The sequence below is a fragment of the Lissotriton vulgaris genome, chromosome 8 (genome assembly GCF_964263255.1).
Source record: "Lissotriton vulgaris chromosome 8, aLisVul1.2, whole genome shotgun sequence".
Taxonomy (NCBI): Eukaryota; Metazoa; Chordata; class Amphibia; order Caudata; family Salamandridae; genus Lissotriton; species Lissotriton vulgaris.
In genome coordinates, this window is record NC_141696.1 from 968,542,628 (window position 1) to 968,614,716 (window position 72,089).

General features: G+C 46.5%; 1 protein-coding gene across 1 annotated transcript; it reads right to left on the reverse strand.

Annotated features, from left to right (window-relative positions):
• Positions 1 to 10,608: 10,608 nt before the first annotated feature.
• LOC147698191 (histone H2A type 2-C-like) lies at positions 10,609 to 11,045 on the reverse strand. The gene has a single exon (XM_086933407.1). It carries the CDS (start codon positions 11,016 to 11,018, stop codon positions 10,620 to 10,622), a length of 399 nt encoding a protein of 132 aa, XP_086789533.1. The 5' UTR covers positions 11,019 to 11,045; the 3' UTR covers positions 10,609 to 10,619.
• Positions 11,046 to 72,089: the final 61,044 nt, after the last annotated feature.

A 72,089-nucleotide genomic window follows, 5' to 3' on the forward strand; every position in this document is an offset into this window, starting at 1 on the left:
GAGCAGGCATGGCAGGGCTCGCCTGCAGAACAATGCACGCAGCGCCAGGAGGGAGATGGAAGTGCGCTTGCCGAGCATGAGCATAGAGCGTAGGATGCTACGCATTCACCAGCTGCAGGCACGCCGGCAAGGGGCCATACAGATGCAGCTACACAATATAGGCCGCAATGTGGCAAATGTGGCAGAGAGGATGGACCGCATGACGGCAGCCATGGAGGCCAACACAGCTGCCCTAATATCGCAGCGCAACACCGCCCGCCGCCGCCACCGGCAGCTACTGACGCGTCTGTCCGCATACACTAGATCCAACTACGTGATCGGGAATGCGACGTCCCAGCTATCGCGACGGTCCCTGGCGCAGCAGCAGCAGCTAATCCAATGCTGTGAGGATGTGGCCAGAGTGTTAGAGCACCTCACCACTGCCGTTATGGCACTCCATCCCGCTCTACCTGGCAATGTCAGGGGGGACGATGCCAGCGAGGGCACATCAAGTGTGAGCAGCCAGTCTGCCTCACAGGTTGCGGTGTTACGACGTAGCACCAGGCCCACTGCAGGGTCGCGTGCGGTGGCAGAGGAGGAGCCGGAGAGGTGCTTGGGTGCTTCGCGCCGGAGGCGCACCTGAGCTACATGTACTTTTACAGGGACATGCTGACACTATAAGCCTGCCCTGTGTTTTGGACGCAGCAGTATGGGGCAATACTGATTGCATAAGAAGGATGGCAACTTGCACTATTATTGTGAATCCAACAATAATATTTATTCTTGCATCATACATTGGCGTCCTGTCATTATTTCCATTTGCATGCAATTGTGATTTGTTGGGTGAGGGGAGTGGGTGCACTAGAAACTGTTCATTGTGATGTGGTTGCGGCGTCTGTGGCCTTCAGCTGGGTTCTCCCCGCGTGCATGGCGCACATGTGCAGGTGGCCAGTCGTCCCCTTCCGACTCACTGCCAGAGATGTCTACAGGTATCCGGCGCTTGGTAGCAATGTTGTGTAGTATTGCACACACAGCCACAATGCGGCAGCACACATCAGGACTGTAGTACATGGCCCCACCTGTCTTGTGAAGTATGCAGAATCTGCTCTTCAGTAGACCAAAAGTCCTCTCAATGCAATTCCTTGTGCGTATGTGTGATACGTTGTAACGCCGTTGCTGTGGTGTAGCAGGGTTGAGGTATGGGGTGAGGAGGTATTCACGCAGGGCGTAGCCACTGTCACCTGAATGAGAGGAGCAGAGGGTGAGTGCCTGTGCAGTGCAGCAACTTCATCGCAGTGTGACATTGTGGGCAAAGTGTACTTACCAAGTAGGTGTCCTTCCCCGAAGTCTCCCCTGGCCAGTCGTGTGTGGATGCCGCTGTGCCGGAATATGAATGAGTCATGTGTACTCCCCGGGTACTGTGCCACTATGTCTGTGATGTATGTCTTAGCATTGCAGACCATCTGGATGTTGAGGGAGTGGTAGGACTTGCGATTGCGGTACATGTACTCCGTTGCAGCTGGTGGGCAGATGTGGATGTGGGTACAGTCAATGCATCCTATCACGAAAGAAAGAACTTGAAACCAATACCAATAAGTGAATTTAACAGTAAATCAAACTAAATGTTTCTACATCTACAAGTTAGATGTTGTTTTGGAACAGCTATTAAATACGTACTTTCAGGAATATATTCAGGAAAGAAGACTTAAAATCAGAGGCTAACTCAAGATTTTCACAGAGCGGCTCTGTTAGGAAACACATTGGGGTAGAAAAAAACTTGTGAAATTACTCAAACTCTTGAGGTGTCTTTTGGAGCCCATTTCTGTGCTTCATAAATTGTTCATTTTCGGCAGCAACACTTTTTTATATGTCATTGTTCACTCTGATCCTTTTTTAACCATATGTATTAATTATAGTTTGCTAAAGAGAATTAAGGCAGGCAGGTGGCTGCCTGGTAAAGAAAAGAAATATCTAACATCACTTAAAATTCAGCAAAGGGCTACACATCTGGCTCTTCCCGACTAGGTAATATGGGAACACACTAACCAATAAACAGATCTATTTTCCATGGGCTCCAAGAATTTACATGAGTACATTTACAGGTGTAAATGTATCTTTGTAAATAGTCCTTATATCTCTAAGCACAGCGTGCTGATAGTAAACTTTGTGTCTAAAAGCACATGATTGAATGCTCTGTTACTTCCTGTGTCTAAAGCTAATGTTGAAAACTCTTCCTTACATTAATACGCAATGTGTTCTGTACGAGTAGTTTCATTTGCAACTCTTAACATTTGGATCAACAAGGAAATACATATTTTTGATGCATTCACTCCAATTGTTTTTCTTTGGATAGCCAGTATGTTTGCTTCCACAAAAGTTATAATTAATTTGTAAACTTTTGATTAGAAAAAAATATCAAAAGCTAATTTTCAGAGTCTACTTAGCCCAGGTAGAAAAGAGGAAACTTGAAATTAGATTCCTGTTATCCAAACCCATCATAGCAATTATAAAATGTATTCTGCTTGAACTCAGTTATTCTGCATTCTAATATTCCAATGACATGCATGTTTTTTCTTAATCGTACCTTGTGACGACTCTAGTTTGCCCTTCAAAGCATTAGCCATACACTGACATTACTGGCGAAAAAGCATCTCCTAGGGCCTGGTAAATGGGGTCTATGTGCCTGAATATATTCTGTTACACTTTCCAGAAAAACTGTAAGTGGGAAGCCTCTGTACCTGTCTTTAGGATTGGCTAGGTCTCTGAACCAAAGGTTGATTAATTTACATATCTGAAAGAGACAGTTAGTTGTAGATTCCTTACCTTAGAATTTCCCCCAGGCGTCTTACTGGATCCGGAGATTTGTCTTAGCAGTACCCCTGCTCGTTGGTAGGTGCTGTCGGTCGACTCCGCGTCCATCGTCTTTGTCATTGGGATGACATTGCTGTGCCTACTTAGATGTGCCCCTGTACACTGGTGTCAGTTCTTTCTTTTTCGTGCCAGCCTAGCGCAATCCAGAGAGAGCTACCCCTTAGCCGTTTTTTCAGCATTTTGTCAAAGTCGTTTTTTTTGTCATCGACTCCTGGTGCGCGAGGGATGTACCAATGTCAGACCGGTTTAAAGCCCTGTGGCTTCTGTCACATAATGATGTCTGTCACTGACCCGCACCTCGTGTCCCTGTGATGTCGGGAGCGTGACCACAACTTGAATTTGTGCTCCGATTGCCGGGCAATGAATCCGAAGACTTTGATGGAGTGGTCCCGAAGTTTACTGGAGGCCCGGCAGTCGACTCTGCGTCGTTCAAGGTCTCGTTCCAGAGGAAGGTCTTGAGGCCGTTTGCAGAGCCTCCATTCCTTGCCGCTCTCAGTGGCGGCTCCCCCATTAGGGCATGGGGGCGTCGGCTCACTGCTTTATCGCAGTGCGAGAAGGCAAAAACATAAATGGTAACAACTACCATTTAGGTTTCTGTTTCTTCCACTGGTTGGGGGCGGGCGGGTGGGCGGACCTTTTCGAGGGCAGGGGGGGAGTGGCTTTACCCATTGTTCTGGCTATTGACTGTTTGGTAGGGCCCAGTGCCGAACAAGGCAGTCATGCACACTCCCCCTTTTTCTCTATGTAGGCTGCTGCATGCAGACTACATAGAGAAAATGGCCCGGCTGGGGCGCTCTCCGCTGCGCCTCACCAATGGCAACGCTGCCATTGCAGCATTGCGATTGTCTTGGGTAGGGGAGAGAAGCTGCCTGCTGGCTGCTTCCTGTTCCTGCAGCAGGAACACGCGGTCCTGGCTGCAGCTGCACCATTACAGCGTGACCGGCCAGGAGCGGAGGAGGTGCGGTACTCGGCACTCCCGAGAGTAAGGTAAATTTTATTTTTTTATCCCCCCCCCTCGACCCCCTCCCTCCGCAAGCATGCTGGCCACCACTGCAGGGCACCCTAGGGTGCTCTTTCTAACAAAAAATGTTGAAATGAATCCACTTACTAACTAACTCAATGGTTCATTGTATTTTGTTTGGATTTATTAATAAACACTCACTGATGTCTCGGTGGTTCCTGTATACCATGTGTTTTGTATTTTGTTTTCTAAGAATGCTGAACTTAGCAAATAGGTACAGAGAGGGAGGGGTCCCAGCGTGAGTGTGATATAATGTGAGCAATTCAAAAAATATATTTACACAGACAATGAATGCATCCACATTGTTTTATTCACAATGGGACTAGGTATATTGAATATACCCCCAATTATTCAATATCATAATCGGTTGTACAGTGCCCCAGGGGGGGAGGAGGAAGTGATATGGTGAGGATGGTGTGATGGAAGGGAATTAGTGACAGTAAAATCAGCCAATGGAGCATATCATACTCCACAGAATACAGTGAATGTAAAAATGTTGGCGTGAAGTTGACACCCAAACAGGTTATTGTCGACGTTTCGACCCTCGAAAGTTTGCAGGGATTAGTGGAGCCCTTGCTGTGGGGTCTTCATCAGGACAAGGTGCGGGGCAGGCAACCTGATTGATGTATATAAAATAAATGAGATATATAATTAATTGGTCATGGGATATACCTCTTATTATTTAGTCAAGCACAATTGGAGCACACAAAACTACAGACGCGAGTATACCGTTAAGGTTATTGCTCGTGTTTCAACTCCATATGGTAATTCATGTATGAGGAAAGAGAAATCTCTGAGATTGGTAGGGACTAAGGGTCCCAGAGAATGCGAAACAACCAGTGTGTTGTTCAATTAACAAAGGCGTCCTAGTACCAGAAGAAATGAATAAGTAAATAATACACATGTACTGGAGTAGTTATATAGAGCAGTTGGAGCTGTAAGCCGGCCCGGGGGCGGTGACTATGGCAGAATCTAAGATAATGATCCTTTCAGTATCAACCAAAGGGGAATTAAACCGGCTGAAAGAAACTCGTTGTTACAATACCACAGCCACCATCCACGAGCTCTCCGCGACAATCTGCCTTTTGGGCAATTCCTACGAATCCGGAGGAATTGCTCCAATAAAGACCATTACTTTACAGAATCTGAGGATCTTGCCAATCGACTACAACAACGAGGATATCCTAGACGCCTGGTCAAGAAATCAAGAAAACGTGCCTGGTTCTATCCACGAGAGGAATTACTCTCGCCCAAGGATAAGGCAGACCAACAAGAAAATAGAATTGTCTGCGTAACTACATTTACCACCAAAAGTAACAAGATCAAACGCATTATCAATCAAATTGGCAATTAATATCGGATGATGTCAACCAGTCTGTGACACCAATACACGCTTTTAAGAAAGCTAAAAGCGTTAAAAACTATGTGGTACGGTCACTCCTACCAACTCCTGATGACCCCACTATTACCTCGCTATGGGATTTGCCCCCTGTGGTTGGCCATTTCAAATGTGGCCACTGTAAGGCTTGTGACACTGCAATCCAAACAAAGGAATTCCAACATAAAATCCGGCTAAAGACACACAGCAATTGTAATACGTCTAACATTATCTACGCAATAATATGCCCTTGTCAAATGATCTACATTGGCCAAACACAACAAAAAGCCAAAGCAAGAATTCTCCAGCACATGAGCAAGATCAGATGTGAGGTCCAGGGCGCACCCTTAGTAGACCATTTCAAATTGGCTGCATACCCCCCAGAGAGTCTTCGATGGGTGGTGATAGAAAAAGCAGACTTGGGACCCCGGGGTGGTAACATCACAAGTATCCTGAATACACGCAAATTGAAGTGGATGTTCTTCTTTGATTCTATCATGAAAGGCCTTAACGAGCAAGACAGCTCTTCTTCTCAACTAGCAACCTTGCCCTGAGTCCCCTTCTATATGAACATACAGCATACACTGTTTCTGAATTGGCCTATACCCTCTTGTGAGAGGTACGCCATAATACCAATTTTACATCTACAATTAATGTAATAATGTCAGTATGACCATCAAATGAATTGGCTTATACCCTCTTGTGAGAGGTACGCCATAAATACAGTCTAATATTTATGTATGTGTTTACATTCATCATCATATAATATAATCATCGTAATTACTGCCAATGTTCATATGGCCTTACCATCATGTGATAGGTACGCCATATTCATGTTCTAACTACCCCTAAAGGTATTTGGTCTTGCTGATTGACACGATAACAAATGGTTTCATTATCCGTTGCTTAACACTATTTGATTTCAATTTTTACTATCAATGCTCTGTATAATTATGAGAATTAGCATCGACTACGTACCCTAGATGCCAAGTTAATTTTTATAGTTGACACACCAACCATAATCTTAACAATTTGTTAATGTCACGTTTTAACAAATACATATTAAATGATATTATGTACATTGATAATAACCGAGAGCTTCAGTTTTCAACGAATAGCGCGGGGTCTGTCTTCCATGTCTACATTTCAGTCCCGAATCACGTGGTGCGGTTACCATAGTAATAGGATAATCAGGAAGCTCAGTTCGCCATTGCGAACACGAGCGGCGTTCTTTGCTAGATACAATCGGCTGGTTGTGAGTGTGCCTTCGTTACCCACCCAACTTTTGGCTGCTCACGTCAGCGGGCGGTACTAACGATCCCCCTTTCATATTATCCTTTAGATACCACGGAGTGATTTATTACAGCCGCGGACCTGATTTCCCATAAACCTCCACTTTGGGTAAGCCTTCTGACACAGTTAACATTGTCCTGAACGACTTGCCTATTCGCTATAATATATGAGGGTGACTGGCTCTCCGTGTTCGTTCACAGATACTACTGAACGACCATCTCTGAATAATACTGTTGAACTCGTGCCATTACAATCTATCATTTGGGTAAGCCCGTTTTAAACCTTTGGTTTTCATTCTGACGCTACATTCAATGAGACCCATTTACATGTTTGACCTGCTCTACATGTTCTTTCACAGACACCGCGGAGTGATCCCTTGTGCTAAGTACAATCTCAGACCTTGTGCAAATCTACCTGCCAACTAAGGTAAACTGTGCAAAATGTCAGCGACGCAAGTCGTTTTAATTCCCCTTTGGTTGATACTGAAAGGATCATTATCTTAGATTCTGCCATAGTCACCGCCCCCGGGCCGGCTTACAGCTCCAACCGCTCTATATAACTACTCCAGTTCATGTGGATTATTTACTTATTCATTTCTTCTGGTACTAGGACGCCTTTGTTAATTGAACAACACACTGGTTGTTTCGCCTTCTCCGGGACCCTTAGTCCCTACCAATCTCAGAGATTTCTCTTTCCTCATACATGAATTACCATATGGAGTTGAAACACGAGCAATAACCTTAACAGTATACTCGCGTCTGTAGTTTTGTGTGCTCCAATTGTGCTTGACTAAATAATAAGAGGTATATCCCATGACCAATTAATTATATATCTCATTTATTTTATATACATCAATCAGGTTGCCTGCCCCGCACCTTGTCCTGATGAAGACCCTACAGAAAGGGCTCCACTAATCCCTGCAAACTTTCGAGGGCCGATACGTCGACAATAACCTGTTTGGGTGTCAACTTCACGCAAACATTTTTACATTTACTGTATTCTGTGGAGTATGATATGTTTTGATTTACGCATTGAACCAACGGTCTTATGTCTTGTATATAGGAATTAACTCATCAATGTGTTAATTGGCTGATTTTACTGTCACTAATTCCCTTCCATCACACCATCCTCACCAGATCACTTTCTCCACCCCCCCTGGGGCACTGTACAACCGATTATGATATTGAATAATTGTTGAGTATATTCAATATACCTAGTCCCATTGTGAATAAAACAATGTGGATGCATTCATTGTCTGTGTAAATATATTTTTTGAATTGCTCACATTATATCACACTCACGCTGGGACCCCTCCTTCTCAGTACCTATTTAACACAGGTCCCAGTGACTATGTTTGGATAAACCCCCCTATATATACAGAACTTAGCAAATAAGCGGAACGGGACACCTATTTGCAGCGCTTAGAAACGGCAACAGTCTGTGGCATTGAGTGCTAAATAAAAGCAAGTTTTTATTGTATAAGGTGGATGAGAACAACATATGAGGGTGAGATATTGTGTTTAATGGTCGATACATGCAAAGTGCAGAATATGCTGAAATATAATTGAAAGGAATTTTACAAAAATGCACATATTTACATTACAGTGTCAGTTAAGACAGGTTTGATGTTGGTCAGGAGTGGAAGGTGCAGCGCAGAAGCATGTGAGGGTGGGGTATGTTTGACTTGTGGGGGTCAGCGTCGGATTGGTAACGCAGGCACTCGAGCAATGCCAGAGGGGCCGGTGCAGAGTTTCATCTGTAGGCTGCTTTTTGGAGCAATCTGGGGGCATATTTGTGCGGTGTTGTTATTTTTCCAGATACAGCTAGCGGCCCAGTTGGTGTCTGAGTGGTCTTTCTGGAGGGTGGGGTGCTCATTTCCTCCCGTTTAGCAACAGGCAGAGGTTTTGATTTCTTTCTCTCACTGGGCCGGCCCATTAATGTATGCATACCTAGCGGAGCAGGGGGCCTGAGCAGAAGTGGCCTCACTTGTTTTCAGTCACCAGTGTAAAGTAAACGAATCTGTGCATTTTTTTCTATCTCCCCCCGCCCCCTTTTTTAGGTTTTTCCTGCGTGGGCTGCGCACATGCGCAGTCTCGCTGGTGAGATTTAATGATTTAGAGGGAGCTTCAGTATCGGGCTTTAAGCCCCGGCCCTCGTTCCCATTTGCCGGCATCAACGTTTATGCTAAACGGTGGCCAGCCACTGGGAAATAGCTTTTTCCTACATAGACTTTTCTCTCTGCCAGACGACCCACTTGGACGGGCTCGCCTGCATTACTTTCATCGTAAAAGCTTTGTTATCTTTATGGGGCCATGTGTTTCAAACACATGGCCCCATAAAGACAAGAAATCGACAGAGCGATTCTGGTGGCAAGCCCAAAGGGTGCCCCTCCCTCGAAATGTTTTGTGGACCGATCTTGTGTATGAGATTAAGGTAAGTGAGCACGAGTCGGATATGACACTTTGTTTAGCATTCAACTATGAATGTTTTTTTCAGTAAATATTGTGCATGTTTTCATAAAAATACCTGCAAACGTTATTGGTCATTTTGATATAGCACATACTACAACTTGAACTGCTCGTTGTCAATAGAATAAACTTGTTGCCAGTATCACACTTCAGCGGACCCTTTGCATCCACCATGGAGAGATAAAGGTCCGAGGTGGCCCTACTGGGGCCCGCTCCTGTAGGTCAATACAGACATCTACAACAGGCAATCAAAGCACGGTACTATCTCACCTGCTGAGTGCCACTACTCTCAGCATTCCGTTGTACCCCGCTTTTCTCCCCTATACACAGACTCTCAGTACTCCTTCTGCACACCCTGTGTACCTCGTTATCCCTGTACCTCCGCACCCCGTACTCCCCCAGGCTGTGACCCGTACCTCAGCACACCCGTGCTGCGCACTCACATGTCCCATAGTTACGCACCCCTTGTATCCCATCCCTACGCATCACATGTTCCTCATAACCTACGCACCCCTCGTGTGTCATACCTATGCACCCCCTCTGTCCCATTCCTAAGCATCCCTGTGTCTCATACCTGCGTACCCCCTGTGTGTTATACCTACACATACATGCCCATGCCCCATTTCTATGCACTCCCTATGCCTAATAATGACGCACCCACTGTGTCCCGCTACCTCATACCTCTGCACCTCCTGTGCACATACCTCTGCAATCCCCTGTGCCCCATACCTATGCACCCCCTCTGCCTCATACTTCCGTACCTCCTGTGCACATACCTCCGCAATCCCCTGTGCCCCATACTTATGCACCCCCTGTGCCCCTACTGACGCACTTCACTGTGTCCCATGCCTACGCACTCCTCCGTGCCCTGAACCTACGCACCCCCTGTGTCTCATACCCACGCACCACTCTACGCCCCGATCTCTGCACTTCCCTGAACCCCGCCTCTGCACTCTTCCATGCCCCGTACTTCTGCAGTCCCCTGTATCCCTACCTCCGTCACATATCTACGTACCCCCTGAGCTCCTGCCTCCGCACTCCGTACCTCCACATTTTCATTGTGCCCCATACCTCTGCACTCCCCCTATGGCCCTGCCTCCGCACTCCTCCGTGGTCCATACCACCTCACTTCCCTGTGCACTGTACCAATGTCCTCCCCAGTCGTACCTGTTCTGGGGTACATTTTGACCCCACGGGGCACTCTACAGTGAGCCCCCACGAAACCCCCTACAGTGAGCCCCCTCCTCCTGCCGCCTGTGGAGTGGGAAGGGGGGCTCAAGAGTTTGCACCCTCCTACTCTGGGCTTCTGGGGGAAGTGATGGGGGTGCGTGTGAGGGGTCCGCTGCATGGGTGAGTCAGGGAGTGCAGTTGAGGGGTCTGCTGTGTTGTGTGGCGTTTTAGGATCCGAGCGAAATTTTCCGATTCATGTCCTTATATAGGTACAATTCACATTGCCCTAATATTTATTTTATTATTTATTTTATTTTTTGCACTTATAATGCGCACAGATACCCACAAAGGGTTTCCCGGCGCAAAAGATGTGAGAGCTGAGAAAACACCGAAAGCGCAGAAAACAACCTATTAGAAGCCTGCGGGGGTCTGCGGGCCTTTACTTGCTTGCTTTGCCCTGTGCCTTGTGGCTCTCGGTTTTCTTGGGCAGCAGCACGGCCTGGATGTTGGGCAGGACTCCTCCCTGGGCGATGGTGACTCGGCCCAGCAGCTTGTTCAGCTCCTCGTCGTTGCGGATGGCCAGCTGGAGGTGTCTGGGGATGATGCGGGTCTTCTTGTTGTCCCGAGCGGCGTTGCCAGCCAGCTCCAGGATCTCAGCGGTGAGGTACTCCAGCACTGCAGCCAGGTAGACGGGGGCACCAGCGCCCACCCTCTCGGCGTAGCTTCCCTTCCGGAGCAGCCTGTGCACACGGCCCACGGGGAACTGGAGGCCGGCCCTGGAAGAGCGTGTCTTGGCCTTGGCGCGGGCCTTTCCTCCCTGCTTTCCGCGTCCAGACATGGCGAGGGGTCTAAGCTCTCAGTCACACAACAGACAGAGAGAATATAGGCATAGAAATCATACCCATATTTAGACATAAAACATGCAGTCCAAATACAGGCATGGCTACCTCCACCCATTCCAAAAAGTCACAACGATGTCTTGGAAAAATCAGCTTAAGCAGTCAAGGACATCCTTTGCTTGAATATTGATTTGTCCAAGAACTCATGGTGTTTTCAAAGAACTACCATTCCCTTGGGGTTCTTTGATGACGTTATTATCCCCGACTTTACGTCAAACTAGACACCTTCAAGGTATAGACATGCCTTCACTTGCTCTAGCAAGGACATGGTGGTTCGGAGCAGCTCGACTCGCTACTTGCCCGACGCAGCTTGCTACAGAAAGTGCCGAAGGAAGCCGACCCTACAGCTGACGCACTGATCGAGAAGCTGTCCTTTCTCTCGCCGAGAATCCAGCTCCAGCGTTTCCAAGCTCCCCTCGCGGGGTGTTGGGAAATCGAGTCCCGAGACAGAGATACCAGACCTCCTTCATTCTAAAACCAAGTTACGGAGCTGATTAGACCCTAAGAGAAATCTTGGATAGATTCTTGGCAAAGAAAACTAAAACCTATGCTACACCACACTTACTTCTTCCCTCGTACCAGATTTAGGTTAGGTACATTGGGGTAGGTGTATTTTAGAAGCACCAGTTGAGTACTTTTAGCCTTTGTTATTTATGTATGTATTTCTCTATGGTTTAGAAACCATACAATGCTTTTACAGTATTATTTTATAATACTCTTCTTGCTGTACGCATTATACTCTGCAGCCAGTATAATGATTGTAGCAGTTCATTTCTTTTGCATGAGAAAGAAGACTGTTCAATAAATCTTTTTATTGAAAACGCCAGTCTCTCTATTTCTCTACAAACTCTGATGAAACGAAGCATGCACGATTGACTGAGTAAAATATCTATCTATTGTTTCCACGACTCTGAAGATATGTTTATTCTTGGGGAAACAAAGTTGTCATGTTTATGCAGTTGTCAGAAACTAATCCCGTCTTGTGTATTCGAGAAAGTTTCTAGTGACCTCTGAGCTAGCTGGCACTCACAATTAAGTCTAATATGTTCAATAGAGACCTAGTCGACCTAAGTCCTACATCAAATCTATAGGATATATTATTCCATCGGCAGAGCCTATTGGGAATATAGGAACTACACTACATGGTGCCCAACGTTTGGTAAGGCACTAATTTAACATTATATACTAGAGTAACTCTGTCGTGCTTTTCTCAGAGACCCCCTTTTCCCGTAAAATACTCCAATAGACGTCTGGAGTGGGTAAAAGGATAAAATATCCGCCATAACTGAGTAGGATGAAAATCCTATGTATTAGTTTTTGATTTGTTCAACTTTGAAGGATACAGTGTTCCAAAATATTGTGCACCTTATCTTTGTTTCATTGAAACTTGCTCTGCAAACTTTCAGTCAACAAAATGTTGGATAGCGACACCGAGAACGGTGGAGATACAAGAGGCAATAACATGATCGGGGGAGCTGCAGCAACTGCAACTCAACCAGGCTTAGACGTTACAGGTTTCCAACAAGACGACCCGGATGCTATAATCTTCCCGAAAAACTTAAGAAAAACCATCACTATAAAAATTATAACAAATGGCCTATCATCAAGAGGTGGTAGGATAATTTTTGTCATAGAGGCACATGAATATCGGCAGACAGGTATTCTATTCATGGATTGTGTTCCCTGAAGCAAATTCAGTAACACATGTGTTTCACTTCTACAAAGTAGAGGAACATCCAACGGAATACATTCCTTTCGAGGATGTCGAAATTCCACTAACTTACCAGGCGCATGCGCTCTGGTTTAAAGGCGCCCTACAACATAAAAATCACATTTCCAGGCTCGGTCTACTAGGTACTAGCCAGCTATACACCACACCCTGCCATTGAAGAAATGTCAGGTGCGGAACTATTAGTTCAATTAAAACAACTAATTAAAATACATAGACAACTGGTTCAATATGTCATGTGGACTCTAACAGTCCAACCTCCTATAAGGATTCCACAGCAAGCCCCTCACCAGGGGAACACAAATAAAATCTCACCACAGACTATACAATCAGTCATTGGTAAATTGCCTGCAAAATGAGAACAAATTCCATTCTGGATAGCTGAAAAAATTACTCAAATCGAGGCAGTATTTCCTGATACTACCCCTCAGGAGAAACACAGAATTCTAACAATCTGTTTACCAATGGGGATCGCACCACGCCTGGAGGACTGTGACACTTGTCCAGTCTTTTCTGCGATATACACAAAAACACATGGGGCCCGATGTAGGTAAATCTTTTTTACCACTTCATAAATACCGATTCATACCGAATCGGTATTTAAGAAGTGGTAAAAAGAGATGGGCAGATGTAGGTAATTTTATTTTAAAAATTACCGAATCGGAAGGAATCGGTATTTACCAATTCGGTAAATTCCGAATCGGTAATGCCCATTGATTCCTATGGGCATTGAAGCCCATAGGAATCAATGGGCATTACCGATTCGGTATTTACAGAATCGGTAAATACCGATTCTAGCAAGGGTGCAGGGGGTGTCACTTTGACACCCTCTAGCACCCCCAATACTGGCTTGTGTGCCATGTGGCACACAGACATGCCCTAAGGGCATGTCTGTCTGTCACATGGCATAGGTGTGCATGCACACATGTGCATGCACACCTGGATTCGGTATTTTAACACCCAATTGGATTGGGTGTTAAAATACCGAATCTGAAAGGCTTGTGGGACTCAGAAGAGTCCCACCTACATCTGGAAGATACCGAATCGGTAAAAATACCGATTCAGTATTTTACAGATTCTGTAAATTTACCGATTCGGTAAATATACTGAATAGGTAAATACTGGCCCCCTACATCTCAAAGTGCCAAATACCGATCAGAAACGATTTTGGCCGTTTCCGACCGGAATTTGCCACCTACATCAGGCCCCTGGTGTTCCGTCTATGGCGGTAATACCAGATTTCCTGAAACAGATTCAAAATGAATACGGGGCAGAGCCTGCTTTAAATCTGGGTATGAAACAACTGAGGGATTTCAAACAGGTCTCAGCTATAATACTAGCTAATTTTAAAGGTAAGGCAGCATCTGTGGCGATCTGCCAAAAATTACGAGAATTTGATGTAACTGAGGAACCATATGAACTGCCCAGAATAATTGAAAAATCCTATGAAGAACTAGGTAGAGATAGTTTGGGTGGGAAACCAGTTAAGCCCCAACTAACAGAAAGTCCTGAAAAGGTCTTTATTAAAAACACTCTCACTACTCCCAAAAAGAAGTGGGAGAATACTAAACAAACTTCTAAAGAGAAGCATTCTCAGTCCTGAGGAAGGTCTCCTCAAAAGGAGCCCTCTGAAAAGAGGTATAATCTCAGGAACAGGGATCATTTGAAGAAACCTGATAGATATCAAGATACTGATACACATTCCTCTCGTACCTTTCAGACTTCCTCACAGAAATCGGAAAGAAGAGGACGGTCAGAACAAAAGGAAGAGCGCGTGAAGTCCAAAGACGATCAACAAGTTCCAAAAAATAAGAAACCTCAATTCACCAAAGAGAAGGTAGCAGGTCTAAAAATCAGACATGCCGAGGATCTTGAGGACACAACTCAAGAATGGGGAGTGGGCCCAAACAATGCTTGGGCACGGGGCTTCCCCGTGCAGGCTGGTCCGTGCCGCGGGCAGGTGGGGGTAGAGAATCAAGGCTCCGAGGTGAGTGGCGGGCCCTGGAGCGGAGAGAGACGCAGACGAGCGCCGTCCATCAGGCTGCGGATCACAGACTGCCCCCCTGACACAGAACCGTGCGTGGCAGTGCCAGCCGGAGCGCTGCAGGGGGCAGAACTGTTGGACACTCCCCCTGCCAGAGCGGAACTCCCTCCCCAGGCATGATCCCCACCCCAACCCACAGGGGCAGCCCTGCCAATGCGCCGCACCCCACAGACTCACCTCCAAGCGCAGTGAACACCCCCCCACGCACACTCAGGGCAGCAATGCCACTTCACCACCCCTCCTGCTGCCAAAGCACCCTGCCTTCATGACCACACCCCCGCCCCCAGCTCCCTGATGGAGTACCCCGAGGCATGAATACCTACCCAACCCCACTTGCGGGGCAGCACTTCCAATATGTCACCAATGCACACTGCCAGAGCAACCTCCTCCCCCCAGCAATGATCACCTGCCCCTGTCTATAGTGGGCAACACAATCCCCCTGCCAGAGGACCCCACCCAGCCACGAACCCCTGCCCCTTTCTATAGTGGGCAACACTACCCCCTCAACCCCCTCGCCAGAGCCCCTCCTGTCATGATCACCTGCCTCTTTCTATAGTGGGCAGCACTGCCATTCCCCAACCACCCACCCCAACCCTCCCACTGCCAGAGCACCCTCCCTCCCCAGCCATGATCACCTGCCCCTTTCTATAGTGGGCAGCACTACCCCCCTACTGCCAAAGTAACCCCCCTCCCCAGCCATGATCACCTGCCCCTTTCTATAGTGAGCAGCACCCCCCAGCCCCCCATTGCCAGAGCACTGCCCACCTCCCCAGCCATGGTCACCTGTCCCTTTCTATAGTGGGCAGCCCTACCCCCCCAACCGCCCGCCAGAGCAGCCCCCCCCTCACCAGCCATGATCACCTGTCCCTTTCTATGGTGGGCAGCACTAACCCCCAACCCCTCCGCCATAGCAGCCCCCCAGTCATGATCACCTTCCCCTTTCTATAGTGGGCAGCACTACCTTCCAACCCCTCCGGCAGAGCAGCCCCCCTCCCCAGCCATGATCACCTGCTCCTTTCTATAATGGGCAGCACTACCCTCCGCCAGAACAACCTCCCTCCCCAGCCACCATCACCAGTCCCTTTGTATAGTGGGTAGCACTACCCCCACCCCTCCCACTGCCAGAGCACCCCTTCCCCCTCCGCACCCCTGAGGCATGAACATTGAACACCTACCCCCCTCACATAGGGGGCAGCAATTCTAAATGCACCAGTGCCCCCACCCAGCCGCGAACATTTCAAGTTCAGCGAGGACCGCTAGGGGGCAGCACTGTGGGTCCTCTCCAGGACACGTGCTTCAAAGGAGCGAGCACGTGCCTTGCCCCCCAGCCAGCCCTGAAGTGTGCCTCTGCCCCCTTCCTCTGGAAACTGAAGACTTTCCCTGTACCTGTGAGTGCACCCCGCAGGCACGTGCATCTGCCCTCCCCCACCAGCATCTGCCCTCTCCCACCAGAAAGCCGGGGTGCCAGACCTCCTACGCCACATCAAACCCCCTACCTGGGTCACACCCTAACAGCTCTCAGGAGGGCCAGGTGCCCCCGCACCACATATGGCCTCTGTCACACCCACCAAGGGAGCTCTGTGGCCAGCAGTGCCAGAGGTGGGGCAGCAGTGCCAGAGGTGGGGCAGCAGTGCCAGAAGTGGGGCTGCAGTGCCAGAAGGGGGGCAGCAGGGGGCAGCAGTCCCACACTCCTCCCCCACCAGCAGGGCATTTGTCACCAGCATAAACACTGGCCCTACTCTACAAGGAGAGTAAGGAGTCAGCAGCGCTCTGCCAGCCCCCCTACATACCCTCACCAGACATGAAGCCCTGCACAAGAGTGCCTTCCCATATAATAACATGTGCCCCATATACAGTGTGCCACCACTCCCAGGAGAGCAGCAGAGGGTGGCACTCTCACACCCGGCCCTACACATGGGGAACACCCTTAACAACTCTCAGAGGGTGCTACACACCAGGCATGGCATCTGTCACCCATCGCCAGGGAGGTCCGTGTGCTCTAGTACCAGAAAGACAGCTGCAGGGGGCAGCAGTTACAGACCTTGCTACCAAGGATAGAGAAAGTGAAAGAAAGGAAGACAAAGAGAGCAAGAAATAGAGATACACTGATAAAAGAAGAAAAAGGCAAAAGAAAAGGATTCAAAGGAAGCGAATGAGAAAGAAAGAGGGAAAGAAAAGAGACTGAGAAAGAACAAGATAGAAAAGAGTGAGAAAGAAACAAGGGAAGAAGGAAAGAGGAAAAGACAAACAGTCAGGGGAGATAACAGAAGAAGAAGAAAGACATGAGAAAGGAAATTGAGGAAAGATAAATAAAGAATGGAATAAAACAAGAATTAAAAAAGATGGAAGTGAGAAAACAAAAAGGAATGAAAAGAAAATGAGAACATGAGGAAAAAAACAGTTAGAAACAAAAAGAAGAATAGAGAAAATAGACCAAATAGAGAACTTCAGGATAAAAATAAAGAAGTAGAGAAAGAAAGAAAGAAAGATAGAAAGAAAGAAAGAAAACAAAGAGAGAGAAAGAAAGAAGGAAGGAAAAATAGAATGAAAGGGGGGAAAAGAAACTATAAAAAGATATACAGAAAGAGAAAGGTGAAGGAAACAAGAGTAAAATAGTTGAAAGGAGATAAGGCATGAAACAGGGCAGACACATTAAATGGAGAAATGGCAGAATGAAAGGAAGGAGAAAAAAGGAACAAAAGGAAGAGAAAGACGGAGTAATGGGGAAGAAAGGGCAACAAGAAAAAGGGTGAAAGAGAAAGAAATAATTTTTAAGATGAAGACAGGAATCATGGTCCTACACTGTCAGCTTCCCAGGCATAGCTGAAGTGACACACGTTTAATGTGTGTGTTTGCAAGTGGTCAATGTATACTTTCAAATCAACTGACAAGCATCATGTTCGTATGGGAGCTATTCATAAGCTGCTCCTAGTCCTAGCTTCACACCTGCCTGTTGGTGACACCGGTCTAGATGCAATGTGACGGCCATCTTGGAAGTATAATATTCTTAATTGTACACTTATTGTTGCACTATTTCATGAGGGCAGTCATCTTCCGTCTACGCACAACGTCAGGGCCATCAAGGCATTAAAAACAAGCACTGAAAATGCAATAGGTCATATCCTTGGACAGGTCCCACCTGTTAGGACTCGGAGCTCTTAGGGCATGTTCTGAGTGTGTTGTAGGGGGAATTTCGCCTAACAAGGACTACAAGTCCCAGAATGCCTTGAGGCGTTCTGCAGAAGACCATGCTCCTCGCGCACCAATCAGATGCCGAATGGTGGTTCTTATGCCTCCTTCCTCCTATCAGCGGTGCTTGGTTTTCTAATGTGGATTCCTGCCTGGGTCCTGGCCCTAGTATCTCCGATACATTCCTTGCTCCTGTGAACTGGTTCGTGTTTTCCCTCATCGCTGCTCCAGAGCCTCGCGCGGCCGCGCTGGCTCTTGAGCCCTATTCTGACTTCCTCTCTCCGAGCGGCTTTGTGCAAGAACCCCTCGCCGCATTGAACACCGAAATTGGAACCGCCCTTCATTTCCCTTTGCTAGCGGACCTCAGGTGTGGCGTTCCTGGACATTACCTTGCCCTGTGAATCCTCGCTGTATCCCTGCTCCCTTTTACCGGATACTGTGGTGAACTGCAGTGATTTCTCGGCGTGTCGGTAATCTGACACTTCAATGGCCGATGGAGTTTTCTTTTCCATTATTTTTCTCAAAGGATCTCGAGGGTAATTATCCGGCTGCTGTTCTTTGGTGAGAATCGCTTGGGAACGGATCTTCTGGAGTGAACTGTGTTTTGTTTGCCTTGCTGGAGCGGTGAGAAGAATCACTAACCGGCTATACATTTTCTTTTGAACTCGTCAACTCGGGAAGTGTTCGAGACTGTGTTTGGAACTTTCTTTTTCTTCCGTGGAATCTTTCTTTTGGCAAGAGAGACCTAAGTATCTACCCTCCATTTTTGGTTCGTATTATAATCTTTACGTTGTGGATACCTTTTGGGTGCAAAACAAACGTTGGGCAGGTAAGAGCCTTGCAGCACACTCAGTACAGACAAACCTAGGTTAGCTCTTCCTTGTCCCCTCTTGGTAGAAATCTAAGTAATCTGTTGTATGTTTGTTTTTCTTCTCTCCCCTGCAGACTGCGACTGCTTATACGGATACTACTGTTGTATACCCTGTCTTCAAAACTAGGAGACCTAAGGGTTTTTAGGTCTCTCTCTTTTCTGGCGTCCCCGCTCGCCCTGTGTGTGTTTACATACCACAGAGTGGGTGGTGTCGTGGGAACAGAGGGGGTCACTGTCTACACTTCTGAGGAGCTGGTTTCTGCCTGGAGCCCGTTGATCGCCCGACAGAAAACCAAGCCCACGTTTATATCTCCTCCCGAGTGTAGACAGTCATGGATGACGCTGCCATGCTAGGAGAGACCGATGAGGTAACATTAAGAGAGTTAGCAACCACTGTGGTGAACTTGCAAACAGAACTAAAGTTAATAAGAAATGAGAACCAAAGATTAATGTCTGAAAACGCCCGATTAATAGAAGCAAGTAAAACCCCCGAGACACAAGCCAGACATAGAAAAAGCTATATACAACCTTCTCATTTTCAAATGCCTAGCGTTAGTTCCTCGGGAGACTCTCAGGTCTCCACCACTCCTGTACAGGTCACAGTGGTTACCCCACCTCAAACTCCCTTAGCAATGCCCGAAAGATTTAGCGGAGACAGTCAAAAATTCAAGGTCTTTATGAATCAATGCCACCTTATGTTTTTGTGTAAAGCAGCCTCATTCCCGGATGACGCGGCTAAGGTCGCTTTCATCATCTCCTATTTAAGTGGGAATGCTGCCTCTTGGGCGGTGGCTTTGGTAGAGAATGACGACCCTGTGTTATATAATCTAGACTTATTTAAAGAGAGAATGAAAAGCCTTTTTTCTAGGCATACATATATGCAGGCAAGTGATAATGAACTTCTTAACTTGAAACAGGGTTCAAAGGATTTATTGACCTATATCACTGCTTTCAATAGATTAGTGACAGAAACCCACTGGCCGGACGATAAAAGGACTTCTATATTTTATAGAGGGTTACGAGACGAACTAAAGGACATCTTATTGCAAATAGTGGATCCTCCAGAAAACTGTTCCGAATTCATTGACCTAGTGGTCAAATTAGACCACAGACTGGCTGAAAGAAAGGGAGAAAAAACGCGAAGTGACCTCCCTAAATTCTTAATAACAAAAACTGAAAAAAGAGAACCCAAAGACACAAGCGAACCCATGCAGATTGGAGGTATTCGTGGTCCCTTAACGCCCGAAGAGAAGGAAAAAAGGCGTAAACTAAATCTATGCTTGTATTGTGGAAAAGCCGGTCATTTTGCCCGCGAGTGTCCTGTAAAGCCCAAAAGCTCCTTGGGCGAAGGGTTACCTAAATACTCTAAGACCATGCCTTCGGGAAACTAGTTGACTTGGGGAGTACCGAGGTCGCTCTTCCAAGTCCCTTACTTTCTCAGACCTCTAAATATGTGGCTAACACATATTCTCAAATTCCTAAGCCTTTTACCATTTCGGTTGTGCTAGTGTTGCCTTCACAAGGAAGGCATGCCATGGCTCTTCTTTTGGACTCAGGGGCGACAGGGAATTTCTTGGATATCACTCTAGCCAAATCCTTGGGCATACAGTTCATTAAAAAAGAAATACCTGAAAATGTCAGGGCAGTAGATGGGTCTGCCCTCTCCTCTGGGATGCTGAAATACCATACCCCTGAACTTATTGTCTTATGTGACAATGGTCATAGTGAGAGCATATCCTTTGACCTAATCGATACCCCCAATTTCGGTGCTATATTGGGAGTACCCTGGCTTCAGACTCATAACCCCCATATAGATTGGGTAGCCAGAACTGTTACCCTACGCTCTGCTCACTGCCTTACTCATTGTTATAGAGACATCAACCACTGGCATACTCCTGTGTATTGTGCTTCCACCACTATTGATGGGGCTACTTTACCCTCTGAATATAGCCAATTTGCTGACGTTTTTGATGATGCAAAAGCAGTTGCCTTACCGCCACATCGTCCCTACGATTGTAGGATAGATTTGATACCGGGTGCGGATTTACCTGTTAGTCGCATTTATGCGCTAACGGAAACAGAGACTCAATACCTTCAAGATTATCTACAAGACATGTTGGCCAAGGGTTTCATCAGTCATTCCACCTCTCCCGTGTCATCCCCCCTTTTTTTTATTCCTAAACGGGAAGGGGGACTCCGAGCTTGTCTGGACTACAGAGTACTGAATAAAGCCACGATAAAAAACAAATATCCACTTCCCCTCATTTCCACGCTACTTGATCAGGTTAGGAAGGCCACTATTTTTACCAAACTCGATTTAAGAGGAGCCTATCACCTGATCAGAGTTAAAAGAGGGGATGAATGGAAGACAGCATTTCGAACGAAATTCGGGCTCTATGAGTACAACGTCATGCCCTTTGGGCTTTGTAATGCTCCCGCAGCGTTTCAGTTTTTTATAAATGAGATACTGCGGGAGTATCTGGACATTTTTGTCATCGTATATATCGATGATATACTGATTTATTCATCTAATGAGTCCGAACATGTGTCCCATGTGCAAGCCATTTTGGGTAAACTACAAGAACATCACCTATTTGCGAAGCTTGACAAGTGCATCTTCCATACCCACAGCGTAGCCTTTTTGGGGTTTGTTATTTCCCCCAAGGGAATACATATGGATCCTGCCAAAATATCTGCCATCATAGAGTGGGCAAGTCCAACTTCAGTAAAGGACATTCAATCCTTCTTAGGATTTGCCAACTTTTATAGAAGGTTTGTTGACCATTTTTCTGACCTGGTAGCTCCCATTACACGCTTGCTTAAGAAGGGGGTTGAGTTCATCTGGGATGCGGAAGCTGAAAATGCCTTTCAGGCTCTTAAGGCTAGTTTCACTTCTGCTCCCATTATGAAACATGCGGACGAAACACAACCCTACTTTTTGGAAGTGGGTGCTTCTCAATACGCGGTGGGTGGTGTGTTATCGCAACGTGACTGCTTAAAGGGTACCCTCCATCCTATTGCGTATTTTTCAAAGACCTTGACCCAATCTGAGCAAAACTATACTATAGGAGAAAGGGAACTCCTTGCAATCAAACGCGCCTTCCAGGAATGGCGGCACTATCTTTTAGGCTCCCCCCATGTGATCACTGTTTATTCTGATCATCAGAACTTGCAATACTTCCGATCAGCCAAAGCCCTTACTCCACGACAGCTAAGATGGGTTGCATTTTTTTCAGAATACGATTTTCTGATTCACTTCAGACCCGGAATAAGACAGGGTAAGGCTGATGCTCTATCCAGACTGGGTAAGGAGAACAAGTGGGTTCAGGAGAAACCATTGCCTCTCATGCCTGAGAGTAGACTAGTGGCTATAGGGGAGAAAATTCCTGATTCACATACCTTCTTGGATCAATTGGAACAGGCTTATGCCCCTTTAGACCCTTTCACCTGGTTACAAGACTCCAGCAACACCATTGTGGACAACCTGTGGTATCATGACAAAAGAATCTTTGTACCTACTACCGAATTGCACAATCTTGTTTTGCAATGGTGTCACAATATGCCCTTAGCAGGTCATCCGGGGGAAAACAAGACCCAGAGTCTCTGTCAAAGATGGTTCTGGTGGCCACAACTATCGCACGATGTTAAGCAACACGTCAAGGCTTGTTCCACCTGTGCCCGCCAGAAGGCCTCACATTCTGTACCTGCAGGGCTACTACAACCCCTTCCAGTGCCCAACTGTCCCTGGACTACCCTTAGCATGGACTTCATAACAGATTTACCTAACATACATGGATATACCACAATTCTGGTAGTCGTTGATCTGTTGTCCAAAATGGCCCATTTTGTACCCTTAAAAAAGATCCCTTCAGCTGTGGAGTTAGCAGTAGTGTTTATCCGAGAAATTGTCCGGTTACATGGATTGCCTTCTGTTATAATATCAGACCGGGGTCCTCAGTTTATTTCCAGGTTCTGGCAAGGGTTATGCAAATCTCTATACATTGATCATAGACTATCCTCCGCTTATCACCCCCAGACAGACGGTCAAACAGAAAGGACAAACCAAACCTTAGAGCAGTATCTCAGATGTCTAATATCCACTACCTGCCAAGATTGGGTGCAAGCACTACCTCTAGCAGAATTTGCGTACAATAATTCTACTCACACCGCCTCTAAGGTTTCTCCTTTTTTCTTTACCACTGGTTACCACCCCAAGATTCTTCCTCTTGAGGTACTCCCCTCTGACACGCTAAACCCTGCGGTTTTTGATCATCACCAAACTCTGTTACAGATATGGGAGCAAGCCAAAACAGAATTAACACAGGCGAAAGAGCAAATGAAGGCCCAAGTGGACAAACATCGAAGGCCTGCTCCCGTTTATTCAGTGGGTGATAAGGTTTGGTTATCATCAAAGAATTTAAGACTGGAAGGGCCTCGCAAGTTACAACCTCGCTATCTAGGACCCTTTGAAATCCTAAAAGTCATCTCCCCTGTGGTCCTCAAATTGGTTCTGCCCCCTGATATGCAGATACATCCTGTTTTTCATACTTCCCTTCTGAAACCTTATGTGGCCCCTCTACTCCCTGAACCCCCTCCGCCCCCAGTCATTGTTGATGGAGACATTGAATACGAGGTGCGCAGAGTTTTAGACTCTCGCAGACACAGAGGTAGACTCCAATATTTAATCGACTGGGTGGGCTATCCTCCTGAGGACAGAACCTGGGAACCTGCCGATCACATTCATGCCCCTAGACTGGTGCGTAGATTTCATGCGCTCAATCCCTCCAAACCTAGACCCGTGAGAAGACCATTAGGGGGGGGTACTGTTAGGACTCGGAGCTCTTAGGGCATGTTCTGAGTGTGTTGTAGGGGGAATTTCGCCTAACAAGGACTACAAGTCCCAGAATGCCTTGAGGTGTTCTGCAGAAGACCATGCTCCTCGCGCACCAATCAGATGCCGAATGGTGGTTCTTATGCCTCCTTCCTCCTATCAGCGGTGCTTGGTTTTCTAATGTGGATTCCTGCCTGGGTCCTGGCCCTAGTATCTCCGATACATTCCTTGCTCCTGTGAACTGGTTCGTGTTTTCCCTCATCGCTGCTCCAGAGCCTCGCGCGGCCGCGCTGGCTCTTGAGCCCTATTCTGACTTCCTCTCTCCGAGCGGCTTTGTGCAAGAACCCCTCGCCGCATTGAACACCGAAATTGGAACCGCCCTTCATTTCCCTTTGCTAGCGGACCTCAGGTGTGGCGTTCCTGGACATTACCTTGCCCTGTGAATCCTCGCTGTATCCCTGCTCCCTTTTACCGGATACTGTGGTGAACTGCAGTGATTTCTCGGCGTGTCGGTAATCTTCAATGGATGCCGGAGGCAGAGTGATGTTAGTCATGTTAGATCTGTCGGCGGCTTTCGACACAGTCCCCCATGAGGATCTCCTCACTAGACTACATGACATCGGTCTAGGGGGGACGGTGCTCAACTGGTTTCGTTCCTTCTTAGCCAACCGCCGACAGACGGTCTGGGCCTCATCTGGATCTGGCGAAATGCCGCCATTGGGAGTCGGAGTTCCTCAGGGCTCAGATTTGAGCCCTACTCTATTTAACATCCTCATGACCCCTCTGGCGACATTGACGGAGTCCTATGGGGCCCGGATCGTCTCATATGCTGACGACACCCAGCTTCTTTTCACCTGCCGCAAGAGCGAAGATTTCGATGGGGAAAGTATCCGTGAGTGCCTTGGGGCTGTTTTCAACTGGTTCCAACTCAACAGCCTCAAGTGCAACTCGGATAAATCCGAGATACTTTTCTTCGGATGCCCATCGGAACCGGATTGGCATGGTTGGTGGCCTGCCGACATGTTCCCCCCAGCTCAGTCATCTAAATGGGCTAAGAACCTGGGAGTTAAAATTGACAACGAGCTCACGCTTAAATCCCAGGTGGCCACTCTTACAGGGACGTGCTTCGGTATCCTCAGGATGCTTCGAAAGTTCTTTCCTCTACTTTCTGAGGAACATCGGAGGATAACTGTACAGGCACTCATAGGATCCAGATTGGACTATGCTAATGATTTGTATCTGGGTCTGCCGGAATATCTCTTACAGCGCATGCAGGTGACCCAGAACGCTGCAGCACGAGCGATTTTTGGCCTACATCGCCGTACTAGTGCCTCTAACCTGCTCCAATCCCTCCATTGGCTTCCCATACGGAAGAGGATAATGTTCAAAGCCATGACTCTAGCCCACAAAGCCCTGCATGCCACTGGTGCAAAATACCTCCAGAAGAGGCTGGACTTTTACCGGCCAACACGATCTTTAAGATCGGAGTCACTGGCACTTGCTGTGGTGCCACGTATAAAGAGGGCCCGACTGGGCGGTCGGTCTTTCAGATTCCTGGCCCCTCAGCTATGGAACTCCTTACCGCTGTCCCTGCGGGCCACATCTAATCTGCTTGCCTTTAGGAAGGGTCTAAAGACTTGGTTGTTTTCTGGTTAGTGTGCTTCCTCTTTTTAGCCTCTGTTTTCTCTACTGTTATGTTTTTCAGTCTTCGTCTGGGTCTGGAGCACAAAGCGCCGGGACACTCCTTTGGACTAGCCGTTGCGCTATACAAGACTCATATATAACATAACATATATAACAATGGCCGATGGAGTTTTCTTTTCCATTATTTTTCTCAAAGGATCTCGAGGGTAATTATCTGGCTGCTGTTCTTTGGTGAGAATCGCTTGGGAACGGATCTTCTGGAGTGAACTGTGTTTTGTTTGCCTTGCTGGAGCGGTGAGAAGAATCACTAACTGGCTATACATTTTCTTTTGAACTCGTCAACTCGGGAAGTGTTCGAGACGGTGTTTGGAACTTTCTTTTTCTTCCGTGGAATCTTTCTTTTGGCAAGAGAGACCTAAGTATCTACCCTCCATTTTTGGTTCGTATTATAATCTTTACGTTGTGGATACCTTTTGGGTGCAAAACAAACGTTGGGCAGGTAAGAGCCTTGCAGCACACTCAGTACAGACAAACCTAGGTTAGCTCTTCCTTGTCCCCTCTTGGTAGAAATCTAAGTAATCTGTTGTATGTTTGTTTTTCTTCTCTCCCCTGCAGACTGCGACTGCTTATACGGATACTACTGTTGTATACCCTGTCTTCAAAACTAGGAGACCTAAGGGTTTTTAGGTCTCTCTCTTTTCTGGCGTCCCCGCTCGCCCTGTGTGTGTTTACATACCACAGAGTGGGTGGTGTCGTGGGAACAGAGGGGGTCACTGTCTACACTTCTGAGGAGCTGGTTTCTGCCTGGAGCCCGTTGATCGCCCGACACCACCCTCCTCTAAATGGGGCGGGCGTCACTAAACAAGCTAGGGCACTGTGTAGATGGGCGGATGGTTGGGCCCTGTGTGATGTGTGGAGGATGCGCCATCCAACGCACAAAGAATACTCCTTTTCTTCTCCTGTTCACATGCTCCACACCAGGATAGACAGGATCTACTGTTTAAATAGTATCGCAATGCAGGTCACGCACACTACTTACCTTGCCAAAACTTTTTCAGACCATAACCCCCCGTTGGAGATGACGATTACATGGGGCAGGGTACCTACCCCAGTGCCCACCTGGAGATTATGGCCACAACTGCTAGAAGATACAGTATTTCATACCGCCATGGCCGACACTATTACACATTATTTTCTTGAAAACAGTAACACAGCTTCTAGTGAATTAATTGAATGGGACGCCTTTAAGGCGGTGGTGCGAGGGAGGGCCATAAGTACAACTGTGGGTGCTCGACAAGAGGTTAATAATTCCCTCATAGACACTGAACGCAAGATGGATCGTTTAGAACAGGAAGCGGCGTGCAACAGGGAAAAACTGAGGCCGCTCCAGGAAATTCGTATACAACATGCAGAATTACTTGAGTCACTACGCAACATAGACTATCAGCGGTGCACAGACATAATATCGAGTCCAAAATATCGATTGGACATAATATCGAGTTGTAAATATAGACTGGACCAAATATCGACAGGACAGAATATGGATAACCAAAATATCGTTTTGTAAGGTAAGTGATGTAATATCGACTGGTAAAAATATAGAAAGTTAAAATATCGAAGTATATAATATAGATAGTTAAAAATATCGATTTTTAAATAATATCAAATTTTTTATAGTGTGTTTTTATGTTATAATATGTGTGAAAAGTGTGTATTTATGTTATAATTAATTTTAATTAATGAATTTTGTTTTTATAATTATTGCGTAATTTAATTCTGTAGCGGGTTGTGGGTTTATAGGGGAATAGGGTGGGAAGTAATTTAATTATAATTAATTAAATATGTAAATGTATTTATTGATAGTAAATTTTAATTAATTGTTAATTAATTTATATTTGTTAATTAATTAAATTGTAATTGGTAATTAATTTTAATTAATTGAATAATTGGTAATTATGTAAATGTTACTAATTTATTTTCTGTAGCGGGTTGTGGGTTTATAGGGGAATTGGGTGGGAAGTAATACAATTATAATTAATTAAATAAGTAAAATTATTTATTGGTATTTTTTTAGAATTAATTATTAATTAAGTATTTATTGGTAATTATAAATTTTTTATTTGCCAATTGATTTAATTTAATTGATTAATTGTTAATTATGTTAATTTTAATAATTTATTTTCTGTAGCGGGTTGTGGGTTTATAGGGGAATAGGGTGGGAAGTAATTTATTAATAATTAATTAAATAATTAAATGTATTTAATTGGAAATAATTGTTAAATAATTTTTAATTATTAAATAATTAATTGCTAATTTTAAATTAATTGGTATTAATAGGTGATCAATTGAAATAATTATTGTTCATTAGTAATTTTAATATATTAATTATTATATTATATATTTTTTTTATTATTTTTAATTAATTATTAATAGATATTCATTTTTAAATTTTTAAATAATATATGAAGTATTTACTTTCCCTAATGTTGTATTCTCTGGAGTGGGAATAGTCATTTTAACCCCTACGCTATCCAACGCTTTCCCTACTGTTGCACTCTTTGGAGTGGGAATAGTAATTTTAACCGGTACGCTATCCAACGCTTTCCCTACTGTTGCACTCTTTGGAGTGGGAATAGTAATTTTAACCCCTACGCTATCCAACGCTTTCCCTACTGTTGCACCCACTGGAGTGGGAATAGTAATTTTTACCCCTACGCTATCCAACGCTTTCCCTACTGTTGCACTCTTTGGAGTGGGAATAGTAATTTTAACCCCTACGCTATCCAACCTTTCCCTACTGTTGCACCTACTGGATTGGGAATAGTAATTTTAACCCCTACGCTATCCAACGCTTTCCCTACTGTTGCACCCACTGGAGTGGGAATAGTAATTGTAACCCATACGCTATCCAACACTTTCCCTACTGTTGCACTCTTTGGAGTGGGAATAGTAATTTTAACCCTTACGCTATCCAACGCTTTCCCTACTGTTGCACTCTTTGGAGTGGGAATAGTAATTTTTACCCTTACGCTATCCAACGCTTTCCCTACTGTTGCACTCTTTGGAGTGGGAATAGTAATTTTTACCCCTACGCTATCCAACGCTTTCTCTACTGTTGCACCCACTGGAGTGGGAATAGTAATTTTTACCCCTACGCTATCCAACGCTTTCCCGACTGTTGCACTCTTTGGAGTGGAAATAGTAATTTTAACCCCTACGCTATCCAACGCTTTCCCTACTGTTGCACCCACTGGAGTGGGAATAGTCATTTCAACCCCTATGCTATCCAACGCTTTCCCTACTGTTGCACCCACTGGAGTGGGAATAGTAATTTTTACCCCTACGCTATCCAACGCTTTCCCTACTGTTGCACTCTTTGGAGTGGGAATAGTAATTTTAACCCCTACGCTATCCAACGCTTTCCCTACTGTTGCACCCACTGGAGTGGGAATAGTGATTTTTACCCCTACGCTATCCAACGCTTTCCCTACTGTTGCACTCTTTGGAGTGGGAATAGTAATTTTAACCCCTACGCTATCCAACGCTTTTCCTACTGTTGCACCCACTGGAGTGGGAATAGTAATTTTTACCCCTACGCTATCCAACGCTTTCCCTACTGTTGCACTCTTTGGAGTGGGAATAGTAATTTTAACCCCTACGCTATCCAACGCTTTCCCTACTGTTGCACCCACTGGAGTGGGAATAGTCATTTCAACCCCTACGCTATCCAACGCTTTCCCTACTATTGCACTTACTGGAGTGGTAATAGTAATTTTAACCCCTACACTATCCAACGCTTTCCCTACTGTTGCACTCTTTGGAGTGGGAATAGTAATTTTTACCCTTACGCTATCCAACGCTTTCCCTACTGTTGCACCCACTGGAGTGGGAATAGTAATTTTAACCCCTACGCTATCCAACGCTTTCCCTACGCTTGCACTCTTTGGAGTGGGAATAGTAATTTTTTACACTTTTGTTATTGTACGTTAATAATATTGGCTATTATTTAATTATATTTTGTTACTCTATATATATATATATTTTAACAAATATGAATAATTTTTTTTTTTTTAACTTTCATTAATTATTTAATTATTATAAGTTAATTTAAGTATTTTTAAGTATATTTTAGTAATTAATTTTTAAAATTAATTTAATTTAACATTGTTTTTAGTAAAGTCGATATTTTTAAAAACGATATTTTGGTAAACGATATTTTTAACTCGATATTTTTGTACTTACCTGTTTGTAGATAGAAACGCGATATTTTGTCTGTCGATATTTTTTCAACGATATTCTTGATGGTCGATATTCTGTCCCTCGATATTATGTCAGTGATCCACTATCAGCGATACACACAAAGAACCCACACTGAAACGGACAAATCGGGGGCATGGTTGGCTAAAATAATAAAGGATGACTCACCGGCACTGGTGATTAGATCGGTCACTACCTTAGAGGGTAACACAGCGTACACACAACATGACATTAACACAGCATTCTACGAATACTACGCCACGCTCTACGGCAAACCCGCGGACCGTCTGGACACACAGATGGACAGTTTACTAGACACACTGACGTACCCACGAATGACTCCAGCTGCACTCAAGGACCTTTCAGGCCCAATTACTAAAACAGAAATATAAATGGCAATCAAGGGGCTTCCCCATAATAAAACACCTTATCTGGACGGTTTGACGGCAGAATTCTATGACGCCTTTGGGGATTCACTTGTCCACCATTTGGAACTCTTGTATAAAGCGACATTTGAGAAAGGGTTATTGCCGCTTACGGCGCAGGCACTGACGATCACACTCCCAAAACTGGGTAGGGATCCACTGACATGGCAGGCTACCGACCGTTGTTGCTCCTAGCAACTGAAGATAAAATTCTTAGTAAAGTATTAGCAAATAGACTCCTGCCATTCCTACATAACCTGATACATATAGACCAGACTGTTTTTTTGCCGGCCCGTAGCACATCTTTGAACATCAGAAGACTACATTCTCTCATGTCTGCCACCCCAACACACTTCTCCCACACTGGATGTGTGTCACTGGACCTTCGCCAGGTATTCAACACACTGGACTGGGGCTATTTGTTTAAGGCACTGGGCAAATTTGGGCTAACAGAAGATTATCTGAAATGGCTCTGTCTAATATACCAAGCCCCTACGGCTCGGGTCCCCACCGGGGGCCATATATCGGATGCTTATCCGATTTTCCGTGGGACCAGACAGGTGTGCCCACTATCACCACTTTTCTTTATACTGGCACTGGAACCCCTGGCTATTAAATTGAGGACGGAGGTACAGGACCTAGGTATCCCGATCGGAAACAATTTACATCTTTTTTCAGCCTACGCGGATGACATAATTCTTTGTGTCAAGGATTTCTGCTCAGACTTAACGCCCCTGGCGGAGACATTCGCTGTCTTTGAAACCATATCAGGGTTGGCCATTAATCCGGCAAAATATCATGCTTTTTTCTTCCGGGGGCAGCCGTTCCCCATGATGATTCCCTCCGGACCAGTAGAGATACAAGTGACCCCACAGTCTTTTAAATACTTGGGGATACAGGTATACCGGGCATCCACTGATTTATTGGAAGGCAACTTACATAGGGCAATTAGAAACCTCCGCGCTAATACTGCCTTCTGGATTACATTACCGTTGTCGGTGATGAGTAGGATAGCCATTACTAAGATGGTGGTCCTCCCGAGACTCCTCTATTACTTTACGAATTTGCCGATACTAATCCCACACTGTACTTTTAAACTTTTAAATACCTTACTGATTGATTTAATTTGGGGGACCGGCAGACGGAGAGTTAGCCTCAAAAAGCTCCAACTCGGCACAGCCCAAGGGGGACTCGGGGTTCCTGACCTTAGGGCCTACTATTACGCCTGCCAATTGCAATGGCTCTCTTTCTGGACAGCCAGACGTAACCTCGAGGATATAGGTTATACCGAGCATGACATTGCAGCGGGAGCATTGCATACGCTGTTGCTACCGTGGTGTAAACTCCCCCATCAGCTCCCTGCCTTACTACGCACGGCGCTGCAGTGCTGGAAGGCGGCTCTCCTCTATACAAACACACCCCCTGACTATGCAGGCAATATTCTGCTAGTGGGCATACCTCTGGCTGCTGGACGTATTACACGTGCGCTATTGCCCCCTGGACTGACGCAGGTGTAATCACGGTTTCGGATCTGTTCCACGAAGGTAAATTATTAGACTACGATAACTTTGTCAGGAACACGGGGGTGCTGGATCATCTATATATCCTGCATGCGGCAGTGACGCATTATGTGAAGTCACAGTGGGCCCCCTCAGATGTGAACCAGATACGCACAAATCAGTCAAACTGTTACATTACATGGGACGGGCAGACACTAGGTGAAATGGCTCTGTACAGGTATTCGCACACATACTGGTACACCCCTCACCCAGTTGTGAGAAGCCTGGACGAATAAACAAAAAGGGAATTGCCTGCGCACTCCTTATATTATGCAATTTTTATCTGCAGTTTAACTGTTTGAAATAGTGTGTGTGCTGTTTTTGGTCTGAGGCAGCCAGCCTATTGTAAGAACAACTTCTGGTGGAAATCCCACTAGTTTACCAAAAAGGCACTACAGTTTTAAAGTATAGCAATTGCAAGCACTGTTATCCGTGCTTAATACTGAAGGACTGGGTTTTCTTAAGACCCAGCGGTGCCAGGGGACAACACCTGAAACCTTCGTGGGTAACCTGTTCCGGCGTACAAATGACAGAGACACGGGACACTTCCTTCGGCGTCAAAGATTTGAGGTTTATTACTGCAGGGAACACAGAAGTCACGAGAAGTACATAACGTAGGTTCACGGAGCCTGATTCGAATTGCTACTGTGGGTCGCTCCTTTTATACAGCTTTCTGTCATAGGTTAACATGGTACACAAAAGGTTACAACTCGGTTCCCATCGTAAAAACCATAAGGGGCTACTTTCATGTATTCAAGGCCTGGAACATAAGTACGGAAACGTTTGGTGGTTCCCAACTGTAAAAACCCATCTTCCCACCATTAGTACATTCCAATCAACAATAAACAGATCGAGGAAAGGACAGAAACAGGTGCAGAGGAAGACAGAAACAGTGGGGAGAACGAAAAGGGTGTAAAGGGGGTGGTATCGGGAAACACGAGCTGCAGACATCAAAGGGACGTGCCTAATGAGATGCACGGCTAAGACAATAGACCGGCACGGCAAGATGAGCCTCGAGCGGGGCCATCTGCCTTACAGTGCCGTTCCCCTTATCATAAAGACACCCTCAAAGGAAACGTGTCTTCCGCAAGAGTTTGGGAATCCCAGGGTCGCGAAGCGGACAGCGTCCGTTCGCTGGCTACTTGAGGGCAAGAGACAAAATGGATGCCGCATCTAAGATGGAACCCGTGGGCTCGGATGTAGAAACCCACGAAACAAACGAACGGTTTAGGTTAGCACAGCGAAAATGCGTACACCCACTAAACTCATCATTTGCGGTTCATAGATACCAGACTCGACCATATTCGTACGAGTCAAAAACACCACCTACGATCGTCACGGAACCTCAGACGCTCCTTTTGCCCTCATGTAGGCAAGCACTAGTCAGAATCATATTCGATATTCATCAAACCATCCAGATGTTGCTGCAGCATAATTCTATCCATCCGAGCTCCTTTGGTAACAGGCGGCTGTCTTATACACGTTGTAGCACAGAGGCCACATAAGGCAGGACCACACTGCACACACAGGCAACACGTGAACAGAAACGCTACAACAACCCCGATGATCATCAGAATCTTCCAACCCCAAGTCGACATCAGGCCCCAAAACCACCCAAGTAGCGTCCAATCCCCTACGTCCACGTGTATGGACTCAGAGATTTTATGCAACTTTGAAATGGCTTGATAGACAGTCGGAGCGTTATCTGGAATGAAAATACAGCAGCTCGAATGGATCACCTTACATACTCCACCTCGATCTGCTAAAACAACGTCTAAAACCATACGGTTTTGTAACATCATGAGCCTATCCGCCTGAAGTTCTGCTGTGATGTTACCAAGGGCACTGGCAGTGATATTAGCTGTCGATTCCACCACTCGGGTCAACTGTCTCAGGTTCCTACTATTAACCATAGGTCCCCAAAACGGAAAGAAACCTTTGAAAAAGTCTCCTGCCTCTTGACCGGCAGTGTCTTCTTCGCTAATCACGCCCCTCACAATTCGAGTCTTGTGGTAATCGGAGGCGACTGTAAAAGTCGGAGGCAACAAATTCGCAATGTAACATGTGCCCACAAAGTCGGAGGGCAACCACGTATACGCACGATCATGACAGACAAAGTACGTACCCTTGGCAGTCAGAAACACAGGGGACGAGAGCATCAGCAAGACATACGTCTCGGAGCAAGCACTCTCTCCAAGATGAGCTCTCGGTCTTCGGCCACGACCTTTTAGACAGAAATTACCAAGGTGGAGTACGATCCATATCGGAGACAAGCTTCTAAGCTGTCTTTCACCCACGAGCGCACTATACTCAGCCTCAATCAGATCCCTATAGGCTCGCACCTCTTCCTCTGGGATGAGCGACGGCTCATAGATATCCCTATCTAAATCAGCAATCGCTATGGCCAAAGGCTTGTGGTACGGGCCAGGACCAAAGTGGGAAGGACGTGGCTCTCGATTGGGGTAGGAATCTAGTGCACTTCGAAACATTGTTTGAAATGCTCGAGCTGAACCCTGGGAACCATAAGGAAGGACCAAGTACGGAATTCCCTTATCAGTGGTATGTGGCATCAACCCACACACCCAACAATTGGTAGTGTTAACCACCAGCTGATGTTGATGAAGGAGCTGAATAAAGGAATTATTCATAAATTCCGAACGTCTGGCCTGCTCGTGTTGGGGTAAGATGTGGAAGGAATAAGGAGAAACAGTGGAGGTAGTTTTAGGTTCAGGAGAAGGGGTAGGTGAAGCAGAAGGCAAGAACGTCAATATCAGGTAATACACCCCACCCACCAATAGCGAAGAAACAGTTAGAAACAGTAGGAACACTTGAATCATGAAGCATTTTGTGCGAGTAATTTGTTGCAACTTGAATCTTTGAGCCTGAGCTTTTTCCAAATCCACCAGCTTAGAGAACGGCATCCTCTAAAACCGTCCGCAACGTTTCTTGACGCACTTCGTTCTGTGTAGCAGTAGTCAATCCCCAGGAGTTCCCAGGAACCTACGGCCTTCGACCTAGTGTCAAGACCTACTAACCAGAAGGAAGTACACGCGCAGCCCTACGGTACACCCGGATGTAAGGTACTTATTTACAAATATACACAATATTTCCAAGCTGTGGAAGCAAAAACATGTGGAAACAAAATCACAATATTTACAAAAATCAAAATGGTACGAGTGTGTTCAGACTGACTGGTGTCAACGGGGTAATGTGGATGTCAAGGAAGAGAGCAAAAACTTTTTTTATTTGTCCTTAGTATTATATCTCAGGAAGTATCGGCTTCTCCCAGGACGTGTCTGTTCATCAAACAACTGATCTGATGGTGGGACAGAGTTCTGCTGGTCAGTCAATTGTTCAGATCTTGAGTTTGTTTGTGGCAATTGTTCAACAATGTCGTCCTGCTGCACTGAGGGTTCTCCAACAAGCTGAGCGTCGCTAAAAGGAACAAAGGTCTGTGAAGTTTCCGTTTCAGACGAAGCAATGCCTTTCCTCACCCACGAGTCTGCCGGCAAAGGTAGAGGCACCTTTTTAGTATGGGTGGCGTGCACCCAGTGTTTACGACCTTCCAAACGAACAGCAGTCCTCGTGGCGAGAAGAACTTGGTAAGGTCCAGTAAAGCGGGCTCAAGGTTTCTTTTACGTCCAAAGTTCTGCGTCACCACCCAGTCTCCAGGCTGGAGCTGGTGGCCTGACCCTCCGTCTGCGTCGGCAGTGCTTCAAAGACCTGTTGGTGAATTAACCTCAGTTTAGCAGTCAGATCATGCAGATAATCGATCAACATTGGGTACTCAAGATCAGAGAACACACTCGGTCTAAGAACCCCCCAAACATTCGCAGGGCGGCCGAACACAATCTTGTAGGGACTAAGCCCTACTCGGGAGTGTACAGTCGCCCTAGTAGACAGAAGGGCTAGAGGTAAGGCGTCAGGCCACGAGAGACCAGTCGTAGCCTGAACCTTCGCCAGCTTCAATTTGAGGGTGCCATTGTACCCTTCAACCAAACCAGCTGACTGGGGATGATTGGCGCTGTGGAATTTCTGAGTAATTCCAAGGCCCTTACACACACTCTTCATCACACTCCCCACAAACTCACTTCCGTTATCAGACCATACGATTCGTGGCATTCCATACCGAGGAAAGTATTCCTTCAGTAGGATTTTCGCAGTGGACAGAGCAGTGTTATCTTTGAGGGGGTAGGCTTCGATCCATCGGGAGAATGCGCAAACCACAACTAAAACGTATTTCAGGTTATTGCATCGCTCCATATGGATGAAGTCTAGCTGGATCACCTCAAAGGGACATGAAGGGGGAGCAAAATGGCCAGGAGGTGTAGGGGTTCCTTTTCCAGGGTTGTACATCATGCATATCATACAATTCTTCACCAATCTCTCAGCACACTTCGTGATACCATCATTCTTCCATACAGGGGACAACAACTTACAAATACCTTTCGCGCTAATATGTGCCAAACCGTGTGCCATCGTCACAACGGCTAGTACATACGCATCTGGCAACATCTACCTCTTATTCTCCGACCGATCAATCCAACAACCATTCGCATCCAACTTTCCCGTACTCTCTTTCCACTTCGTCTTTTCAGTTTCGGTGGCCTCATTCTGAATCATTTTCACGCTCTCGATGGTATCCTCACACATACTAGTCTATGTAGGCCACCTAACTGAACTCGTCACATACATCCTAGTGCTAAGGTTCCGGGCAGTCTCCTTAGCAGTCTCGTCAGCGAACGCATTCCCACGACCAACATCATCCGTCAACTTACGGTGTGCACTACATTTGACAATCGCCACCTGCGTGGGCAATGTAAGTGCATCCAAAAGATCATTCACGAGCTGCCCGTGTTGGATCTTCGTGCCATGCGATGTCATAAAACCTCTCTCTCGCCACAAACGTCCAAAGCTATGCGCTACGCCAAATGCATACTGACTGTCGGTAAACACATTCACCCGTTTCCCTTTCGACAACACACATGCTCTAGTCAAGGCAATCAGTTCTGCCGCCTGAGCAGAATTCTGATTCAATCTCGCAGACTCCACAACAGTATTCAATGTCACCACAGCATAAGCAGTCGTTACATCACCATTCGGCAATTTAAAACATGAACCATCCACATACAAAGTCCCATCGGGATCTTCCAAAGGAGTGTTTTTCAGGTCTACACGACCTTTTGTTTCCTCTTCGGTTCGCAAGTAGCAATCGTGAGGTGCTACTTCATCTGACTCCATACTGATTGGCAACAAAGTCGCCGGGTTCAGGACATTACAGCGTTTTATTTGAATGTGACTTGCCAAAAGCGTCAACTCATAACCAGACAACCTTGCACTCGTCAAGTGCTGAGTTTTCGTACGATTCAAGAGAGTGTCAACTGCATGCGGAACCATCACCGTAAGCATATTATCCATGACCAATCCTGCAGATTTTCGGATGGACACCGCAGCTGCCGCTGCTGCTCTCAGACAACTCGGCAGTGCTCTAGCTACCGGGTCCAATGTCGAGGAAAAATATGCACATGGACGCTGCTTACCGCCAAATTGTTGCGTCAAGACACTCAACGCACAACTTTCTCTCTCGTGAACGTACAGTGTAAACGGCTTACTGTAGTCAGGAGTCCCTAACACAGGAGCCGAACACAACGCGTCACGCAGTTCAGAAAAACTTTTCTGACATTCTTCCGTCCATGGTAAAGGAGTTGGAACAACATTGCACGTGAGAGCTACCAATGGTTTCGCTAACAATGAAAAATTCGGAATCCACTGTCTGCAGTATGACGTGATACCTAAAAAGGCACGCACATCTCTCTGAGTCGTTGGCACAGTCATTCGAGCAATCGCTGCAATTCTCTCTGGGGTCAACCTCCTTCCCTCCTTTGACAATAAGTGACCTAGATAGGTTACTTCTTGACAACAATATTGAAGTTTAGAAGGCGACACCTTGTGATGTAAGTCACAGAGATGCTGCAACAACGATACCGTGGCAATTTTGCAAATGTCCTGAGTATCTGCAGCCACCAATAAGTCGTCAACATATTGGATCAAGGCTGCACCAGCCGGCAACACAAACGCATCAAGTTGGCCCTTCAAGGCTTGACTGTATATCGATGGACTCTCACAGTAGCCCTGAGGAGCACGTTTAAACCGGAAGCTGCGGCCACCAAGAGAGAAACCGAAAAGGTCTCTACTTTCCTCAGCAATCGGAATACTGAAGAAAGCATTCTTCAGATCGATCACAGAGAACCAAGATGCAGAGGCTGGGATCAGAGTCAGTAGCGCCGTGATGTCAGGCACAACAGGGAACTGAGGAATCACAATTTTATTTACCTCCCGTAAATCGATAACAAAACGATAAACAGGTGGTTTTGATGGATCCGTGCGCTTCAAAATGGGCAGTACAGGGCTATTGCACACGTTTCCCCGAGTCTCTTCGATAACATCTTTTTCAATCAAATCGTAGATAATAGCTAACAATGCTGGCTCACCATCAAGGGAGATACGATACTGGGGAATACGTGGCAGTCGCACATTAGATTTCAAATGAACAACATAAGGGGAGATGTCAAGCAGGCCCACGTCGTTGGGACCTGTTGCCCACAAAGATGCAGGAAGAGAACTCAATTCCGGTGGAAGCTTATCGATGGATAAGTACATAGGAGAGACAACTCTCTCACCTAGTGTAAGCTTTACTCCCGCAGGAGAACAATACAAAGTCGCATACAGACGTTTCAGCAAATCCAGGCCCAAAAGATTTTCACCACAACCAGTGGTCAAAATCAGCGGAGCTTTCAGCTCACGCGGCCCAATCGTAAGAGGCAAAGGGCACGAAACCGGATTGCTAACAGGGGCGCCAGAGAATCCAACGGAAACATTTGTTAAGCCAGACAAAGGTGCGCCAGGGAGTTTCGAATGCATTATGGAACTTTTCGCTGCACCAGTGTCCAACAGAAAAGGCTCAACGACGCCCGAGGTGGCAACTGCGACGTAAGGCCCTCTCTGATCAACCGGAACTGATACTACTCCCTCTCCTTGTCTATGGCTGTCCTAGTAATTACCGTCGTCAGCATCCTGATCGACGTAATAATCATCCACATTGTACTGAGCAGATCGCCCTTGCGATGATCCGCGCTGGTCAAAACAATTATTGGAGTCAGAAGTATTAGTGGAACGATCGTTTTGAGCACCGCGACCTCTACCACGTGATGTCTGTTGAGAACCACCACGACCTCCTCTAGACAAATTACCACTATTACGCTCATTGAGAACTGGACAATCGAATTTTAAATGACCCTCATTCCTACAATAGGCACACTGATTGTACCCTAACGAAGATCTCTGCGAAGAGGAATCATTTCGTGATTGCGACCTATTTGACTGAGATTGTGATCTGTTCCGCTGTTGCGAGTCATTCTGATTCGAACGCGGAGGATACGCCTGTTGCAACAACACTTTAGTTTTGAGCTCTTTTGTTTTCTTGTCAGCACAATCATTCTCCTCTTTCTCCCTATTCTCATAATATTGGGCCGTAGCCAATATTTGAGCAGAAGTAGAAACAGCCCACGCACTTTCTGAATTACGCAATTTGTTGCTTAAGTCGGGCAGCAAATTAGAGACAAACTTATCCACAAACAATCGCTGACCTCCTTCAGTACCCATGTCTTGACCACTATGGTCAATGAAAGCCTCTTCAAATCTCGTAAAGAAATCAGAAACGCTCTCATCCTTCTTCTGCTTGCAAGCAGGCAGTTTGTCCCAATTTACCTTCATAGCTGGCATAAGCGTTTTCATAAGAGTTATTATTCTCTGAGGCAGAGCCGTAATTAATTGATCAGGCTTGGCCCCACCAACTTGCAAAGCGTCAGCAGCCCGCAATGCATTCCAGTCACCGCCTAATTCTCCCGCATGGTCTTCCTGACGAATCTTTGCCCATACCGGTTGCGGTACGACATTGCCAAACAGCATATCGATATCAGCAAGATTCATTATCGTAGCATCCACAAGCTGCGACAATTCTTTATAATACCCTGCAGGATTTTTGCGAGGGTCAGGCAAAGATTGCTTTACCTGCAAAACTTCCGATCGCTTCCATGGAAGATGGATCCACACTCTCTGAAAGTGCGGCAGGATCGGCGGAGCAGCGCCAGGGTTACCTGGCATCCATACTGGCGGAACTTCGCGCATAAGATACTGACCAGGCGCTGCAAACGGTCCTTCGATGTCTTCTACAAACAATGCCCGAGGCATTATAGAAGGACGGAAAGATAACAACTGCTCGACAGCACGTCGAACATTGGGGCCCACCAACATTCCGCTCGAAAACTGAAGCTGAAGATCAGTCAAGGCAGTCAAAACCTCGTCAGATGCATCGGCCGATATTTGGTCACGTAGAACCTTACACATTTCGTCAAAAACAAACCTTTGTGTCGGCATATTGAATTGGCAAAACGTATCTAACACTACACGTGGAGGATTTCTAATGGGGTGTTTCATCCAACCCATCGCCATATTATACAGTGCGTCACGTTCCCGACTACCGGGAAGCTGACTACGTCTTTGAGGACCGTCCGAACCAGCGGACTCAAGAATAGGTCCAAGAGAATTGAAGAAGTTAGCAGCAACAGAGGGGGTACGACATCGGACAGATGGAGAAGAAGAGTAACACAACGAGGTAACAAGAGAAGAGCCAGGAGCAGAAGTAACAGCAGGAGTAACCAGAACAGCAGGAGCAGCGGGAACAGCGGGAGCAGGAGTATGGGGAAGTACAAGTGGAGGAGCAGTAGGGACGGAAACAGGTAGAGGAGCAGGAACATTTTGAGGAACAGGTTGTGGAACAGAAGCAGGAAGAACAGGGGCAGGAGGAACCACAGGATTTACAGTGCCCTGTGCGTACGGAGGTGGCGACTTCAAGAGATAAGACATTAAAGGGTCATCTGCAGATTCCTCCTTCTTATCCGTACCCATTGGTAAAGCGGGGTAACACTTGTCTACAGACATACGTTGCAATCTATCGAAAACTTCCTTTTCCTTTTCCTCCTTATCTCGCTGAAACTGCTCTGCATTTCTTACCGTAGTAACACTCCTTCTCTCTTATTGCGTTTAATCTGTCTGATCTCTCTCTGTTTGGCTTCTTTACGCCACAACCGAAAGGCATCAAACATGGCCGGCCTTGATTTTTTCTGAAACAATTTAGCTTCTAAATTATCTAAGATCGGGGTCTCAAAACTACCATGAGGTGGCCAACTGAGGACACCATCCTTTTTAGTATAGCGAATCCAATATTCATTAAAGGTAATCGGACCTAACCCATGCTTGCTATTTAGCTCATAAGTTGGAGTTCCAACCGGAGGTATCGGACACGAATCCTCCAGTCGGGAATCCGCACCACAACGACTAAAACAACTGAACAAAGTACTACGGCCAGGCATCTTGCACACTAGCCGAGTTTCACAAACTTCAAGGGTTATAGGATTAACAATGTCCCTGCAAAGAGCAAAAACCCTCGGTTTTTGGCGACTGCAGACATCAAATATCACAACAAAGAACCAAGTACTAAGAACCACAAATGCAATGGAACCATGCAACAACTAAGCACCCACAACTAAGGACTCTGGGAGCGACCCACAAATACTTAACTCAAAGATCGATGGCGTCACCAGGAAGGCCCGTCAATCGTCTCGCTGTACCAAGGTCTACGCCAGGCGCCAAAACAGGTCTACAGTCAGGGCAGCAGTCCGTCGCACCCGTCAGGAGGCGGGGATCTACGCGGGAAAAGTCGTCGGGCTACTTGTTTCGACAACAGGATCGATGAAGCGGGGTGCACCTTCCCTCGGAGATTTCACACGAAGTTCCTCACGATCGTCGGGCTTGGACCGGTACCACTGATGCAGCTCCACGTTGGGCGCCAACTGAAGGACTGGGTTTTCTTAAGACCCAGCGGTGCCAGGGGACAACACCTGAAACCTTCGTGGGTAACCTGTTCCGGCGTACAAATGACAGAGACACGGGACACTTCCTTCGGCGTCAAAGATTCGAGGTTTATTACTGCAGGGAACACAGAAGTCACGAGAAGTACATAACGTAGGTTCACGGAGCCTGATTCGAATTGCTACTGTGGGTCGCTCCTTTTATACAGTTTTCTCTCATAGGTTAACATGGTAAACATAAGGTTACAACTCGGTTCCCATCGTAAAAACCATAAGGGGCTACTTTCATGTATTCAAGGCCCGGAACATAAGTACGGAAACGTTTGGTGGTTCCCAACTGTAAAAACCCATCTTCCCACCATTAGTACATTCCAATCAACAATAAACAGATCGAGGAAAGGACAGAAACAGGTGCAGAGGTAGACAGAAACAGTGGGGAGATCGAAAAGGGTGTAAAGGGGGTGTGTGAAGTTGTGGGCTGGGCGGGCCGGAATAACAGACGGGGAGGCCGAATGTAGTGTGCTATGATCAAGGATTTATTCGATGACAGCGTACACAAAGTCTGGATCAAAAAGAAGTTTACAGGGAAGAAGTTCCGCAGGGAAGTTCCCAGCCGGGAGGGTGTGGATGGTGAGTAGATATCCGGGTTGTGGTCCTCTGCGGGGCTGTTGTCGTCAGGGTACGGGCGGTTGATGGGTCTCCTCGGAGATATGTAAAAGAAAGAGTACAGGGGTTAGTCCCGTCCAGTAAGGACTACTGAGTACTTCCACCGTCACCGGGAAGTGAAGGGCCAGGTAAAGAGCGTGGGGTAGGTGGGAAGGGTAGGTAGGGATAAGACCAGTCAGCAAGCAGGAGGGTATTGTGAGGGGAGGTGTCCGGGATAAGTGCGAGGTTTGTACTTACAGTGCTCGTGATACTTCTCTTAAGGACTAAGGCTAGTGCAGGGTGCTCGTGAGGCTCTATATACAAGACTATACAGTTAATTACAATATTTACACTAAGGGACACGGAGAAGGATAGTTTGTACTCACGTGCCCCGCCGCAACTCTCATCTGAGTTGCAGCCGCTCTCCAGCCACCTCCGAAGGTCGCCACCAATCCTCCGTCCACAGGTCTTCTTCCTCGTCCTCTTCTCTGATTTCCGCCTCCTCTCCGATCTCCTCGTTCCTTCCGCTCTCCGTCGGGGGTTCCGCGCCGTTCGCTGTCTCCTGCCACGAGTCCGCTGGGCTGAACAATGTTTCCTCGTTCCTGCCGTCTTTTCTGTGTTCCCGGCGGACTGCAGTGGACGTGCTTCCGGTTCCGGAGGGGTCGGGTTCCGGGTCACCTGAAGGAGTTCCGTTTCCGGTATCCTGTTGGTCTGTTTCCGGGTCGGCGTTGGTTATCGGCTCCTGTGGGCGAAGAGCGGAATTCCGGTGACCAAGGGACGCTGTTCCTCCCGGTGTGGGGGAGTGGCCCCCCCGACTACACCGCCCTTCCGACGAGGTAGGAACCCCTGGTCTTCCACATCCCCTTTCCCTAGCTGTCTTACTAGTAGGGTTGGACGTAGCTGGAAAACGTGAGAGGTAATCTGCATTGCCCTGGTCTAGTCCCTTTCGGTGTAGTGTCCTGAAACGAAAGGGCTGCAGAGAAAGGAACCACCTAAGTACCCGGTCGTTGTGGCCCCGGTTACGGGCCATCCATTCCAGCGGGGCATGATCCGTATACAGGAGGAACTCCCGACCCTCCAGATAATACCGGAGACTGTCCACAGCCCATTTAATTGCTAGAGCCTCTTTTTCTACGACCGCATAGTTCTGCTCACGGGGGAAGAGCTTTCGGCTAAGATACAGTATTGGTTTTTCGACCCCTTTTTCATCTTGTTGGGACAGGACGGCCCCTAAACCCTGATTGGAGGCGTCTGTCTGCAGGATGAACGGTCGAGAATAGTCAGGACTGACTAACACGGGTTCTGACAACAGGGACTTTTTGAGGAGGTCGAAGGCTTGCAGTAGCTGGGGAGTGGGTTGCTGTAATTTCTCTTCTGTTCTAGAGGTTTTTCTCAACAGGTCGGTTAAGGGGGCGGCTATTTGGGAAAAGTTGGGAATAAACCTCCTGTAATACCCCAGCAACACGAGAAAGGCTCGTAGTTCTCTCTTGGTATGAGGGAAGGGTATGGAATGAATAGCCTGAATCTTATTGTTTTGAGGGCGAATGACCCCTTCCCCCAACAGATAACCAAGATATTTCACACTTTGGGCCGCCAAGGTGGTTTTGGCAGGGTTGATGGTAAAGCCGTGTTTACCAAGGGAGTGAACTACAGTCTGCAGATGGTGTAGGTGTTGTTCCCAGCTGTCACTATAAATGACTATGTCATCTAGGTATGCCCCGGCATAGCTGGTATGGGGTCGTAAGACCAGGTTCATGGCCCTTTGGAAAGTTGCCGGGGCCCCATGTAGCCCGAAGGGCATCACTCTGAATTGGAACAAACCCTCAGGGGTTGAAAACGCCGTTTTCGGTCTGTCTTCGAGTTTTAGAGGGATCTGCCAGTACCCTTTGCACAAGTCAAGGGTACTGATGTATTTGGCTTTGCCTATACGCTCCACCATCTCGTCTACTCGAGGAAGGGGGTAGGAATCAAAGGCAGAGATTTTATTCACCTCCCTGAAGTCGATACAGAACCGAGTAGAGCCATCAGGTTTGGGTACTAGAACGATTGGGGAATTCCAACTGCTGCTGGACGGTTCGATTATACCCATCCGCAGCATCTGGGTCGTCTCTTCTTTTATTACCGCCCTTCGTGCTTCAGGGATCCGGTAGGGTCTCTGTCACACTGTTTTCCCTGCTTCGGTGTGAATGGCGTGCTCCACAATGGTGGAGTGCCCGGGCATAGATGAAAAGACTGTTTGCACAGAGGATAAGACCTGTCTAAGGTCCTGTTTGTTCCTTTCCGGGAGTTCTGGGTCAATACAGCCCTCAAAGGGAAGAGAGGGAGTGGTTGTCAAAACTGGGAGGGGTCCCACCCATTTCTTCAATAGATTGACATGGTATATTTGGGTGACCCCTCGGGTAGTATCGATATCGAGTTCATAGGTGACGGGAGTCACCTGTCTTAGGATAGGGAAGGGGCCCTGCCATTGACCCAACAGTTTATGGTCGGAGGAGGGTAGAAGCAATAATACCAGGTCTCCAGGGTTAAACGAACGGGCCTTGGTTCCTTTATTATACTGCTGTTTCTGGGAGACCTGAGCGGCCACCATGTTCTGTCTCACTATTTCTCTGATTTGGGTTAAGTGGGTTCGGAGATTGTCGACATATTCAGGGAGGGGACGGGTTCGGTCAGGCTCAGCTTCCCATGCCTCGCGGGCCATGTCTAACAGAGTCCTAGGGGCTCAGCCATATAACAATTCATATGGGTAATACCCGGTGCTACTTTGCACCTTGCAACGGATTGCGAAGAGGGCAAGAGGAAGCATCTCCTCCCACTTTTTACTCTCAAGGCCTAGCAGCTTTTTGAGGGTGGTCTTTAGGGTGGCGTTATAGCGCTCTACCAACCCATCTGTCTGGGGGTGATACGCCGATGTTCTTATCTGTTTAATACCCAGATGGGCACAGACTTGACGCATGAGGGAAGACACAAATGGCGTACCTTGATCTGTTAAGATCTCCCGAGGGAACCCTACTCTACTAAAGATGGAGATAAGGGCCTTGGCGATGTTTTGGGTAGTGGGCTTTTTCAAAGGGACGGCCTCCGGGAACCGGGTGGCATAATCCACCAACACCAGGGCGTATCTACAACCCGTCCTAGAGGGCAACATGGGTCCTATCAGGTCCATCCCTACACGGGAGAAAGGCACGTCAATAAGAGGAAGGGGTTGGAGCGGGACTCGGGGGGGCCGATACCGGCTGTTTTTCTGGCAGACCGGGCACTCTCTGCAGTATTGCTTTATTTGACCGTGTACACCCGGCCAGTAGAATTTTTCAAGGATTGTTTGCCCCGTTTTCTCATCGCTGAAGTGCCCTCCCAGCAAGTGACTGTGGGCCAGATAAAGGACCTTGTCTCGAAACAATCCTGGGATGACTAACTGGGCTGGGAGCTGTGGCCCCCCTTTTCTGTAGAGGAGACCATTCTTTCAAAAGAAGTAGGGACCTACTTGCAGAGGATCTTCATTATCCAGGGCACGATTCCAGGCTTCCTGCAGGACGGGGTCCTCTTGCTGGGTGGCTCGGAATTCGCGGTCGGTTTCCAAGGGGTGAACATCGACCTGAGCAGGATAAGCCCCAGTAAAGGTCCTTTTCTCTCTTTTCTTTTGATTCTTGGTCTTCCCTGGTTTTGAAGGGGAGTCCGCTGAAGGAGAACCCTGGGGAAACGGGGCCTCTGCCCACCACCTCTTTAGGGAGTCCGTAGTGTCTTTCAAGAGGTAGGGAAGACCACTGTAGTCACTACCTAATATGATTTGTTCCGGGAGATTAGGAACCAAACCGACAGTTAACATTCTACCCCCATCTGATTGTTGTTGTACCCGTACTTGGGCCGTCGGATAACTCCGGGTGTCTCCATGGACGCACTTGATAGCGACTGTTCCAGTTAGTGGTCCGACAGGATGGGGTAGTTCCTGGGGTCGTAGGACGCTATGCCTACATCCAGTGTCGGCCAATGCCATCATCCGGTGTCCCTCGATTCTCACTGGACATCGGAACGGTGGAGGGGTAACCTCGTTGGTAAGACATACATAATTCCGGACCATCCCTATGTCCATGGGCTCCTCTTTTTGGGGACATACACGAGCTATGTGGCCATACCCTCCGCAGTGATAACACTGAGGACCAGGAGGGCTAGGTCGAGGCATGACTGGGTAGGGCATCATGGGAGCAGGATCTGGTCTTCTGGCCGCGGGAGGAGGTCTTTGTGGACGTGCGTGGCTGCCATGTGGAATCCGTGGATGAGGTTCATCTTTGACCCGTTGTGACTCTTGGGCTCTACTATAGGCACTGGCTATCTCCACCGCACTGTCCAGGGTCAATCGGGCGTTTTGTCTCACCCATTTTTGGGTGGCCGGGTGTAGAGACGCCAGGTACTGCTCCAGATATATTTTATATAGGCGTCTTTAGGATCAGGGCGTCTTCACTATCAGCACGTGTTCACATAGAAGCTGTTTTGCACTCGAGACTTGGGTAAGTTTAACAAAAAGTATTAGTTTACAATTTTGGCCCCCCAAGCAGGGGTGAAGTACTTCATGGTCTTGGTTGTTGATGTGTAAGAGACTGATAGTGATCTTCACGTTTATATAAGGGCAAATAGTTTCTTACCGAAGTTGCAGTAAGAGTGACATATTAACATAAGCAACTGGCTTTATATCTGGAATGAGGTGTTTTTATCTATGATAAAAATTAGTACGAGATCGCTTAGCACAGTGAATCAGACGTGCAGTTAAGGGACTTTTCTAAACTAGTGGTACTTTTCACCATCTCAGGTCGCAACTTTGAGTATTCGAAGATACTATTTAAGGACAGCATATCCATCAAGACCCAATTTTTTTTTTTCCATTATTAAGTAAGTTCCTCAACACTGTAGTCATACACAATCTTTTGGGATTGGGTTCTCGACCTGCACAACCACCTGAATTTCTATTATTTGAGTTATTCACACAAAATGTTTCTTCCTTGGTGGAGGCTTGTTAGAGGTGCATCATTTTTTCACAAATAGGTCACTCACAAGGGGTTTTCCTTGACCTATCTATAAGCTCATTAGGTAACTGCTTGGTATTTCTTAATCATGTAAATTCAGTTACGCTCAGAACTGTTTCTTGAATAGATTCCGCATGAGTGATGTTATTTAGGTGAAATTATTTGTAAATGTAAGCATATTATTTGTTTGAGATAACACAAGGTTAATATCTTGTTTCTTGCATTGATTTCTTTCATAGTGCCCCTGAAGAAGGGAATCTTCCCGAAATGCATTGGGCTATTTGGTTAAATTGTGACAACGGTGATACAGTTTCCTAAGAATCATCATTCTTTTTGTTTGTTGCATGAATTAACAGTGTATTTATTACGATTTGCTGAATAATTTTCAGTTCAATGAATATATAAAATGATGTGACAATTTCATATCAAAATGTGTACATTGGTTAATTTGTTGATATTACAGTATTGAATTTCCAGATACCTTGTATTAAGCACGGATAACAGTGCTTGCAATTGCTATACTTTAAAACTGTAGTGCGTTTTTGGTAAACTAGTGGGATTTCCACCAGAAGTTGTTCAAGCCTGGACGAATGACATTGGACGGGTCCTGGAAGAAAAGGAGTGGGGGAAAATCATAGAACACCCTACGAAACTTACTAGGAATGCAAAATTTCTATTTATCTAGGCCATGGTCCTTCACAGGGCCTACCTCACCCCACATCGCTTGGACAAAATGTTCCCACGAACCCAACACCATTGCCCTCGGTTCTATGCGGAAGGGGTGGGTATAGCACATATGCTGTGGTCCTGCCCTCACCTGAGGTACTTCTGGGACTCGGTGAGACGGCTCATTTCTGCAGCAACACAAAGGGACTTCGCCAATACTATGGAGTAATGAATTTTAGGCCTACACAAGTCCCCCTCAAAGCACAAAGTACAACTCTGCTTTGCCAACCTGTCATTGATCCTAGCAATAAGGGCCATCACCATGCGGTGGAACTCTACGGAACCACTCCCCCTACATATGTGGCATGGCGAAGTGATCAGGTGGGGTTGTGCGAAACTTCAGCTTTAAGACGTGAGGAGGCCAGAGGCCTACATAAAATCCCGATAGCGTTGGAGTGGGATATAATTCTAGAATCCATAAAAACACACGAGGTAGATGTGGTGGACTCTCGTTATAGCTCACAGTAACACCCACGGACCCCATGAACCTATATAGTACACGTTACTGATAATTCTGTCTGTTCTTTTTTCATTGCTAGATCCATATACTAGAAATCATTAGGAGGGCTATGTGTCTCCGATTACTTATGCCAATGTTGGTATTAGACTGTAAGCATCAGTTGACTCTGTGTAGAAGGCCTCTTTTCTGGGATATTTACATGTGCTCAATGGACTGGAGGGTAGGGGGGAGGGACTTGTTTGTTGGGGAAGTTTTGTTTTATTACTGTAGGCAATGTCAAATGTACGATGCATATACAAGCCCGACTTAGAGGACATGGATAATTGAACACTGCCATGTATGTCCTGGATGTTTTTCCTTTATTGAACCATACCATAGCTCACCTATCGATGCAGATAGTACTGTTGTGAATGCTAATGTAAGAGGCTATTATTTTGCGGCACAAATGTAAAGACTATATGTAATTGCTATAGCCATCAGTTGGGGAACCCATCCTGTTTGTCCGTGAAGGATAATATTGTGTTGTGTTGTACAATATATAAAAACTGCTAATAAAACTATGTTTAAAACAAAAGAAAATGCAAAAGTCTCGCCTTTGATTAAGTTAAAGCCATTTGCTTTGCTAATGTTATTGTAATGCAAAGCAAATGGTTTTAACTTAATGAAAGGCGAGACCTATTGCATTTTTACTGCTTGTTTTATATTATATTTTGCCGAAGGAGTGTTTTGAGGAATTAGCCAATATGCAAATGTGGGTCACTTTTGTTTTGCGTGCCCGGGCCTATTTTTTGTTTGAAAAGCTTTATTAGTAATTAATAATATATAAACATACCAGCAATATATAGAGAACGTTTAAATACATAAATAAAACAAACAAATTGGCTGATATTGGAAGAGAAGAATAAAAGCACATTTATGGGATTTTATATAAGGTAGAAGGGAAGGGGGGAAGGGGAGCAGAAGAAGGGGAAAAAGTGAAGGAGGGGGCATATCAACACTATGATGTAACGAAATTAAACAGAGAAAGACATACTAGATTGCATATTGTAGATAAGTAAATATGAAACCGAGTAAATAAATAAATAAATCAGCTTAACCGGATAAAAAATGAAGAACAGAGATAATATCATTCAAGGAGGTTTGAAATTTTCAGAGTTTAGACGTGAAATATTCTTTAAAACAATTTGGTCTAAATAGGTGGTAAGAGGCAACCAGAAGAGATCTCTATCAATTATTGGTTTACAAGAGGAGGCAAAAACAACATCAACTCAATGACAGAGGATATTCCACCAATGCTGTATAGAAAGTTTTGTGAGGGATTTCCAGTTGAAGGAGATGTGTTGAAAGGCCAGAGCAAGCATAAGGTCAAAAAGGCCACGGTTATGTGAGGGACGATCTAAAGAGTCAGAAAGACTTCCAGCAAAGAGGAATAGAATAAGGAATGGAAATTGTGAACAAACAAGAGATGTATGACCAAACCTTCTCCAAAAAGTCGGAGACTGTAGGACAGAGAAAAAGAAGATGAAGACGGTCAGCATTAGAAGAGCCACAAGTCCAACAGTTAGAATCAGCAGGGGAGGAAAAACGTGCCAAAGTAGCAGGGGAAAGATAAAGTCTGTGATAAAGAAAGAACATAGATTGGGTAAGAGAGGCGGAGCGAGACATTTTCAAGGATCTGGTCCAAAGTTTATCCCAAAAAATGACAGACCATTCGCATCCAAGGTCTGATTCCCATGAAAGTTCCAATTTAGATTTAGCACGATCTGGAGTGGGGGCTAAAAAGAATTTGTATATAAGAGAGGCTTTGGGTAGAGTCAGGAGTATTTTAAGAAGAGAGTTTTGGATGTCAGATGAGGATGAAGGAGAAAGGGAATAATAAACGTCAAGAATAATCGCCATAAGAATAGTACATTTTTGCAAAAAGGAGCAGGGCAAAGGAATAAGGATTGCAACTGAGGAAATGAGCAAGGTGAAACGCCATTGAAAAGATGTTTAACCCATATAACACCCTTTAATCTCCACGTTTTCCAGAAAATGAGCCTGTTATTGAGTAGGATAAGTGAATTATGCCAAATAGGGGTACCTAAAAAAGATTCACGAGTAATAGTTGTAGGGTAGACCAAAGGTTTCAAGAGAGAACAGGTATGTCTAAATTAGGGAAGGGTGGTATGAGAAGTTTTGGCAGAAAAATGTATAACTTCTTTGAGAGAAAAGGGTAATAAAAATATTTGTTCAATGAAGAGCCAAAGAGGAGTAAAGAGGGAGGGATCCGATATGAGCCATTTGGAGGCCTGGCGAAGGGAGAAAGACTTATGATGAAGACGAAAGTCCAGGAAATTCACTCCACCGTTAGACTTTGGTTTCCGAAGAGAAGATTAAGCAATTCTGTTTTTTTTATTTTTCCAGAGAAATCTATGAAGGCACGAATCAATACGTTTAAAATAAAGACCGGGTATGTGAACAGGAAGCATGGAGAGAGTATAAATTAAAATTGGGGAAAACATAATTTTAATGGAATCCAATCGACCCCACCAAGAAAGAAAAAGATGGTTCCAAGAAGAGAGTAATGTTTCAATACGAGATAAGGCTGCAACATATTCAATTTAATTGAAGAAGCGATGGAATTAGAAAACCATATGCCTAGGTATTTAATTTTTGTACTGTTCCAAGCAAACCCAGTGGAAGAGAAAGAATGGGGAAGACAGAATTGTGTGAGAGGGAGAATTTCAGTCTTGTCTGAATTAATTTTGTAACCAGAGGCCTGCGAAAAGGATTCAAATTCAGATAGTAAAGAAGTAATTGAGATTTCAGGAGCAGAAATAAATAAAAGAATATCGTCTGGGGGGCGTGGTTAGCGACCAGCCAAGATGGGCGCAGCTTGAGACAGCTCCGTGACCCTGTGAGCTTCCCCGCAATATCCGACTACTTTTCCTGCCCGTACATACCGGGATTGTTGTAATCTCAGAACCGGAGCATCTCCGCTCCCGAAAGACACCACCCGCGTCGCGGTACGCCCAGCCCCTACGAAGATCCGTTGCTGCATGATATGCGGCCTGAGGCAGCCGTGACAGCCGGGGACTAAAGTGCGCAGGGACCCAGAGCGGTCGGCAGGACATCTCCATCGGGTGATGTGTGGCAAGATACCGGCCGCGGAAGAACGGCCGCGGCAGCAGGAGCATCCAGGTGACGGGGGCAAACACACCCGGGCCAAGAAGAAGGTGGGGGGTAATGACGCATTCAGGGCACCCCCCGGCGACCTTGAGACCGTGTTGCAGCGAGGGGAGAGGCCCGATCACGGCCCACTGCACGTAACATGTAACAGGCACGGACATGCCCACCTGGGGAAGCTGCTGCCCAACAAAGGAACGAGCCGGGCACCGGAGAGGGGCCCAAAAGACATTGCCACACAGGCCACGGCAGGCTGAAGACACCCAGCAACTGCCAAGACCAGCACAGGCCAGCCCGGGAGGACTTTGAGCGAGATCCTCGGGCCTGGGCCTGGAGACGGTATTGGAAAGGTGAGAAACGCCGCAGAGCGGTATCCCTGCACCGCCAAAGGTACACCCCGCTCCTCCCAAATCCACAAGCAACATGGGCGGCAGGGGGCCGAGAGTGCAAGCAGCCCCCGGGCTGGAAAAATATGCCTATACCAAGGAGGGCACGGACTCTGTGACGAGAGATACACCACAGACATCTAGCCAGTCCTCCCGCAGCCCTGGGGCCACCGGAGAGATCACCCTAAAAGATGTGATGGCGACATTACAGACAATGCAAACCTCCATGGACACTATCTCTGCAGACATTTCGTTTATGCGAGCAGATCTCGCTAAAGTATCCGACCGCCTGGGCGAAGTGGAAAAAACGGCGACGGGACTCTGCGGAAACGGCGGACCTCCAAACCAGAGTGCGCAAATTGGAGCAGGACAACACCACGTTGAAAGAGAAGCTGAACGAACAGGAAGGTAGATCGCGGCGAAATAACGTCCGCCTAGTTGGTGTACTGGAGACGACCGGGGGCCCTGCCCTTGATCTCTTCATGGAGGACTTGATTCAAAACCAGTTGCATCCGAGGGGTCTCTCAAATTTCTTCTCGGTAGAACGAGCACATCATGTCCCGGGAGGCAAGCCGCCCCTAGGTAACCCACCGCGCCCGATCTTGGCACGCATTTTCAACTTTTGGGACCGCTACGCCATTTTACAAGCTGTGCGGATAACCCCGCCGCTCAAGATTGAGAACGCAGAGGTCACATTCTACCCCGATTACACAGCGGCAGTGGCCCAACAGCACAGGAGCTTCACGGAGGTGAAGAAGGAGCTCCGGGCCAGAGAAATCAAATATTCCATGATTTTCCCAGCAAGACTCCGCGTTGAATCCGAAGGGAAGGTGTGGTTCCTGGAGTACCCTGACGAAGCAAGAAATTGGCTGGAGGGATGGCGGCCAGCACAAGGACCGAGAAGTCGAGGGAATGCTTGCAGTGACTCGGACGACGTGGGACACCGCGTGGAAAACGAACATTAACACACAGGGGTCAGTGTCGAATCACACAGATTGCGGACAGACATTAAAACCAAGGTCCTAAAGGAACTGTCATTCCCTAGGAAGGCGATACAGACGTGGGCTCAACAGAGGGTGGGGGGGGACATTAACAATGAACACAGAAGAGACATTTGGCTGGTACTGCAGGTCAAAAATGAAGACTGTAACAGGTAGGACCTATTGAACCTAAGTGCACTGACGGGACTAACCTCCTCTTAGGGGGCCACAAAAGGGTCGACGGGGTCTAGCCCTGCTTGTTATGCCACTCAGTGGGGTACAAAAGCACTCTGCTCAGTTGGGGAGGTGGATAGTTGTAGATCCGCCGAGCAGGGAGGCAGGGAGGGGGGTAGGGAATTTATGTCATGTTCAGTTTAAGCAAAATTGTTCCCAGGTTGCAGTTCCACAGTCACTCCTTAACACGTCACATATGAATACACGGGCGCTGGTTATAACCGCAGACAAGGGGCATGCAGGGCTACGTCAACCATACGACTACTATGTTAAACGGCGGAGCAATGGGTCCTAAACCCCACACACCATGAATGGTCACTCCTCCCCTATCGATTATATCCTGGAACGTGAACGGGTTGGGACACAAAATAAAGAGGGGTCTAGTCCTGCTATATCTAAAGAGAAAAGGCCCAACAATAGTGTTGCTTCAGGAAACACATTTGGTGGGAGTAACCTGTAAGGCACTGAACCGCTGGGGATTTTGGATGGCCGCGCATGCTGAATTCTCCACAGGATCCAGAGGAGTGGGTATACTACTTCATAAAAGCTCCCCACTGGTGGTCACCAAAACATGGGTGGATGACTAGGGGCGATTTGCAGCCATCACTTGTCAATGTTAGGGGGAACCTATACAATATGGTCTCGGTATACATCCCACCAACACTTCACCAGTCAGCGTTTCACGATCTGGGGAAACTCTTGTTAGAATTGCCGGAGGGCGAGCTGTTTGTAGGGGAAGATCTAAATGCAGTATGTGATGCGGCCCTTGACCGCAACCCACCCAGGGTGGACACCAGATCCAACCAAGCCCTCAGGGACTTTCTAGACGCCAGGGGCCTCACAGACATGTGGAGACTGAAACACCCTATCGATCAGCAGTACACTTTTTACTCTGGAGCACATAACAGTATCTCACGTATAGACTACCTACTGACGATAGCTGTAGCCCCTGAAGGATGACAGCGATCGAACATTTAGCAAGAGGAATCTCGGATCACTCCCCGATACACCTTACTTACACCACACAGCTCCCTAGACGGCAGCGAATTTACCCCCTATATCCAGGCTATTTACAGAACCGAGACATAGTAAAAGCCCTGGTAACAACCACTGATCACTACTTTGCTGAAAATGCATCGACGGTCGATTCACCATGCACGCTTTGGGAGGCATACAAAACATTAGTCCAGGGCCAAGCAATTTTGAGCATCACCCGCCACAAGCGAGAACATAAACGTAATGTCGAGTCTTTGGAAGCGGCCGCGTTAGAGGCGGAAAGAGCGCATGCCGTTGACCCCAATCAGACCACAGCACACACCCTTACACTAGCAGCCCAGGAGTTCAGAGCATATGCAGAAGATATGGCAAAGGCGAGATACACAGACACCAGGCACAGAATTTACAAAATGGGGGCCAAAACAGGGAGAATGCTCGCTAGGCTAGAAAAGAAAGAAAAGGCTGCTAGATGGATAGCCCAAATGACACTAGCTAATGGTACGCTTACAACTGATCCCAGGTTGATTGTAGACGAATTAGCAATGTACTATGAACAAATGTACACACCGCGGGGAGGGGTGACGGAGGAGGAGTACATGCACTTTTTGAGTGAGATACCGCTATCCACTCTCACGCCTGAAGTTGTGGAAACACTTGAAACTGACTTATCGATAGCGGAGGTAGGGAAAGCATTGGCAGCACTGCACACAGGTAAGGCCATGGCGCCTAATGGTTTACCAGTGGAGCTCTACAAGAAGGTAACGACCAAGATCACACCACATCTATTGGCCATGTACAACGACTCCATGGCGCAGGGTACACGTCAGAGGGACCAAAGGTTGGCAACCATTGTGACAATACGCAAACCAGGGAAACCGCCAGAACAGCCCTCCTCATACAGACCGATATCATTAATGAACGCAGAGGCGAAGATATTGGCAAAAGCGCTAGCACTAAGACTGCAAACCCATCTTACGACACTGGTCCACCCAGACCAATCGGGCTTTATGCCTGGCCGTAACACCTCCCTGAATCTGAGACGTCTCAATGGGGTTTTAGCCCGCTCTTCACTACTCCAGGAAGATGCAGCCATTCTTTCCTTAGACGCAAGGATGGCGTTTGACTTAGTGGAATGGCAGTTTCTGTTTGCAGTGCTTCGGAGGATGGGATTCGTCCCTAATTCTGTGGATGGGTTCGACTGCTATACACAACACCCTTGGCACAGGTAGTGGCAAATAACCACATATCTAGGGAGATCACACTAGGTAGAGGGACACGACAGGGCGGTCCCCTCTCCCCTCTCCTTTTTGCCCTCATACTAGAACCACTAGAGACCTGGATCCGCACGACACCACTGTTTAAAGGGCTGACATGGAAGGCAGGCTGGGAGGACAGAATCTCCCTTTATGTGGACGATGTGTTAATAGACATGATGTCTCCGACGGAATGCCTAGGGGTGCTGTTCAACATTCTCACGCGGTACAAAAGGGGGTGGTAGTGATGGACGGAGCATCTGAATCAATCAAACACTCACACCCAGTCAAAAGATCTGGGTTTAATCCATCACCGTTTTTTAGCCCACTCTGCCACCCCAGTTCAGACATGGCTATATGCAAATCAGTCTGACCCTGTGCCTAATCGGAACAGTCCAGCCCAAACTGCCAAGCCATGTCTTCCCTGGACTGGAAACAAGCTTCCGAGGACCGGTTTCTGGCATTCCAGCCGTCTTCAGCCCAGCTTGCTTGAATCCAGTGGCAAAGTGAGGAAGGGACTCACGTCTGAGCATACCCTGCCACACTTATGGCAGCCAAAAGCGGTACAAAAGGGGGGGGTGATGGACGGAGCATCTGAATCAATCAAACACTCACACCCAGTCAAAAGATCTGGGTTTAATCCATCACCGTTTTTTAGCCCACTCTGCCACCCCAGTTCAGACATGGCTATATGCAAATCAGTCTGACCCTGTGCCACATGGGAACAGTCCAGCCCGAACTGCCAAGCCATGTCTTCCCTGGACTGGAAACAAGCTTCCGAGGACCGGTTTCTGGCATTCCAGCCGTCTTCAGCCCGGCTTGCTTGAATACAGTGGCAAAGTGAGCAAGGGACTCACGTCTGAGCATACCCTGCCACACTTATGGCGGCCAAAAGCGGTACAAAAGGGGGTGGTGATGGACGGAGCATCTGAATCAATATTTGATTCAGATGCTCCGTCCATCACCACCCCCTTTTGATTCAGATGCTCCGTCCATCACCACCCCCTTTTGATTCAGATGCTCCGTCCATCACCACCCCCTTTTGTACCGCTTTTGCCCGCCATAAGTGTGGCAGGGTATGCTCAGACGTGAGTCCCTTACTCACTTTGCCACTGGATTCAAGCAAGCCGGGCTGAAGACGGCTGGAATGCCAGAAACCGGTCCTCGGAAGCTTGTTTCCAGTCCAGGGAAGACATGGCTTGGCAGTTCGGGCTGGACTGTTCCGATTAGGCACAGGGTCAGACTGATTTGCATATAGCCATGTCTGAACTGGGGTGGCAGAGTGGGCTAAAAAACGGTGATGGATTAAACCCAGATCTTTTGACTGGGTGTGAGTGTTTGATTGATTCAGATGCTCCGTCCATCACCCCCCCCTTTTGTACCGCTTTTGGCCGCCATAAGTGTGGCAGGGTATGCTCAGACGTGAGTCCCTTGCTCACTTTGCCACTGGATTCAAGCAAGCCGGGCTGAAGACAGCTGGAATGCCAGAAACCGGTCCTCGGAAGCTTGTTTCCAGTCCAGGGAAGACATGGCTTGGCAGTTCGGGCTGGACTGTTCCCATTAGGCACAGGGTCAGACTGATTTGCATATAGCCATGTCTGAACTGGGGTGGCAGAGTGGGCTAAAAAACGGTGATGGATTAAACCCAGATCTTTTGACTGGGTGTGAGTGTTTGATTGATTCAGATGCTCCGTCCATCACTACCCCCTTTTGTACTGCTTTTGGCCGCCATAAGTGTGGCAGGGTATGCTCAGATGTGAGTCCCTTGCTCACTTTGCCACTGGATTCAAGCAAGCCGGGCTGAAGACGGCTGGAATGCCAGAAACCGGTCCTCGGAAGCTTGTTACCAGTCCAGGGAAGACATGGCTTGGCAGTTCGGGCTGGACTGTTCCCATGAGGCACAGGGTCAGACTGATTTGCATATAGCCATGTCTGAACTGGGGTGGCAGAGTGGGCTAAAGAACAATGATGGATTAAACCCAGATCTTTTGACTGGGTGTGAGTGTTTGATTGATTCAGATGCTCCGTCCATCACCACCCCCTTTTGTACCGCTTTTGGCCACCATAAGTGTGGCAGGGTATGCTCAGACGTGAGTCCCTTGCTCACTTTGCCACTGGATTCAAGCAAGCCGGGCGAAGACGGCTGGAATGCCAGAAACCGGTCCTCGGAAGCTTGTTTCCGGTCCAGGGAAGACATGGCTTGGCAGTTCGGGCTGGACTGTTCCCATGAGGCACAGGGTCAGACTGATTTGCATATAGCCATGTCTGAACTGGGGTGGCAGAGTGGGCTAAAGAACGGTGATGGATTAAACCCAGATCTTTTGACTGGGTGTGAGTGTTTGATTGATTCAAATGCTCCGTCCATCACCACCCCCTTTTGTACCGCTTTTGGCCGCCATAAGTGTGGCAGGATATGCTCAGACGTGAGTCCCTTGCTCACTTTGCCACTGGATTCAAGCAAGCCGGGCGAAGACGGCTGGAATGCCAGAAACCGGTCCTCGGAAGCTTGTTTACGGTCCAGGGAAGATATGGCTTGGCAGTTCGGGCTGGACTGTTCCCATGAGGCACAGGGTCAGACTGATTTGCATATAGCCATGTCTGAACTGGGGTGGCAGAGTGGGCTAAAGAACGGTGATGGATTAAACCCAGATCTTTTGACTGGGTGTGAGTGTTTGATTGATTCAGATGCTCCGTCCATCACCACCCCCTTTTGTACCGCTTTTGGCCGCCATAAGTGTGGCAGGGTATGCTCAGACGTGAGTCCCTTGCTCACTTTGCCACTGGATTCAAGCAAGCCGGGCTGAAGACGGCTGGAATGCCAGAAACCGGTCCTCGAAAGCTTGTTTCCGGTCCAGGGAAGACATGGCTTGGCAGTTCGGGCTGGACTGTTCCCATGAGGCACAGGGTCAGACTGATTTGCATTTAGCCATGTCTGAACTGGGGTGGCAGAGTGGGCTAAAGAACGGTGATGGATTAAACCCAGATCTTTTGACTGGGTGTCAGTGTTTGATTGATTCAGATGCTCCGTCCATCACCACCCCCTTTTGTACCGCTTTTGGCCGCCATAAGTGTGGCAGGGTATGCTCAGACGTGAGTCCCTTGCTCACTTTGCCACTGGATTCAAGCAAGCCGGGCTGAAGACGGCTGGAATGCCAGAAACCGGTCCTCAGAAGCTTGTTTCCGGTCCAGGGAAGACATGGCTTGGCAGTTCGGGCTGGACTGTTCCCATGAGGCACCGGGTCAGACTGATTTGCATATAGCCATGTCTGAACTGGGGTGGCAGAGTTGGCTAAAGAACGGTGATGGATTAAACCCAGTTCTTTTGACTGGGTGTGAGTGTTTGATTGATTCAGATGCTCCGTCCATCACCACCCCCTTTTGTACCGTTCAACATTCTCACGGCGTATGGGGAGCAATCAGGATATACGATAAATTGGTCAAAGTCATTGTTATATATACTGTGCGGCCAAGTGCCGACGCTTTCCCTAGACTGCCCTTGCAAATTGTAACCAGGGGATTCAAGTACTTGGGGATTTATGTCACCCCCCAAGAAATGATTTTTATAGATGACAATCTGACGGGACCCCTACAGAGACTCAAAGCGGACGTTTCAAACTGGCGGTCCCTACCACTGACGTTACTGGGAAGGGCTGCACTTTTTAAAATGCTGTCACTTCCGAGGTTCCTCTACGCGCTCCAGAACACCCCTTTCCCAGTTCCACTAACATATTTTAAGGCCATAGAAGCAGAAATGTCCTTGTTACTCTGAGATGGCAAACCTGCACGCATTGCTCAGTCCAAACTGATACGCAGCTGGTACGATGGGGGAATAGCCCTCCCCACCGTCGAGCTCTACTACTGGGCTGCACAGCTAACGGTCATCAATCACTGGCTGCATACTCCACACGATGAACCCGCATACAGGTTAGATAGGGAAATATTACCGGCGGACAGTTTGATGAAAACCCTCTACTCAAACAAGAAACGACCCACCCTGACGGGCCCCATGGCCAACACGATCAAAATCTGGCACACAGCACAGAGGGCATTAGGATGGGAGGGTGTGCTCATACTGGCCACTCCTCTGTGGGAGACATGTAAACTAGGCACCTTGGTCAACACGAAAGGGTTCAAGCAATGGGACCTAATAGGCATCACTAACATCAGCGATCTGTGAGTGAGAGGTGAGATTATTCAGTTCCCAGCACTCCAAGAAAAATACGGACTGGCAGACTCTGAACTTTATCGTTACACCCAAATCAGCCATGCCCTTACAAGCGCGATCCCTCTGGGTACTAAACTAGCTGACGCATCGCACCTAGAGGGCAGACTCCTCACGGATCACATGGACAAAAAAGCCATATAGCAGACATATCGTAAAATACTAAATAATCTTCCAGATCCCACGGTGGTCCTCCGAAGCAAATGGGAGGTAGAATTAGGGGACATAGACGACTCCGACTGGATGGACGCGCAGGCGTCGGCCAGGGAGGCGGCGATCCCGTCTCGTTTGAAACTAGTACAACTCAAGGTACTGCATCGTGTATACTACCCCGCACAACACTACACAAACTTGGACATGCACACGACTCACTCTGCCTGAGGGGCTGCGGGCAACTAGGGACTTTCTTTCATATAATATGGGACTGCCCGCAGATAAAGACTTATTGGGAGCAAGTCTTACTAGAGATCGCGGAAGTGGGTGGGGTAGAGATCCAGATGGACCCAAAGTGCTGTCTCTTGAATATATGGCAACCAACAGACCTTAACATAGCAATGACAGCCTGGGCCACACTGGGGATGGCGATAGCAAAACGTAATATAGCTAGGAACTGGGGTTCGGGAGTGGTACCCACACTGCTACACTGGGAAAATGACATGGACACGGCCATGGTAGCAGAAAAAGTGGTATACACCCATCGAGGATGCCCCAAAAAATGGTCAGGAATATGGGGGAAGTGGAATGAATTCCGTGGATCAATCTGTGAACCGCCAGAGGAGGCATTCACCCGCGAGAGTAGCATGTGCATATAGGGAATCCTGTCACTGTGTTTATACCCGACACGAGCGGAGAGGCTGCAGGGGGAGGGTTGAGGGGAGGGGAGGCGTTAATATGGGGGCTTGAACTATTGAATGATCATGGCGGTACACGGTGCCTTAAGCAGGTATTCAGCTGAATGTATTATGTACACTTTGCACATGGAGATGACTGTAGTTAATGGATGTATGTAAAATCCTGTTAATGGAATGGAAAATAATAAAAAGTAAAAAAAAAAAATTTTAAAAAAAGAATATCATCTGCATAAGCAGAAAGCTTCAACTGATCATCCCCATAATAAAAACCGGAAATGGATTCATTGTTACGGATAGAAGTCAAAAAGGGTTCAGGGGCTAGAACAAAAAGAAGAGGGGATAAAGGACAGCCTTGGCGAACTCCACGTTGGAGAGGGAAATAAGATGAGACACGACCATTAACTAAGACCGAGGCTTTAGGAGCAGAGTATAGTAAGGAGATAAGTGATATGAATATAGGACCAAAACCATGCCAATGTAATGATGCAAACAAAAAGGACCAGTCTACTCTATCCAAAGCCTTCTCTGCATCGCCAGAGATAGCAGCCAAAGAGGTAGAAAGGAAGGGAACTTTATTTAAAACATTGAGAAAAAGATGAGAATTATCAGAAGTTAATCTACCCTTAACAAAACCACATTGTTCTTTACCAATAAGATGGAGCATGAGGGGGTCTAAACGTAAAGCAAGTAACTTAGTAAATAATTTATAATCAACATTAACTAGAGAGATTGGTCGATAATTTTTACAAAATTGAGGGTCACGACCGTCTTTAGTAATGAGGCAGATAGTGCCTCTTGAAAAGTACCTTCTGTCTTACCAGTAGAATAAAATGAATGAAAAAGCGTTAAAAGTCTGGGGAGCAACAAATCAGAAACATGTATATACAATTCAACAGAAAAACCATCTGGGCCAGGAGTTTTCCTTTTAGTAAGAGTTTTTAATGCTTTGGACAGTTCTTTAAGAGAAAGATTATTTTCAAGATCTAGAAAATTAAGATTGGAAGTTGAGGGAGTAGGGAGTCTATCAAGATAAGACTGAATGAGGGGGAGAGTCTGGTATGTAGAGATTTTGATAAAAAAAGTTTAAATTCATTAAGTATTTCCTGATCTCTATGTAGAAGGGAGTTATTTGAAGAATAAATAGAGTCTATAAGAGTACGCTCTTTGCGAGTTTTGAGGTAATTTGCTAAAAGTTTCCTTGCCTTATTACGACCACCATAGTAAGGAGCGCTACTATGAAGGAGCACTGATGATGCATTGTCAGTAGTGGTTTTGTTGAACTCAAGTTTAGCTCGTATCAGTTCTGGTGAGATAGAGTTTTTTGAAGAAATATAAAATTCATGCTCTAAAAGCTTAATAAGTGGTAAGGTAGTTTTCTGCTTCTGAATACAGCGTTTCTTTTTCTTAGAGACAAAGTCTTTGATGTATCCTCTTGCCGTAGCTTTAAGAGAGTCCCAGATGATATGGGAAGAAGAACCGGAATCGCAATTGAGTTCGAAGAATTAATTAGCAAAAGAGCGAAAGAAGGAGGAGAAGAGGGGGTCAGGAAGAAGAGAGCTATTAAAACACCATCGAGAAGGTTTTCGATGTGGAGGAAGTACATCTAGGTCTGTTACAATGGGAGCATGATCAGAATTAACTATAGGTTCAATAGAGGAGGACAGTAGGTTTTGACACATAGACTGAGAAAGAAAGATATAGTCTCGACGAGAAAGAGATTCGTGAGAAGGAGGGAAAAAAAATTAGTCTAGAGTGTCAGGGTGAGAAAGCCTCCAAGAGTCAATGAGATGTGATTGAGAAATAGTATCGAGGAATTGTTTGTGGGTCTTATGTGAAATAAAACGAACTGTAGACTTGCGGTCAAGAAATGGATCTACAATTTGATTGCAGTCACCACCTAGAATAAATAAATCATCCCGAAATTAAATACATTTTTGCGTAATCAGAGGCCAAAAAGAACAATCTGGTTGTGCAGCACCATAGATATTAAAAACAGTTAAAGGAACAGAATTAATTGACAATTTGGCTAGTATCCATCTACCTTCCGAGTCATTTTCTTTGCGATAAAACGTTACATTTCAATTTCTTATGACATAGAATGACAACACCACTTTTTTTATTAGTAGATGGAGAGAATAAAACCGTACCCACCCAGCTTCTTTTTAATTTAAGTGAATCAGCTTCTGTGAGATGTCTCTTGTAAGAGAACTATGTCAGAGTTATACAAAGCAAGGTGGGAAAGGATTATCTGTCTTTTAATGGGATTGATAAAACCCTTTACATTCCAGGATATAACTCTGAATGTAAAAACATAAAAAATGTAAAGGAAACATAATCTACAATGATAGAAACATAAAAGAGAATGTCAACGAATAAAGGGGAGAAAGGATAAGGAAGCAGGAGGAAAAAAAGAGAGGGAGGAAAGGGAGCATGAGGAGAAACAGATTAAAGACGTATACGTAGAATGATATCGAAGAGGGCAGGTTATGAAGAAGAGACAGTCAAATTTAGAAAGAAAAAGGAGGAGAATAAGGGAGAAAAGAAGAGGAAAAAGAAAAGAGAATTGGAAGAAGAGAAGACAGTACATGTGCAAAAGGACGACTGAGAAGAAATACCTGAGGGGGCATAGGAAGAAAATAAAACTCGGGCGTGAACGACACATGAAAAGATGAACACCTAAAAAAAGGGGAATCCGAACCACATCGGGACGGGGTAGAGACGGGGGACAATAACCTTGAGATGAAATGTGAATGAGCGGTCCTAAAGAGGAAAATAAAAGAAAAAACAAGAATGATAAACAGCAAATGCAAGCAAAGAGTTTGCACGCTTATGAAAGCTGAGAGAAATAGAGAGGGAAATACCTGCATCACAAAAACAATAAATAAAGGCAAAAACAGAAAGAACAACGAAGAGATGGATGATGGGCCCAGGATGGGTCAACTTTGTATATTACCTAACCAGACAAAATTCCAAAAATGTAACCAAAACAACACAATAAACCATGCCATATTACATTGTACATGTAATTGAAAATTATCATTACATTGAAATAAATAAGATCTGATCAACCATTAGAAGGACTAGCAGTGTCTATGTTGTGAGCAGAATGAGAATGTAGAAAATTCCTGAGCTCCGCTGGATCTTCAAAAGACCAAGATCGATTTTGAAAAGTCACCTTAAATATGCAGGGTTGAAAAAGACCATATCTAGCACCAAGGAACCGGAAAGGCGGGCGAAGACTTGGAAATTCCTTCCTCCTGGTTGCTGTAGCATTGGAGACGTCTTGGGAAAGAAAAGCCTTCTGACCAAGCCAGGTAAGTTGATGTTTGGCTCTAGCTGCAGAGAGGAATGAAAGCAAGTCCGTGAATTTTAAGAAAAGGTTGATGAATCCTCTTGGTTTAACTGAAGACGTAGAGATTGAAGGACGCGGACCAAGTCTGTGTGCCCTCTGGATGTTAAGAGATGTAGTAGGAGGCATGTCCAAGAGCTTCAGCAAGAAGGTTGTAAAAAACAGGAGACAGGGTCATCACCCTCCAAAGATTCAGGCAGACCATTAATGCGTAAATTGTTACTTCTATTTCGATTTTCCAAATCTTCAGTGTTTTGCTTCAAATTACGGACTTCTTTTTCCAAAGCAGAAACCCTTTCAGAATCACCTTGAACTACTAAGAGCCTTGAATTACATCTTGTTATTTGTTTTTTCCACAAGCGGCGCGAATTTCTTCCAACAGCAACTCCATAGAGATAGGAGAAGATGCTGTGTCGGGAGGAAGAGAGCCTTGCTTTAGACATTTTGAAGCTGAAGTTGACGGAGATGATTTAGAAGCTGACTGTGATGAGGGAGAACAATATGAAGAAACCCCAGCCATTGATCCTGCAGTAAAAGGTGAAGCTAGAGCAGACTCAGGAAGAGAAGATGTTGCGCAGGAACGACCCCTATGTCTAAAACCAAATGTTGGCTTGCGCATTAAATTCATATGTAAGAGTCACCAAAATAATGCGTAGGACATTGAACAATTTAGCAAAAAAGTTGACATGTAGACTTCCACAGAAGAGGTGAACGTTGGTTATGCTCCAGGAATATAAAAAAAGAATTATGACAACACTTGATATATGTTGACAAATATAGTGTGGTTGAGGATATTGTTGAGAAAAATCTGTCTGAGAACCACCAAATATTATAGCAGGCAAACTATATCAGGTAGTATAAAATAACAAAAATCAGTCAGAATAGTTATATACTACAGTGCCTTTTGTGATAAGTTAAAATATATCTTGTGGAGGATTCAGTGCCTTGTTGCAGTATAACATCTGATAGAGCAGAAAAAACAAAATGGAGGGCGCTCTGAGGTGATGTTAACAGAAAATGCCTCCTAAACTCTGTAATATTTTTGTCTTGATAAGCTGTGCAGGAAAAAAGAGAAAAAAAGTTTCATTGATAGGACTGTGAAGGAGTCGGTAAGCTCCTAAGATGGCGGGCGCAATTGTAGTGAAAGCCATTTGTGGCTGTAATTAATTCTAGCGCGATGCGCTTATAACAGGAAACAGCTCACCGAGGTCCATACATCATGCGCTTGCAGGGACCGATGATTCCAGTCAAAAAAATACGAGATAACGCATCCGCGGGTAAATAAATGTCCCGACGATGCGGAACTGTCCCCTCAGGGGGCCATCTCCCTCGGCGTCGAAGCCACGTCCCCCGCCCGGGTTGATTTTGAATCCCAATCCAACCTCGGTGGGAGTGTTTTCCAAAACTAGAAATTGCTCTTTTAAACTGGGACAGAGGATTCCGCGGGGGCAAGCAGATCTGAGGGGTGGTGCAGGCGGCTGAGTACTCTACTCTTAGGAGCAGGGCCATTTCTTTCTGACCTCCGCTTCAGAGTCGTCACCTCTCGTCCATCGAAAGCCTGGGCCTGGCCTGGAGGCAGCAGCACTTGGAGTCGGAGACGGAGTGTGCACAAAAAAACTAAGAGGTTAAATTAATTCCAATAAATTAATGAATTAATTCCGGACAGACTGGTTGAACTTTTAAGAGTAGTTGTCAATGGCAAACACTGTATGGCTAAGCTTTGTTAGAAAGCCATGCAGTGATTGGCCTTGGTTATTTCTGCAGTTAGCAGGCTGATCTTTTAGTCTCTTTGTCAAAGAGACTTCGTGCGCTTTGCAATTACCACCACCACAGCATTGCAGTGAGTCAGCCTAGGGATTGATAGGCCAAGGTCGATCGAGGTTGGCGGGTAGGCACAGCTAGCAATAGATGGCGGTGTTCAATCATGCTAAATGGCACTGTGACATTAAATAACTTAGCCTGTCTCTACAATCTGTAGCAAGAAACTGAGCTATCACAGGCAGTGTCAGTCACAGAACTCATGCCGCACACCAGGAAGCAAAACAGTAGAGTTAAAGAGAGAGGTGTTATTTTTCCTTCTGACCGCGTCACCTCTCTCCCTGTGGCATGTACAGACTGGCCTCAGGGCAGCAGCACTTGGAGTCTGAGTATAAAAAAAAATAGATAAGGTAATATAACTCGCAAATACGTTCAGTTAGTTGACTAGTTAATTCTGTTTTTGTCGTTAGTTTGCCTAGCCCTGGGTTCGCAATCACAGTGTCACGCTTGGCATGCTGTCTCAGTTAGGATGATTTAGTTCCACGTTACGCTCACGCTAATATTCTGTGTTTAAGATAAAATAGTGATGTCCTGCGGTGTTTACATTACAAGGCCTAATGGACTGATTGCAGAGCAATGATAGGTCAGGCCATCCATGCCATTACCTAAGCCATTCCGTGCTGCTAATATGGGAAGATGTGTGCTAACAATGCTATCATATGCCCTTGCCCCTGGAGTCTTTGTTTGCTTCACTCCCAAAAAACATGGAATTTGGGGCCTTATTATCAAGAAAGGGCGATACATTATCGGCGCTTTTATCGGCAGTTAGTTGATAATGGGCGTGATAATATGCCCTTGTGAATTCCCATAGAAGCCCAGGTTCTGGTGTTAACTTGGGCTTCTATGAAAATTCACGAGGGCATATTATCAAGCCCATTATCGCCGCTTTAGCGGCAGTTTCCTGGCGATAAAAGCGGCGATAATGTATTGCCTTTTCTTGATAATATGGCCCTTAGTCTCCAAAGTCCAAAGTAGTTTACAGCCCGTCCTGGGCCCAGTGTTCATGGCTTGACAAATGGCTGGTGGTTTGGGGAAAGCAGCCTTTTAACCCCCTCCCAAATGCTTGCAATACATTTAAGGAATTTGTCAGGGCATGAACAAGGGGCCTGGTAACAGAGCAGATTGACAATGGAAAGAAGCATGCATGGCATAAGAGTGTACTGTTTACTTTCGGAAAGGAATATCCCAGGAGGCCCTAGTCTTCCCATTGATACTATCCTTGTGACCAGGCCAGGGAGTTCGCAGATGCACTGTGCAGCTTGATCTGCAGCGCAAAGCAACACAATACATTGCTATCTATTCTGTCTAATTCATACATTACCACTATAAGATGCAGCAGTGGCTTCTTGCAAGATTTTATAGAATATCTTTTAAAAAACTTGTTTTACATTTTATTTTTATTGGACAGGAATGAATGGTAGTGACTGTGTTGCATGTCATGATGTATTAATTAGTACTTAAAGCAATATATCTAAAGCCTCAGGCTTTCATATTGCTGTAACAATTTTTATTTTTTTGCAGTTTTATATAGCACAAACTTGACGCAAGGGTTTTTGGAGTGCTTTACATGAGCACCAGAACATATGGCTTGGTGTTAAATCACTGTGCAGCTCATCCTTTACTTGTTAATTACAAAAATTACCACTCTATTTTTCGATCAGCTTAAATTTAATTGCAGGTATTTACCTTTTATTGAGCTAGAAATGTGTTTACATCCTACAGTATTTCCTTACACACTCCCTGTACCCCAGCATAATTGTCACATTACAGATTCCACTCATTTTATAGTGAGTAACAATACCAGAGTTTGATTATGTGCTAACACTAAAGCCAGCGAACCTCTTAATAGGAATCCATTTTCACCTAAAGTGACGTAAAAATTATTTGATTATACTGAATAGGCAGCTACCTACATCATTATCTTTCAAAATGTATTATTGATGTCACAACTAAACGTTCACAATTGCAATATTAACCTTGTTTTTTTTAAATTTGCTTGAAAATGCACCATTTGCTCACTATTTTTTCAACATTTTCTTGAGGGAAGAACCCCCTCACCTCAAACCCCACTTCTGATGGCCAGGCTCGAGCACCATGCTCACTCGCCACAGGTCACTCATCCCGAACTTTTACGCATCACCCCTTTCAAATGTCACCAGCCGCCACTGGTCGCACTCCAAGTTGTCGAGGTCTTCAGGTAAGTCCAAACATAAGAACACTAAAGCCAAGGAACCTCTTAATAGGAATCCATTTTCACCTAAAGTGACGTAAACATTATTTGATTATACTAAATAGACAGCTACCTACATCATTATCTTTCAAAATGTATTTATTGATGTCACAACTAAACTTTCCCAATTGCAATATTGACCTTGTTCTCTCAAATTTGCTTGAAAATGCACCATTTGCTCACTATTTTTTCACCATTTTCTTGAGGGGAGAACCCCCTCACCTCAAACCCCACTTCTGATGGTCAGGCTCGAGCACCATGCTCACTCGCCACAGGTCACTCATCCCGAATTTTTACGCCTCACCCCTTTCAAAAGTCACCAGGCACCACTGGTCGCACTCCAAGCCGTCGAGGTCTTCGGGTAAGTCCAAACACAAGAAGGCGAAGAAGCCAAAGCGCTCTTCACCTTCTCCCCGTCGGTTGGCTGACAGGAAGCGAAATTCAGAGCATCGTCACACAAAGGCTCAGTCTCTGTAAATGCATGTATATAGAACTTTTATTAACCCTTTCCTAATAACACTGAGGGAAAGGTATCCAAAAGGCAGCAGTCTTGTTAGCTTCTTGTGTTAAGGACATCTGGGTGCTTATGAGGAGATCTTCATCATTTAGACAGGAACTGGACACCGACTCACAGAACCTGACCAATGAATAAGTTGTAACAGTGCAGACTATGTCTGGCTAGCACTTCCGTTTTATTGGTAGCGACTGCCAACTGATTGGCTTTCATTCATTGACCAGCAGGGTAGCAACATCACAGCGGCCTCAGTGCTGATGTCTTTTGGTCTCTCATGTCGGACAATATTCTGGGTGTCATAAGTGCATTTGTACAATACAGGAAGTCAAAGGAAGAGGTCAGGTCTCTATGGATAAAGTAAAGAGAGTATTGGTTGCAATCAAACCACGGGGTACTAGGGCACTGACTTGGGTCCATTGCTCACTGTGCCACTGGAACCAAGCTACACCTGGCTGATGAGACCTAACAAGGGCAAACCTGTTCGTGGGTTGCTTGTGTTCTGGTTCAATCAATCAATCAATCAGAGTACTTGTAGAGCACGCTATTTACCCGTGAGGGTCTCAAGGCGCTGAGGGGAGGGGGGGGGGGGGGTGCTGCTACTGGAAGAGGCAGGTCTTGAGGAGTCTTCTGAAGCCGAGTAGGTCTTGGGTCTGCTGTATGTGGGTAGGGAGGGTGTACCAGGTCTTGGCAGCGAGGTAGGAGAAGGATCTGCCCGCCGGAGGTCGTTCGTTGGATGCGGGGGACAGCAGCAAGGGCGAGGCTGGCGGAGCGGAGCTGGCGGGTGGGGGTGTAGAAGCTGAGTCTGCTGTTAATGTAGGCTGGTCCTACTTTGTGGAGTGCTTTGTGTGCACGGGTGAGGAGCTTGAAGGTAATCCTCTTGTCGGCGGGGAGCCAGAGTAGGTCTCTCAGGTGAGGGGTGATGTGGCTGCGGCGGGTGACGTTGACGATCAGTCGGGCGGAGGTGTTTTGGATGCGTTGTAGTCATTGTAGGTGTTTGGCTGGGATTCCTGCGTAGAGTGCGTTGCCGTAGTCCAGTCTGCTGCTGACGAGGGCCTGTATCACCGTTCTTCTTGTTTCGGTTGGGATCCAGTTGTAGATCCTGCGGAGCATGCGGTAGCAGGAGGAGGAGACGGCGTTGACCTGCTTAGCCATGGAGAGGGAGGAGTTGAGGATGAATCCTAGGTTGCGTGCATGGTCGGTGGGTATTGGTGCTGTTCCCAGTGTGGTCGGCCACCAGGAGTCGTCCCAGGCTGAGGGGTTGGGTCCTAGGATGAGGACTTGGCCTGGCCGTTCAGGCAGGACTGTTCCCATTGGAGCGGGGGCAAGTATAAATTTGCATATGGCTGGCTCTAAACTGAGGTGGCACGATGGGCGGAAAACAATGGATCGGAATGCGACCTGAGCGATAAACTGCAAAATGCTGAGATTCATTCAAGCATTGCAGCCTTCACTTTGTTTTTGATGCCCTAAGTGGTTTGGTAGAGGTCATGTAGTTGGGAGCCTGGGCTAGGATTAGGACCTGAGCCTCTCATTTGGTTTAGACCGTAGTTTGCATCATGGGCTGTGTGTGTTCAAGACAGAAACATGAAAATATGATGGTAGAAAAGACACCAGGTCCCTGGCTGCAGGATTTCTCTCTGCTTTTTAAACATGTTCATCAACCTGTATCAAGCTTTACTGAAGTAAAACTGTATCTATTGGTGCACCACATATGTGATTGGGTGGTTTTTGTGTTCCCTAACCTTCTACACTCCTGAGACGTAGTTATTTGTGGAATGGTGGTGAATGGGGTGTGGCCGAGATTGCACTGCTGATGGGTTCTGGACTGTACTTTCTTGTGGTGCAGAGTTCTTCAATCTGTGGGGCGCGATCTCAGGGGGGTGCGCACTCCAGTGTAATCTTACCTTTGTTCGTCTTCCACTGTACCGCGTCGCAAGTCTTGTTTTTTTTTATGGAGAACCCCGGTATGGTTGGAGGGGGGGAGAGGGGAAATCGATGGGGCACAACGTGCCCATGCTTTTTGTCATGTTAACCGTCCCAGGATTGGGTTAATTCGTACAGCTGTAATGCTTCAGCTGCAGTGAGAGGCAGGAAGTCTCCTCTGCTCAAACCAAAAGCAAACAAACAGACAGTCCTGTTCCTTTGCTTCGATTTCATAGCGGAGGAGACTCCTTACCTCCTACTGCAGCTGAAATGACAGTCTCTTCCTTGCTTTCAGTTTTAGCAGAGGAGACATCCTGCCTTCCACTGCAGCTGAAGCATTTCAGCTCTATGAATTTAACCCCTTCCTGGGAGGGTTAGCTCTTCCCAAAAAGGTTTCTTTTAAAATTACACAGGCAGGCTTGCAAAATGCCAGCCAGCCATGTGTTGTTTAAACAGCCTGCAATTTGCTTGTCTTGACACTAATTATGGTTATAAATAAAGAAGTATGTATTTATTTATAATGTGACTTTTCTGTCTTTGTTCCCTTTAATTATCTATCATGAATCATTCAGGCAGCCCAAGAACACAATTTAAAGTTATTTCCATTATATTTGCTGTTCAAAGTATGCACAGACAAGTGCTGACAATACAGCTTTAGGTGACTGCTTATTTTTGAACCCCCTGGGACATCAAAATAAGGAGCTGGCAACCAGGGCCGGACTGGTCGTAGCGGGCACCGGGTATTTCCCAGGTGGGCCGCCAGGGTGGGGGCCGATTTTGTAACTGGAGTCGGCAATATCAGCCCCCTGTAACAAAAGTGGCTGAAACGGCCATAGCAAACAGCTCGGCTGCACCTTCCCAGACCCCAGGGGGGCAGCCAAGCAGTTTGCTAGGGCCGGATTCGGTTCCCAGTCCCGCCCTGCTGGTAACCCTAATCATAAAACTGGAAGTTTGTTGCAAGATCAGCACATTTATTTCCTCCACCCTGATCCCTGGTTAATGCCATAATGCAATAATTTAACACCTCTGAAACCCTACGTTGTCGTCAATAACAAGCTGAGTTACTTCAAGTGTCTGGAAATGCACTTGCTCCTAATGCTCTCCCTTCACTTTCACGCTCAGCCTGCACTCACAGCGATCACAATGCTCTCACACTGATCCAGATGCACTCACACCATTCACCCGTTTACCCTGCACTCACAGTGATCACTGTGAACTCACAATGCAATTGCGCTGTTCACCCTGTACTTCACCCTGCAGTCACACAAGCACATTACTCAACCTGCACTCATGTGACACTTCACTCACCTGTCCACCTTACTGTTCAATTTACAATCTCACTTAAATAGGCTCATCACTAACCATACATTCATTCATCTCTGCACTTACATCTGCACCCAAATTCATATGGTCACCTCACTCACCCTGCAGTCACTCCTCTTACCCTACTCTCACACTGTTGCATGGCCCACCGTGCACTCACATGGGCACTCCTGCCACCCACACAGTGCAGAGGTTTAATGTGCCTACTACAAAGATAATGTAGCAAGCAGATCACTGAACTGAGTGTGAGTAAACAATGAGTAGTGCTATAAAAAAATTAAATGTTTGCCAGAAAGGTGCTAATGAGTGATGCGGTGCATCATTGGTGAGTGGTAGTGAGGAAATTCATGGAGAAGGAGGAAATGGGGGGGGGGGGGTGCCAAAAAAGACTGTTGCACTTAGTGCAACCAGTGCTAGGGCCAGCCCTGCCTGGGAG

Excerpts from the sequence above, each read along its gene's own strand:
- LOC147698191 (XM_086933407.1), bottom strand. The coding sequence starts at position 11,018 with ATGTCTGGACGCGGAAAGCAGGGAGGAAAGGCCCGCGCCAAGGCCAAG.